Genomic DNA, 72,089 nt, shown 5'->3' with positions numbered 1-72,089 from the left:
GAATATAATACTACCACAAAGGCGTGTTAGTGACTCATTGTCCAGAATATAGGCTGGCAAGGTTGGGTTATTACACAGAATAACTTTATTTATTCATTCCAGAGTAAATGCTTTAACAGGATCAAAGAACTATTTTGTTCATCAAGTGCGTCGGAGCATCACTCTTGGCAGGGTTTCTACATCCTGTTGAGTAACAAAGTCCAGTTTGTCATTTTGTGTAGTTTTTTTTTTTTGATCTGATCCACATTCCACGGACAGACAACTGAATGATGCTGCTGGTGTGTCAGCATGCCATATGTTATTGATAATGTTGCAGAGTAGCCTTATTGTGTTTAAAAGAAGCAGGTGACTTCCTTTGAAAAACAGGCGACATATGTTGAAACGATAATTTGTGTTTGATTTTTATGTTTTTCTTCAAACAAATAACGGCATTTCCATCATCACCTAATGCAGAAAGGGTTAAAAAAAATACTAAGAAACGAAGGGAACTTAGTTCGGCAACATTCAGAGCTTATCAACAACAGATGTGGGAGATAAAAAAAAAAAGTTTAAGGGTTGGAAAGAAGAGTTCAGCTTAATTTTTTGAAGTTTTGAAATTGTTTTCTTTAGTTAAACATTTACTGAAGGGGAGAGCTCACCTTTTTGCGCAGGTCTTCGATGATTTTCTCATACTTGCTGTAGTCCCTGACAGTGGGGGTCTGCTTCTCGTACCACTCGCGGATTTGACGCTCCAGCTGCGCGTTGGAAGTCTCCAGAGAGCGCACCTTTTCCAGGTAGGAAGCCAGCCGGTCGTTGAGGTTCTGCATAGTCACCTTCTCGTTGCCTGATACGGAGAAGCTGCCGCTGTCACCTGAGAGCGTCTGTGACAAGTCAAAGCCGGAGCCGAGGCCGTTGGAGGCGTAAGACACCCGGACGTTTCTACCACCTGCCCCGCCATAGACGCTCATTGTACCCCGAGAGCTTCGCAGGCTGGGCGCGGAGGAGAGGGAAAGAGCGGATAATCCGTGGCGGATGGAGGTCATGATGAGTCGGTCTCTGTTCTCAGGTGCGGCGATCGCTAAGTCTCCACGAGTGGTACGCAAGAGGTGGTGCTGACGGAGCCCGGAGGAAGGTTTTATAGGGCAATGAGAGGAGGGAGCTGCCAAACAGGTATACTGCTCGTCACTGCAGGTGTGACCAGGCGTGGTGGGTCTTTTTGGTATTCGCTGTAACGGCCGCCACTGAATATTTTGTTCAAGAGGGTGTTGGCCATTGTTCGTGCCGTTCGTCATTTTCAATTAAGCCTCTTAATCTGAGGAGGAAATGAAAGATGAATTTCTCTTTTGGTAGAAGTATGTGGGAATGATCTTTATAGAATAATTCGCTCATAACAAAGACCAAAAATAATATCCTTACAGAGATGAACGTGTCACCCTAATGTGTCTCACAGTTGGCATTTTGACCTGTTGACACAGGCTGTAGACAGGATGCCCAAAGTCAGGCGCAGGTCCACCTTCTATGGGTCGGGTGAAATGCAGACTCTTTCCCTTTAAAGGTGGTCTGTGGCTAACAGAGACCAGACGTTAGCGTCTGCTCACATCTGTCTATGCCACATCTGCGGTTTTTTCTATGGGCCGCATTGTGAATTTACTCAGGGTGACTCATGGTGATTCTGCTCGGACACATCTGAAACATTTGCCAGTACTGTATGGTAGTTAAGCCATAAATGCAAATGCAGCTAAGATTAGGCTCGAATGTATCGCCTGTACGGCTGTTAGTTAGTAACTGCTTCTTACAGTAGGTGTTACAGAGTGACAGACCTACAAACTTACCACAAGAATAAAAGGAGTCTCTCAAAATGATATATTTTATATATATTAATCTAAAAAGTAACTTCCATATGAGGCAAAAGAAGTGGTAAAACCCAGGGATAAGAGGTTTCATTCTCTGAACAGAGGCGGAGCCAAGGGGTGGCCATAGACTCGCAACCAGGGTGAAACCAGAAAACTTCTGATACAGTTCTCTTGGGAATGCATATGAATGGGGGCCTGTGGTAGGAGTGGGCGGACTGATCCAAACATAGATAGTATTAATGCAACGTTGCTACTGGCATCATATAGATGTGGATGGCATACTTCAGTTTCAGTTTTTCACTCCTTAGGTTCAGTATGTTGCTCCCCTTTCATCACAAAGTAGATGTGTCTGTGCAAACACAGCTCCTCTCATGCACATACGATTCTCCCCCTCGTTCTGTCATGTGACACCTTGTGCAAAGACACATGCGGGCTGCAGAGAGGAGCATCCTGCAGGAACATTTTACAGCTGTCAGTGAACACACAGCAAACTGCAATATGTGTGTAAGAAGGGAATTCTCTGCTGTTGCAAAACAGTTTGTACAAATGGATCAAAAACTGAAAAAGGCAACAACAAGCTGCAAAATAAAAAAAACGCTCAAAGAGACCCAGATCCCCGGCACAGACACCGAGGCTCCTGGTAGAGAAAACCCAGGTAGTTTATGGTGGTGAAAGTCATGTTTCAGTTATGACTCATGTGGGCTCAACAGCATTAGTAATTTTCAAAGTGTTTTTGGTCACGATAGCTGTTACTTCAGCTGACTGGTTACCAATAGAGTACATTCAAAGATTGAAATAATGTAATCATCCTTTTGAAACATGTTAAATTATTTTATTGGAAGTGAAAAAATGTAAATGCCTGGATATAATAACCGTTCTGTGTTAACTGTTAAGATGAATGTATTTATATAGCACAACAATGATGCATTCACCTCATTAAGTTTGTTGTATCACTACTGGTACTTGGTATCTGTGATACTGGGCCAGTATTTACACCTCTAGCCTACAGAGCTGAAGCTCAAGTTTCTACTACTTTTTATCACACTTTTAAAACACCTGGTTGGTGCAGTATAGATGTTTTAGTAGTAGTAAAGTGTCTTTATGTGAGTCTCAGGCATGTCACCACGCCACGAGCCATTTTGATGTCAGGAAACAAGCAGCAGTTACTGGATTGCATCATTTTCCCTCCCTACAACCAGCTGTTTCTTATGTACACGTGGAAGTCTCCAGTGTGCTGTATGTCTAACATGTAATTATCTCTTACAATAAAATGTGTCCTGTCATAAATCCTGGACCAACCAATCAACATACAAAGGTTGTGTTTTATGGAGAAAAGAATCAGAATCAGAATTCAACTTTATTGTCATTGCACATATCAAAAGTACAAGGCAACAAAATGCAGTTCGCATCCATCCAGAAAGTGCTTTAGCAATAACATAGATATATAGATACAATACAAAATATGGGTCTATTATGGGTATGTTACAATGTACATGGAGGTATGTTATGAATATGCTATAACTATAAGTATGTACAGGCTGTAGTGAGTGTACAAGCTATGATCAGGATATAAATATGAAACTATACAAGTTATAAACAGTTGTAAAACTATAATTATTGTATAGTACAGAACGACTGTCTATATAGCATTTACAGTAGTGCAGTTTATTCGGGCTGAGGCAGAGCAGCTCCCGTACCAGACTGTTATACAGTTGTTCAGGATGCTCTCGATGGTGCAGCGGTAGAAGTTCACCAGGATGTCTGAGGACTGGTGGTTCTTCCTCAGAGTCCTCAGGAAGAAGAGGCACCTTCTTGACCAACTTGGAGCAGTTGGTTGTCCAGATGAGATCCTCGTGTTATTTTATTTAAATTCTGACATTTTTTGTGCTGTACTTGCAAAAAAAGGGTGCTTTTTTCTGTCTGGAAGCAGATATAGATAAAGATTTTACAATTTAATTAATTAATTCATTAATTACACACTCCCCCTCCTGCACACACAGCTGAACTGCAGTTGTCTTCTGCACAGTGAGGTTACCATGAAGTGGAACGGCTCTCCTAGATCGGCTCTGGTGGCACTCTTTCTTTGGGGGCACCTTAAACGCACTCATAGAACTGGAGTTAGGTCTGGTACCTCCCCTTTTCTATCAAAAAACACTGACACATCCAACAAACGCAGTGTGACATCAGTGTTACCAAGAAATTAATTAATTAAATATGATACATCTTTGGTAGATGTAGCCAGTTCTGAAAAAGTCATTTTCTCTGGAGTGTTGTTCTCTCAGGCTGCTGCTGTTGCACAAGCTTTTGTAGGTGAGCACTTGGGTTGCGTTTGCTAAAAGTTGGATGAGCAGCTTTTTAGGTTCATATGAGCGCTCATACAAACCAGAAGAGAAGAAACTTTTCCTACAATTTAGAAGATGAATCATGTGTTTGCAAAACTTCCTTCCTGAGTCCTTCATACTGGGTGACCGTTATTATAAGTGATCCATTTCAATGCCATGAAGGGAGTGCCTGCTTTGACTGACAGGTTGTTTTCATCTATAGTTGTTAGCTGTCTTCTTGGACTCACCTCAGCTAATTGGAGTCACTGAAGTGGAACAGTTGACTCTGTTTGTGCTGTTGGTGCATTTATGAACATTTAATTCAGTTAACTGACAAATGGTTGATGTGCTGTGTCATAATGGACTTCAAGAGGCACAGACAGGTCCACTCCACTCATCATCACAAATGTAGAACAGGGTGAATCTGTCTCCACCTTCAGGTTTTTGGGCACCCACATCGCCGCTGATCTCACCTGGACCCACAACACCATCTCCCTGGTAAAGAAAGCCCAGCAGTGGCTGCACTTCCTCCGTGTGCAGAAGCTGCTGCTGGCCTTCTACCGCTCCTCAGTGGAGAGCATGCTCTCTTACTGTCTGGATGTTTGGTACGTAGAGGCCACGACTGAGAACAGGAATCTGCACTTAGTAATTAACACCACCCAAAACATAACTGGCTGCCCTCTGCCACCCCTGGAGGCCATCACCAGAACCTCCTGTCTCAGAAAAACCTGGGCCATCACAGGTGACCCCTCGCACGCACCCTGTCCACAAGCACTTTGACCCGCTGCCTTCTGACTGGCGCCTCAGGTCAATCACATCCCACACCTCTAGACTCAGAAACAGCTTCTTCCCCTGGGCCATTCAGACTGTTAACAAACACCGACACACCCCACCGGTGTCCACCCACCCACCAATCTAAGTCTTTTCTGTGCACTACTTCCAAGCACTTTGTTCTTTAATGTGTGTCTTTCTCATGTTTTGTATATATTTCTTCCGTTTCTTATTTATTTCTGCTGTCACCCATAATGTTATTATCACCCATAATTCTGTTGTACATGCACAATGACAATAAAAGGCTATTCCATCTATCTATTGTATTCTATTGTAGAAACTATCAAAGATGCACGATTTCTATTTCATTGAGTGATTTCTAGTATTTGTAGAAGTTAGTTATTTGTTCTTTAGTTCGGATTAGCAGACATGTGTGTGTCTGCAGTTACGGTGGCCCCTAGAGACAAAGCACGTACAAACTCCAAAACACTTACAAAATCCAAAACACGTGCAAAATCCAAAACACATGCAAGCTCCAAAACACTTACAAAATAAAAAACACATGCAAAAGACAAAACACGTACAAAATACAAAAAACATGCAAAATCCAAAACACGTACAAAATACAAAACACGTGCAAACTCCAAAGCACTTACAAAATCCAAAACACGTGCAAACTCCAAAGCACTTACAAAATCCAAAACACGTGCAAACTCCAAAACACTTACAAAATAAAAAACACATGCAAAAGACAAAACACGTACAAAATACAAAACACATGCAAACTCCAAAGCACTTACAAAATCCAAAACACGTGCAAACTCCAAAACACGTACAAAATCCAAAACACATGCAAAATACAAAACACGTACAAAATACAAAACACGTACAATATACAAAACACGTGCAAAATACAAAACACGTGCAAACTCCAAAACACGTACAAAATACAAAACACATGCAAAATACAAAACACGTACAAAATACAAAACACGTGCAAAATACAAAACACGTACAAAATACAAAACGCGTGCAAAATCCAAAACACGTACAAAATACAAAACACGTGCAAAATACAAAACACGTGCAAAATACAAAACACATGCAAAATACAAAACACGTACAAAATACAAAACACGTACAAAATACAAAACACGTGCAAAATACAAAACACGTGCAAAATACAAAACACGTGCAAAATACAAAACACGTACAAAATACAAAACACGTGCAAAATACAAAACACGCGCAAACTCCAAAACACATGCAAAATACAAAACACGTACAAAATACAAAACACGTACAATATACAAAACACGTGCAAAATACAAAACACGTGCAAACTCCAAAACACTTACAAAATACAAAACACATGCAAAATACAAAACACGTACAAAATACAAAACGCGTGCAAAATACAAAACACGTACAAAATACAAAACACGTGCAAAATACAAAACACATGCAAAATACAAAACACGTACAAAATACAAAACACGTGCAAAATACAAAACACATGCAAAATACAAAACACGTGCAAAATCCAAAACACGTGCAAAATCCAAAACACGTGCAAACCCCAAAACACGCGCAAACTCCAAAACACATGCAAAATCCAAAACACAACGGAAGTGCTCCAGGACGCTAGGGGCAGTGTTGAGCTTTTGTTACCTAGTAACTACACAAGCCAGGAAGTACCAATGACCGGATTTGGGGTCTGCAGCCTTAAAGGCCGCATTTTAAGGCCGATTATGTCACAGCGACACGACAAAGACTGTCCCAATTCAAAGGCTGCTCGAAATGCGGCCCTCAAATGCGTCCTTAATTTCCCTGAATTTTAAGGATGGGTCTGTGTAGCCTTCATGGCCCAACATATCCCAGACTTCATAGCGCGGCGGTGGTTTGGATAATTTTGCCGAAAAAAAACGGCGGAAGCGGAGCGGACGAAGAGTAAACTTCCAGAAGTAAGTACTGAATATTATGTCACTTATTTATGCGCAAATGTTTTTATAATGAAGAACATTAAAACATTACTGTTGGCAACATGTCGGGAAAGTTATGTGACATTAGCGACGTTTGTACTAACTTGGTTTTAAAGCCTTCACTTCAAAATATTCGCCGTTCAATAGCTGACTTTAATCTTACAGAGAATGTGATGATTTTATGCGTAATTAAAGTCAGTCATGTCAGTCAGCTGACGGTTCACTCCTTAAGCTGAAAGAAAGATGCTTTAATCACAGGAGTCACACATGTGTCCACTGCACCATCTGGGAACTCTTCTTGTTTAGCACTCGTAATGACACAAACACTAAATCCTCCTTCTCTGTGCTGTTGTGTAGCAGTGTGTACACCTGAGACTGTCACCTGTCTGTCTGTCCTGCACTCTCTCTCTGTTTCTTTCTCTCTGATTGTGGAATAAAAGTATGAACATGTATTTATAAGTCACACTTGTGTTTGAATCCTGCAGCTTATCACACATTTGATTTCTATGTGTGACACCTGCAAGTGTCCAGAGTGAGGACAGACTGAGGGACCCACTGCATTACATCATCTGTGAGGCTTTGCACCCCTGATGATCCACCAGGACAATCTCAGCAGTATGTGAGGAAGAGGAGGAGGAAGAGCCAGCAGCAGCTGACAGATGGAGAGAATAGACAGACTGTTCCCTGTTTGTGAAGGACTGCTAGAAACGTTTAAAATAACTAATTGTCTGTCCTGAATCAGTCTTATTAGGTAATGTTCAAATAATTTTATCATTCCAGTGTTTCCAGTGTGGGAGAAAGTACTCAGGGCCTTCAAGTTACACACTATGAAAGGCAGCAACAAGTTTAATGTTCAGAAACCTAAAGTATGTATCAGCAGCAGAATGGAACTAAAAATAAATGTTTGTTTCAGTTCTATGAAGCTTTGAGTATTTTGGATCAGTAGCTGCTGTGTTTGTTGCATCATATTGCTGTAATTGTTTATATGCTTTATATATTCTGAGCTAAGTTGATCTATAGTGTTACATCATATTCTATAAGGATGTTATGTGTTTGTATACTTTCTGCCCAGTTTGCCCCATTTAGCAGACGTCAGCCTGTTTAAAGCTCTGATATCTATTCTGTGTGACTTAAAGCAGTTATGACATGGTCTGATTTTCTCACCCAATAAAGGAATATTTAATACATCAGTCTACTCTTCATTTTATCAGAAACATATATATACTATTATATATTGTACATATATTTATTAGTTTCAGATGTAGCCATTCTTGTTTTTTGCTTGTTTACATTATTGTATTTTGCACAACTCTGTTGCTTGTGAAGCTCGCACACAAGAATTTCACTCACATGTGCTGTACCAATGTACCTGCACATGTGATGTGACAATAAAAGTGATTTGATTTGAAACAGCTCACAGCTTGTACATTTTCTTTTTACACATGTATGTAAGCATTTGAGCCAAATTTAGTAATGCCAACATACTGAAGGAACAACATTTGTCTCTTATATATGATACACCTATATATGCACTGTCAATATACATTTTGAACCAGCTGCAGATGTCAGAGTAACAACTGACTGACCCCCACATAAAGTGCGTTACAGTAGTCCACAGGGGAAGAAATAAAAGCATGGATCACGGTTTCAAAGTGCTGCCTAGAAAGAAACGATTTCACTCTTGCCAGTCGCCTTAAATGATAAAAATGGACTGGTCCAACTTAAAACCAAGGGCAGTAACAACAGGTTTAAAATAAACCTCCAGGGGTTCCAAATGAAAAGAAGAGGACTCACAGGGGCCACTGGGTCCAAACACCAACAAATCTGTTTTCTTTTCATTCAAATTTAAAAAGTTTAGAGCCAACCAAGCCTTAATGTCATCTAGGCATGTCAAGAGAGGTTTTATTCAGATGCCATCCTTCGGCTTCAGTGGCAAATAAATTTGGCAGTCATTCCTATATACTTGTCTTTGAGTGAAGATTTAAGGTGGTAAGACATGTAAATAACTGCAACTTGAATCTGTACTGAAGCTCAGTATTTGACAAAGAGTTCATGTTCACTGCTGTAATACCTAATAATGACTAATATAATAACCATAATATTGGCCATATTATATTTACATTACCAAAGTGATATGACTTTAGTCTCATGAACAACATTAGCTAATTGTTATTTACTAGCTAATCTTAAATGACTGTTCAGTACAGAAATGAAGCCCAAAAATCATGTTTTACTGTCCTGTGGTCTCAGCCTCAGATACTTATCAAATCACACAAAGCTCTTGTAGAAACAAACAAACAAATGAAAAAAAATATGTTCTCCTTCATTTCTGTCAAAAAAAGTTGTATGACACGTTTCCAGCTGTTAGTATCATAGTTGCTAGGCAACCTGGGAAGCGCAACGGAGACTAGAGCCCATGTGTTTGCAACAAACTTGCCGTTTATTTTACAAATCGAGCTCAACACTGCCCCTAGCGTCCTGGAGCACTTCCGTTGTGATTTGGAGTTTGCATGTGTTTTGAATTTTGTACGTGTTTTGGATTTTGCACGTGTTTTGGATTTTGCACGTGTTTTGGATTTTGCATGTGTTTTGGATTTTGTATGTGTTTTGGAGTTTGCATGTGTTTTGAATTTTGTACGTGTTTTGGATTTTGCACGTGTTTTGGATTTTGTATGTGTTTTGGAGTTTGCACGTGTTTTGAATTTTGTACGTGTTTTGGATTTTGCACGTGTTTTGGATTTTGTATGTGTTTTGGAGTTTGTACGTGTTTTGAATTTTGTACGTGTTTTGGATTTTGCATGTGTTTTGGAGTTTGCACGTGTTTTGAATTTTGTACGTGTTTTGGATTTTGCACGTGTTTTGGATTTTGTACGTGTTTTGAATTTTGTACGTGTTTTGGAGTTTGCACGTGTTTTGGATTTTGTATGTGTTTTGAATTTTGTACGTGTTTTGAATTTTGTACGTGTTTTGGAGTTTGCACGTGTTTTGGATTTTGCACGTGTTTTGTATTTTGTACGTGTTTTGTATTTTGCACGTGTCTTGGATTTTGTACATGTTTTGGATTTTGCATGTGTTTTGGAGTTTGCATGTGTTTTGGATTTTGTAAGTGTTGAGGAGTTTGTGCGTGCTATTTGGAATTTGTAAGTGTTTTGGAGTTTATACATGCTTTGTCTCTAGGGGCCACCGTATATTAGGGCCATGATGAATGTAAAAACAAAGAATTACCTGTTTTTGTTTTTTTACCTTTATTTTGTTTCTGAGAAAAATTAGATCGAGGACATTCATGTTAAATTTCGATAGAACAGTGGCAGTATAATGTCCTTGTTAGTGGATATCAGACCCTTGTAGAGCAAATTTAGCATTTTGGTCTAAACAACCCAAAATCTGATGCCCACATATGTGGACGCCAAGTCCTAGGAGGTTAATTTGACATGCAATTATTTGCTGTTTTAATGTCAGTCTTGGTGCTCTAGGCAGGTTAGATTCAGGCGGGTAAAATAGACAGAAATGATAACATCTGGCACCTTCTTCACAAAAAGTCCAAAACAAACAACCAACAGAATTCTGGCAGAAACACTCACGCAAGGAAGGATAACAGACGATGTGATAAAGGACAAAGGGAAGACACACATGAATGCAAAACACGGGTTATCATAAGACTACCAAAATAAACAGAAATCAGCACACGGGGAAACACTGAAGCAACAAGTCTGTGAAGGTTCTCAGTCATCCAGGTCATCGTAGTCTAAAGAGCTTGGAAAGAAAAGCGTCTGGACTTCCTTAAGTTGCTTGAAGACGTTTCACCTCTCATCCTAGAAGCTTCTTCAGTTCAGAGCTGAAGGTCAGGAAGCTCAGAGCGAATGATGCATTCGCCCCACTCTGTCCTGCTTGGTGCTGTTTCATACCAGGTGCAGATGTTTCCCGTCAGGGTGCTCTTGGTGGTGCAGGAGATAGCCTCAAGATTAGAACAATATTAGACCATCAGAGCAACTGCACATCTGTTGACTTTTACTCAAATCAATAACTTTTTTTTGCATGAACCTAACAAAGGTGTGGACATAATTAAATAAAAAAACAAATCAAGTAACTATAAAACTAAGTCCGCATGAACTCAGAGCATCACGGTGGACTTGAACCCCAGTCTCATAAATTCAAGTTTGACCAGTTCACGGACCCCTGATCCCCTGCGATGTGAGCTTAAATCAAATGAGCCACACTTCAGTATTTTCTCTTTTTTTTTTTACCTCCACAGAATCTGTGACATCACAAATACCCCCGATTGATCGGTTGCAATGAGGGGCCTGGAGCAGCGTCACCATCACTGTGATATACGCCACATCAGTATTCTTTATGGTTTGGTTCGGCCTTTCAGCTCTACACGAGTAATCTATAGATATTGAAGCATTGATAGTGGTGCCAACTTCCTGCTTACAGTTTGGATAAGGAGCCTTCCTGTCTCAGCAAGTCATTTGCACATTGTGAAATTAATCAGTTCTTAACTGAAGAAGCTTCTTGGATGAGAGGTGAAGCATCTTCAAACAACTTAAAGAAATCCAGCTTTTATTTCCAAGCACTTTAGACCACTGAAGGAACAAATACACACTAAATATTAACAGAGGGTATAACCAGAATGTAGGAGGAACAGAGTACTGATGAAAAAGCATGAACGTTTTATAAAATGAGCACAACTCCTCGTTTTCAAAGACAAATAAAACTGCAGGTTCTAAGACCAGAAACCTTACACAGCTAATTGCTGTCCACACAGGAGACAGCTGCTTTTATAATAAGCTAATATGTGCAGTGTTTACAGCTTGTTGGCTGTCCTAATGGTCACTAAATAACCATTTATTGAAGGATTTAGCTATATTTAGGTCTTAAACTGAAGGTAGATGTAAGAGTTTTTTCATGAGGGTTAGAAATTAAACAGATGAGATTAAATTAATGGTTGATGGTAAATTACAGCTAATCTTACTGTAGTCTAAGTCTTATCACTGGTCTCTCAAGTGGGTGATAAAGTCAAGTGGAACTACATAAAATATATTTTTCAGGCCTCAGTCATTCAGTTTCCCCCCTCATGATATTAAAATCATTATCATTGTTGTCAGTGTTTTTGTGCTTTTTCCAGTTTGTCAAATCCTTCCCTCTAGTGGTCAAATCACAAGGAGAAAAGAAGTGGCTAAATATGAGTAAAATATATATTTAAACGCGCCCCTGTGTCCCGGGCTAAACAGCTGAAATATACTCAGTATACTAGACCCCGTTCACTCAACTAAACACATACATAAACATGCCAAAGCCGAACTTGAGTGAAGTGAGAAAGCCTCTGCAGTTTGACAGGTACCTGCCATCCAGCATACTCTCTGACCCCACAGCCTGCCGGGAACTCCTTTGAGCTCCCAGCTCTGACTTGTTCGAGACGTTTGAGATATTTGCCCAACCTTTTTTTCTACGCAACCATAAATGACAGCCAACAGTGGCACGCCTAGTCTAATTGTTTTGTGAGAAGCAAACACACTGTAACCCTGGGGTGCTTTATGAATGTCAAACAAAGTGCGATGAAGATAATTGTTTTTCAGGCCCGTTTAAAAATCTATGTTATACAAATATTTAAAGAATTTAATACTTTGTCCCTTCAGGTTGTTTCCACTCAATTTATTCCTTGTGCTCGGAGACGCTTGTTTCATGTCTTGATTCCTCACGTCTCATTAATGTGATGTGTAAGAATGAGACTGCTGTGACATTGACAATATCTGTTAACGACAAACGACTGATTAAAGATGTTCTGCTCACTTTCCTGCTCTGTTGGGAGGAGCCACTTTGCCCAGTGCGTGACAAAACGATCAAGCTGTTCCCTTCAATCATCCTCACTGTTATGAACTTGTGCATGTCACATTTGTTGGCTTAGCAGCCGTGAAATGTATGGCATGATGCATTTCTGGTCGTTACCACATTGTTTCCAGTGCTTCCAGTGGTTTGATCTGCGTTTATGTCTAAGGTGTGAAGGGCTTAACTTGTGCTCGTTCTGCTTCTGACACTGTGTGAGTGCTGGAACGCGTGAAGAAACCACACCACTCAATTACAGATGATTAAAAGCTCTTTTTGCATAACGTGTTAGTTGTAAATTACTGGGATCAAACATAACAAAAACCTGCTCTTAGTCTGCATTCCCATGAATTCATGAGGTATCTGAGTCAGATTGTTCCACGTCAAACTGGCAAAAACCATTAGTTTCACAATGTGCAAATGACAAGCTGAGACAGGAAGGCTCCTTATCCAAACTGTAAGCAGGAAGCTGGCACCACTATCAATGCTTTAATATCTACAGATTACTCGTGTAGAACTGAAAGGCCGAACCAAACCATAAAGATTACTGATGTGGCACAGTGATGGTGCTGCTCCAGGCCGATCATAGCAAACGATCAATCAGGGGTATTTGTGATGTCACAGATTCCATGAGGGGGTGGAAAAATACTGAAGTGTGGCTCATTTGATTTAAGTGACAGCGCTCAGGGGAATGTGAGCGCTGGTTAAAGGACAAACTTGAATGTAAGAGATTACAGGATGACCAACCTCAGCAACAGGACCACTCTCACCATCGAAGTGTGTTTGCTTTTGGAACTGTCTTCATTCCACCTACTTCAAGGGTCAGTTCTACAGGCAGAAACATGGGTGTGCCGTGGGCTCCCCAGTTTCACCCATCGTGGCCATTTTGTACATGGAAGAAGTGGAAAAGAGGGCTTTGCTATCCTACCCTGGAACACCACCAAGTCACTGGTTCAGGTATGTGGATGACACCTGGGTGAAAATCAAATCTCAGGACGTATCACATTTCACAGATCACATTAATTCGGTGGACTGACACATCAAATTCACCAGAGAGGATATGAAAAGTGGCAGGTTAGCCTTCTTACACTGTGTCTAGATGTCCCCCATCAGTAATGGGGGGACATCTGCCAAGGAGGCAGAAGAACAGCACATCAAGAAGGCCCTGAGTAAATGTGGTTATCCCAGCTGGACTTTGTCAAAGCCTAAAGAAAGCTCCAGCTGATGCAGGAGAGAAGGACAACCGCTGCCCAAGCGAAAACCTGTAGTGATGTGTCAGGAGTATCGGAGCAGTTGAGACCCATTTTTTCTAAACACCGGGTCTCTGTGGCTTTTAAACCCCAAAACACACTGCGCCAAAAATTGGTCCAGCCCAAGGTGGACTCTCTTATGTCCCCCGACACAAACAGAGTATCATAGTGTACGCTGTTAAGTGCAGGAGGATTGGCAGGATTTATACATCGGGGAAACCAAACAACCTCTGGCGAAGCAGATGGCACAACACAGAAGAGCCACCTCGTCAGGCCAGGACTCTGCAGTCTATTTACACCTACAGGCCAGTGGACACTCTTTCAGTGATGAGGATGTAACATCCTGGACAGGGAGGAACGCTGGTTTGAGGGCGGAGTCAAGGAGGGCATTTACGTGAAATGGGAAAGACCATCTCTGAATTGAGGAGGGGGCCTAAGGGTACATCTGTCACCATCTTACAATGCTGTGATTACAGCCATTCCCCAACTCTCTGTGAATGGTACTCATGGCTGTTGATCAGTGGTAGTTGATCAATCGTCATGAGAATTTGCATAATTATGATTAAGGAACTGACCTCCCAGGCCATTGTTCCTTCGGTGGGCTGGTTTCAGTCATTATGCAAATGTACTGTTTATAAGATCGGAAACCTGCAGTCAGCTGAGACTGAAGAAGTCACCTGGATGAGTGACGAAACGTTTCTCCCACAAAACGCTGCGTCCAGATGAACAGAATCAACTTTTGGAGGTTTTTAGTGGAATTATCTGAAGAATAGCACAGTTTGTCTGTTCAACATGTTTGTGCTTCAGTTTTAGTGAGTGAAATTCCAGTTTTTATTAGTCTGTTAATTAGCACTCACTAGCAGCTAAGTGCGTGCTAATGATGCCCATGGACAGTAACTGAATGCAGCAATATATCCCTAGCGCTCCACCATCGAGGTTAAAAGGATTCGAATAGTGTCCTAAAAGTGCTGGCTGCTGCTTAGAGGGAAAATACAAACACAATTACCTGAAAGATGTCAAAACTTTCTGCAGAGGTGAGGACGACCTGGTCTCCTGTTGTGTTGTCCTTTACATTAGTCATTTGGCATTGTGGAAATAAAAACATTTCTTAGTAAAGCTTTAAACAGCACAATGATTGATAATAGTGATTTGAGTAGAAACATACTTTATGGTGCCTGAGCGAGCGGGTTAGAGGTATAAATAAAAGCCAACACAGGTTAAAGTATAACTGTTGTGTACTTTATACCACAAGTAAAAGCACATGACACACGCTTTAGCTGAACATAACCCCTACAGCAGAGTCTGCTGGAGTTTATGCGAAGTTAATCCTTTCTGTAGTTTTGGACTTAGCCCACAATAGTCTCTAAATCAGATCTGAAGTGACTGTTGTGGTGATACCGTGTATGAACAAAAACTGTTGGCACTGAGTTGGTTTTAAGCAGTAATTACGAAACAAAGGATGAAAGGTACTGTGTGTTTATAACAGGTTTTTTCTGTTTTTTCTGTCAGACACGTTTAGCAAAAGGCTCATGAAAATGAGGGATCACATGAAGAAGGATCAAAGAGCTGTTGCCGCCCCTCCTCCCTCGAAGGAAACAGAGGTCGAGGAATGCGAAGAGGCAAAGTTCATGTTCGTGAGACTGTTTGGTGGTAAACTCATAATCCAGGGTGGATTTGTTTTGTTTTTCACTCTCTTTTTGGGCAGTGTCCACCTCTAACGCCTCCACCTTTTCTCCTTAAATTTGTGTAACAAGTTAACACCTGCTTAAACCCATCAGTTAAATGCAGTGCAATAAAAAAACACATCTTGGATGTCTGAGGGAGCAACACGGCATCCAGAAACAGGCTCGATGGCATTCCCCCGTCACGCTTGCAGCAAAAATCATCTGTCACAGACACCCAAAGCAGAGCCACCTGCTACGCCCTAAGAGCATTTTTTTGTAATCATGGAAATTTTTTGCTTTTTTGTTTCCCGGATTTCAACTGACTATCATCGTTGCTGCTCTCCTGCCAATCCATCTTACTGACAGGGTGTGGGAGTGCAATGACAGTAAGTGTCCTGGCCTACAAGTCTGGCATTGTTTAGTTAGACAGTGTGCTTTGTGTGTGTGCGTTTAATTATTAAAATCTACACAGCTCATGTCCTGTTACAGACTTATTCTCCTTCTCTTGCTCTTTCACTCTTTATATCTGATTTTTTGTTCTCTGTACATGAACCCATTTCCTGTCTTTTCTGGCCACGCTGATAGATAACCACAACACCCACAACCATCAGTGAAGCCAAAGTCAGAGATAAAGAATGAAAGTCTAGACAGAGACAATATTAGGTTGCAGCAACACAAAGAAGCTCAGATGTGTGTAATAGTACCCCCACATCCTTTCTCTTAGCAAAACATGCTTGTTTTGCCTGGCAAGCAAATCCAGACAGCTCAAGTATTTGCAAATCCGCAAACAAGGCTCTTTGAAAACAAAAAAAGGCGTCCAGGTATAGTGAAACGTTCATCTTCTTAAAAATTGATTCATCTTTGTGAGCCATTTTTAATGTAGCAGACCTTAAAGTGATACGAGTAAGTGACAGAAAAGGGAAAAAACCCTGCTCTTCTCTAAAAGTCCCAAAAATAGAGCCCAAGAAATAAAACACAAGGTCGTTTAATTTCATGCACTTTTCTTACATCTCCTGCTCTGTCTCTGCAAACTTGCGATCCTTGAGACCTCAGAATTAGGGAGACATTCAAGGGGGGTGGGGGTGGGGGGTAGGAATGCATGTACATATACAAATTTTACAGTGTTTATTTATTTAAAATTATTTATTTAAAGTAAGTTAAATGTCACCCTTATTGCTGTCCCCCGGGGCACGTTCAAAGTTGTTTTTTCAGAGCTGAAAGCAACGTTCATCTTTAATACTATGCTTAGAATTTTGATGCCAAAGGCAGTGCTGAAAGCTGCAGTAACCTGGGTGGCTGCTGTGGCTTTAAAGAGAGTTGACCCAAAGATTCGCAGGTAAACAAGCCAAGTTTCAGTTATGAATTCATGTGCAACAGGGTGGAAAAACACACCTCAGTTTGATCTTTAGGGATCTGTTCATGGCAGTGAAGCTCTGTCATTCTGCTTGTGAGTTCATGTGAGTTCAGCTGATTTTGATTTTGTCTTACAGACATTAGACCCGCCCACCATCCACTTCTAACATGCACTTTTGAATCCTCCGTCGAGCCTTGTTTTTAGTTTTTTTTTCTTTTCTAGCTGTTACAGTGGCCCACCCAGTTGTTTTTACTGGGTTTATCCTCTTAAACATTGAGAGGAGAGAGTGTTTGAACCACACCCCACCTTAAAAAAACATACCTCTCTTATCATGACACATTAGCCATTTCCATGATATTATTGAAGTCTAAGATGATGCCGCAGAGTCTGTCCGCTGAAAGCAACAGAAAGCTACAAACTCCAGATGACATCAAGTAACTGCTTAAACAGTAGTTAAGAAAGCATATCTGCAGTCCTTGTAACCAAGGGAATATAAAAAAACCACATAATAATATTTGGAAGAGAAAACCTTTGGCCCAGACAGCACAAACACATCCAACCAAGGCTGTCATTGAGCAAGTCTGCACAAAGAGTGAGAGAGTGTTCAGGGACACGGGCTTCACATTCATTACAGTGAATGTAACTTCTCATTACAGGACCATTCACACAAACACACACACACACTCAGGTCCTGTCACTGTGTCTCCCTGAACATTCCCTCCGCAGCTTGTGTTGCTGCCTGTTTGAAAGCAGATCAGTAATCCTGGATCAGAGAGTACAAAGGGACCCCAGAGCGTTGGTGATGCAAGCACTGTGTCCAGTGTCCAGCGGGTGACCACATGCTGCCTGGGAGGGGCCGAGGTGGGACAGGGAGGAACGTCCCTGCCGTGACTGACCCTGAAGACAAGCGAACGCTGATACCGGCAGGCCAGCCTGTCTGCTCTGTCTCGGGGGCCTGCTGCCGATGACCTGGGACACAGTGGGAAGTGCTCTCCAGCTCGCTGTGGAGGAATGCAGCTAAGCTGTGAGGAGTGGTGGACTGTGTGACCGGGCAAACAGAGTGACTTACATATACTGTGCTTCATTCAGGGAAGGCCACGTTGCTGCAGGTGAGTATCACTAGGTAAACATTTACCTTGTAAACGCCTTTGGCAGCGTGTGGGTTTCACACTGCAGAGAAAGTTGTAAGCTCTTGTGAACACGCGCCTGTCAGTCACGTACTGCCTGAAAAGTTTGGCCATCACAGGCACCACCAGCTGCGTCATTTGACTGTATGAAAATTTCACAGGCTCAGCAACTGCGTGTGACTGTAAACATTCGCTCTCTCTCAGATGTCCATGGACTCGCTGCAGGACTCCAGTCACACAATGTGGGGCCTGAATGCTCGCTTGAAGAGCTTCTTGGAGCAGGTGAACCGGCTGCAGGAAGAAAACCAGCGGCTGGAGGCTCAGATAGCCAGCTGGGGGGTCAGGAACACCGCGCGTTCCCAGGACTGGTCCAAACAGGAACAGACCGTCAAGGAGCTCCGTGCCCAGGTCAGATGGTATAAAGAGTTATGTAAATTTCACAGCTGTTTGACATAATTGTGGTGCTGCAGTATTATTTCTACTCAGGCTTTATAATAATCAGCTCAAGGCCATCTTGCAGCCACAGGAGAGGAGTGGGTGTGTATAATCAAACAATGAGTGCAGTAAAAACACAGCCTATTGTCCAGTGTAGTGTAGTGTCGATGACAGCTGGATGCAGCATCCTGTGAACAGCCTCGAACACATGTTTAGTTAAAGGATAGGATAGGTGGTTAATGGCACCGTTTTTAAGACCATCACACAGTTTGTAAAATGAACTGCCTTTTATTTCTGAAGTTCCTGTTAGGACTGCATACAAGGACCGCAAATTTAATCTGTTGTTGATCATTTTTAATTAAATATGTGAAAGCTAGATGTAACTTTGCTACGCTGCATGAATGTGGCAACAGTTCATTCACGGCTGATAAAATAATTTGACAACTACAAGTTAATTTATCACAAATATCAGGCCACAGGAATCAGATGAGTTACTAAAGGCTAAAGTGAAAAGCTAGTCGACTAGACAATGCTGCTCGTCGATTAATCGTGTCATGGCATATGACATGAAGTCACTGGAGAACAGGCATGTCCAAAGAAGGAAGGCTGCTGCTGTTGCACTGCTATATTCAAAGTTAGCTGTCACTGTGTGTGTGCACTCATTTCACTGACACATAAAACATGATTTGGTTATTATAGAATGTAGTTAACAGTTTCAAATAGCTCATAAACACACAGCAAGATTTTTACTTTTTATTTCATCTGCCAAACTCAGTCCAATGTTATAATATACCGGTAGTTATAATATAATATAGTCAATTCGCTTCCAGGAGCAACTCGAGACAGCATTTTGGGGTTAGTAGCTCACAAGTCAAGGTTAGCTAGTGTTGCTTAATGCTATTGACGTTTGCATGGAACAAAAACTTGAACAAGCGTAACGCTAACTTCAAAATAGAGAAAGTTGTGCATCAGGGCTGCAGCCGACATGTTTTTGGGGGGCGGGGGTTCGATCTCCTCTCAGTTTCAGTGCTCCTCAGCAAGCAGCTGAGCTGATGATATGATTACAAAACCAATCATCAACCTGAGGCCTAGGGTGTCCTGGTACCCTGTGCACTTATGGGCACCCTTATGTGCGAGCATGTGTTCCTCCCAGTCACATAACTCCAGGTCACAATGTCATTGCCCTCGTGAGCACAGGGGTCCCTGAGTAGGGCAGATGGGGCATCTTCCAGGACTCCACTCAGGGACCCTACTGGGTACATTGAGATGCTGTTCAGCTTATAATCACTGCAAATTACAGGCACTGAACCGAGGGGATAAAAATATACCCACCCCTGCCTGCCACCTCTCAGTGTCAGTCCAACCGCTCCAACTAACTGGTTCCAAGTTGTGCACTGAGATGAGTCTAACTATACTTAGCCATACCCAGTATCCCTCTGCCTCTAGAACTACCTCACACTCCTTCCCCACCAGACAGGTGACGTTCCACCTACCCAAAGCCAGTTTCAGTCCTCAACAAGAGCCCAATCCACATTGACTGGACTCCTATGGCCCCTCCTAAATGTGATTTTGCTTTATTATGTAATAAAACAAATCATTGCAATTGTCCAATACTAAAAGCCAAATACTAAAGACTTGTATGTCATGTAGATATAAAGCTTCTGGTTTATTAGTTTTGAAACTGTTACGAAATCAGTTCTTTTTTATTCCTCGAGGCATCCAGAGACGGCACCGGACTCAGTAGTCATTTTCACAAAACCTTTATTCATCTTCATTCATCTTCAGTTAAGCAAGAGAAGGGGAGGCGCGCAAGGCCGGTGTCCCTCTGCAAATCTTCCACTCCTTTGTTTGTTACAGTCAGCTTTATAGAAGTGACCCCATCATAAAACCCCCACGGTGTGCTGCAAACTCTGTGTTTGTGTGTGTATGCACGTGCACGTGAGTGAGTGTGTGTGCGCGTACCCGTGTGTAAGTGTGAGTGCACGTGAGTGAGTGTGCATATAGGTGTGGGTGCGTCATAACAGTCAAAGCACTGTGTGTGTGTCTCTGTGTACGTGACTTCCTGCCGGTCATAAAAGTAATCTCCTCACCCAAGCTACACTAAATTCCTCTACACAACATACAAAACAGAGTTAACATATTACAAACACTGAGACCCCGACTCTGCATCCACTGGGCCATTGGCCTCTTGTTGTCTTACATTTACAGATAAGCATGTGGAGAGTCTCCTGCAAACCTGCTTCTAAGTTATAACAATTATGAGTTTTTATTAAAGGTACAAGCATCAGCATCAGCAACCCCCAACTGTAGCTTCCTGTCTCCTTTTATGACAGGCTGACCCCCAGTCTCCATAAATTCCTTTCCCTCTACACAATTACACACACTCTCAAGCCTACAGCTAAACCAAACTAAAACACACAAACAAATGCTTCCCTCTTCCTCTGATCTATTGCTGGACCCTCTCATCTAAGCCAATTTAACACATTATATTCTAATAATTATTTTCTTGTACTCACATAATACATAACATTTTTTTTAGCTAATAATCATTTCAGGTAGGTAAAATGCTTTTAGACTTAGTTTATTATTATTATTATTATTATTATTATTTAAAAACTAAAAGGCATGGAATTTTGACATGTAGGACAGGGTGAACAAGTGGGTCTTCAAGGTCAGAGAGGTATGAAGGTGCATTTGAAGCCTTGTAGATGAGCAGCAGGACCTTAAAATCTGCTTGAACCTGTCAAGGTAGCCAATGAAGAGATCTCAGTACAGGGGTAATGTGCTCAGATTTCCCAGTTTTAGTTAAAATGCGAGCAGCTGCATTTTGAACCATCTGTAAACCTCTAAAACTTTTCTTTGGTAGCCCAGAAAGGAGAGCATTACAATAATAAATACGCGAAGACACAAATGCATGGACAAGAACCTCTGCAGTGTCGCTTGACAAAACTTGTCTGATTATGTTTCTTAAATGATAAAAGGTGGACTTTGTTGTCTCTGTTACATGAGACCTGAAAGAGAGCACCATGTCGAACCACACGCCCAAGTTTTTTACCTTTAACATTAGTTATCATTGTAACAGCCTTGGTATCAACGAGACTAATCGAAGATGTTTTGCGTACTGTGAGAGGGCTCGCCACAGATATAGAAAGATATGTCTTGTGCCCGTATCATTACGCTGCCACAGAGACCCACGATTGATGGCTGCCACAGAAAGAATGCGGAAGCGCTGAGTCGACGACTAACAGCAGTGATCTCCCATGACTCAACTGATGGTTTTGAGCTGCTCCCTGGATTTACTGTCACTTTCTTTACACCGTGCATAAGTAGGTGTCACTGACAGACACTAATTAGTTGTTCACATCTTCCCATGACTGCCACAGACAAACTCAGCCAACTTCATTGTCTGAGGATCCAGGGAGTGCTTCCATATAAATGTTAGGGATTAGTTCTTTTTATTTATCTTCTTAAGAAGTGCTCAATTTAGTTACATCACAGGAGACGGGGCAGACATTACTCCATGATGTTGTCAGTCTCCTGACTCACATCCTCACCGGGAGTCTGAAGCTGGGATTGTAATGTTCTATCCATATAATGAGTGAAGCTTGTAATGGTGCTTATGGTAAAAAAAAAAAATGGTGGAATAGTCGATGTTATCTTTGGCTTTCTTTCAGCAAGGGTGTGTCTTCTTTCAAAAGTTTTGTACTCATAAGAAAACAAAGGAGAATGAGGGCGTGTTAAGACTTTTATTTGTGTTTGATATAATACAAGGATCCAATGTTTTATACTTTACTTTGCTGTATTAAAATAATATTAGAAATTATAAAAAATTGTGGGATTTGATATAAATCCCTGCAGAAGGTGTATGCTAAATGAACTCTCCCATGAACAGTATGTAAACAGGATGTGCAAACTGGACCACTGATTGGCTTTCTGAGTGCAGAAGTGACATGAGGAGCAATAACACTCAAAGGATCGATTTTAGCTTTACCTGTAAATTAAATATATCAAGTTTATATTCTACAAGCTATATTTTGAGGTATTAGTGTAATTTATATTTAAAAAGTACAAAGAGGAAGGGCGTGAGCTGAATCGAGTCAATCGCATCACCTTTGATGTACAAATGCTTTGTTTTCTTCTGAATAGGCCTAATTCATAACAGTATCTCTTCAGAGTCTGTGTGCGTCTGATAATATGGGGATTTTGGCATGCAAAGTAGGATGGATTACAAGCATGAGGCGTCTATAGCATGGGTTGGGCATTTTTATAGCTCCTTTTTAATCTCACTGACCACTCAAAGTGCTTTAGATTACAAGCCACATTTACATTTTCACACAAAGTCATATTGCACTTTATTTTATGCATTTAGATTCTTTATGTACGACCAATTTAGAATCACCTCTTAACCTAACATGCATGTTTTTGGACTGTTTAGCAAGCCTGAGTACTTGTAAGCCCACACAGGGTTTAGGAGAATACCGGACCATCAGGCAGGCCGGATTATAAGGCGCATTAAGCGAAACAAAACAGTCAGATGAGTCAAATTTTACTCAACTCATTCTTCTTGCTTCCTCCACTTCCATACGAAGCCCCACAAGGGACATGGGAGAAAAAAAAATTAAGATGAACTTTTGCGAGATCTCGCAAAGGTAACTCGGTAACTCGGGATCTCGCAAAAGTTGAATTCCAGACATCACATATTTGCAAAAGTGCTCTGACATTTTCGGAGATATCTGTCTTTTGCGAGATCCAGAGTTAGTTTTGCGAGATCTCGCAAAAGTTCATCGTAATTTTTTTCTCTCCCATGTCCCTTGCAGGGCTCCGTACTTCCATACCATTGATTCATTAATGTTGAATTCTCTCGCAGCTGCTCTATTCCCATGTTGCTGCAGTATATTAATGACTAACCTCTTATTGTGGATGGATTATCTCAGTTGTTCTCCTGCCTGAAGTTTGGTCCGTTTACAGCATCCTGCCATGCAACTGCATTTGTTCGTAACCAACGGGAACCCTCACGTTAACTTTTACAGAGTGGAAAAAAGGTTAGCGTTTGTCCTCCAGTTTGTTATGCTAACATAGCTGTGTAGCTAGCGATCACGTAGCGCATCATTACATACCAGCTAGCCCAACTTCAGCAACCCTAAAAAAGTCACTGCTGTTTAGTTTTTTGTCTTCATTTATGTTGAAAATGATAGAAGAGCTGTAGGTGGAAACTAGCGAGCTAACTTCCTGCTAACTTCTGACTCCGTTAAATTTAATAAATTCTGTTTTCATGGATGCCTGGATGTTAAACTTAATTGTTACATCCAGTAAAGCAGTAACGCTGATCATTTTATTAAAGATGAAAGAATTTAGACAGTTTTTAACTCCCAGTGATGCCGCAGTGTTCGTTTGACCTTGGGACAGAAGTAGAAGGAGTTTAGGACCCAGATTACTCCGCGAGGCTCCTGACTACAGTAGCCGTGAGGCTCAGAAAATCTATCAAGCAGTGCGGCTTCATAGCTCACAAAAGTCCTACTAAAACATTGTTGACAGATTTTGAGCGCCGTGTACCACATAAAAGGTCAGTAAGCACAACCAGAATTCATACATCAGGCGCACCGGATTATAATACGCACTGTCGATTTTTGAGAAAATTAGGATTTTAAGTGCGCCTTATAATGTGGAAAATAACCAGACTCCACACAAAAGAGTCCAGAGATCACGAGATTCAAACCCAGAACCTTCTTCCTAAAAGTCAGCGGCTTTGCTCTCCCACTTTTTCCAAGTTTTGTGACTTTCATCTCATGATTTGTTTCTTAGAGAGCTGTAGCTTTGATCATGCCACCAGAACATGGAAACTGTATGTATAGAATCACCGGTTAGATTTTGCCTTGACCTCCAAATCTAATCACATCTTATTTGTTTTTTTGTTTTTTGCTTTGTCAGGTCGGTAAACTACTGATGGAGAATGCTCAGCTGGCTTTAGAGTCTGACAGCATGAAGTCCAGAGCGGCTGCCATCCAGGCCAGGTCAGCTGTATTTGGCTTTAATTTTCCTGGAAGCTCCAGTGCTCCTCTTCCTCAATCAATACAATTTTCTGATTATTAATTAGCATTAGGTATGATTTCATATTGCATAAACCTATTGCATGTATTGTATGTCCAAAGTAATCGGCCACAGTGGGCAAAAGACATGGTTTTGTTTGTGTACCATTGGTAGTTTTTACCAGATGACAGGCGCTAATATGGGATAATCATCACCAGCCAATAAAGATGTTTCAGTGTTTGAGGCAAAGCTGTTGAGTTCAGAATAAAAGACTTCCTGTTTTCATCCTGCTGCAATGCTTTTCCAGCTCCCCTTTTATCGCACTCAGGCCAGTTCCCGCTCCTGTGAGCCAACCTGCCTGACTTTGTGCCGCGTCGGCGCTTTCACTTATGTATTGATGCAGAGTGACACAGACACCCCCCCCCACACACACACACACACACACCACCACCACCATCAGCACCACCTCTACCTCCCTCACACACCTCCCGCCTGCTGTCGAATGTTAACCCCTAAAGGACAGTGGATGAAATACCTGTCTCTTCCTTTTATACCTCCACCTGACGAGTTTCCTGACCATCTGTCTGTTTATGATGCACTAGGATGACTCCAAGGTCTTTTTATGTCCTTTTCTCTTTTAGTTATCATTTCTGCAGCGCAATGACTCACAGTCATGGGGTGAAATAAAAACTTCCAGCTGATACCAGAGACTCCAGCCCCTGGTTAGACACTCACTAGCTATTCTTAGAATTGCTGTTTGCATTAGTCAATACTTGACCTTCGAGTGACTGGGTGGGGTTAGCCATATGTTTGTATGTGCTCTGATATTTTTAATAATGAAAATGTTTCCTACAGAGAATTTTTCTCCTGCTCTTTGTAGTTTATTCCAGGAACTGGATCTTTGATGTGGCTAGGGTAATGGAAAGTTTTGTGGTCTGATTTTATTTGTAATTATCCACTTTTAACCACTACATTGTGATGTTGTGCAGTGAACCATTGCTGTAAGACTTAGAGCAAGATTCAGAGATATCCTCAAGTATGTGGTTTGATAACAGAGCAGACAGGCAAACTTAATGCTTTGAAGGATGTTTAAAGCTCACATACTGTCTCTGTGATAGTGAACTCTGAAGAACTCTGAATTATGGCATAAAGATCTCATATTCATAAAGATTAACATGAAATCATAAAGATTTCATATTAAAACCCCTTTTTGAATAATTTTTAGAATATCTGTCCAAGGCAAAGAAAACAGTATAAGACTTTGGATTCAGGAGAGAGACACTATCTCTACTTTTAAGATGAGGCTTAAAACTGGTTGCAGCAGATGACCCACCCCTCCCCTCCCTTAGCGTAGTTCTGCTGGAGGTTTCTTAAAAGGGAGTTTTTCCTCCCCACTGCTGCCAAAACGCTTGCTCATAGGGGGTCACATGAATTTTGGGGTTTTCTCTGTTTTCTTTGTATTATTGCAGGGTCTTTACCTTGAAATATAAAACACCTTGAGGCAACTGTTGTTGTGATTTAGCGCTATATAAATAAAAGTAAATTGATTTGAGTTGAAAGCTGTAGATAGGATGTGACTCAGTCTTTAAAGCTTGAAGGAAGCAACTACAGTTTGTCATGGCATTGAGTCTGTGACCCAGTGTTTTGTGTTTGATTAAGTTATATTCCTTGATTATTTGTTATTCATGGCTGGGTTTGTGTTTATACTATATTTGTTGTTCTATCTCCTAGTTTCGCTCACTGTGTCTTCCCTGTGTTCCACAGTGCATCATGTCAGTCATGTCTCAGTGTCTAGTCCGTGTCTCTGAGTCTGCGTCTCTGCGAATGTCTCATGCTTCCTGTTTTACTTTGATAGTCCTTGTCTTATGTTAGTGTATTCTGCTTTGCTTCCTTTGTCTTATTATGTCTGATTTGTCCCAGCTGTGTTCCCACCTGTTCACCATCCTCTCATTGTCCTGCCTGTGTATTTAAGCCCTGTGTCTTCCTCTCTGTGCATTACCTGTTGCATTTCTCTGTGCTCCAGGCTCCATGTCTCAGGTTGTTATGTTTTATGTCCCGAGTTTCTAGTCCCAGGCTTTTGTTCCTTTGTATCACTTTAGTTTCACCCAGTTTAGGTTTTGTTTCAGTTTAGTTGCTGCCATGTTCAGCTTTTGTTTGTTTCGTTTTCCCCACTGTAATTAAAGCTCACTCGCAATACGTCATTTGTCAGTGCCTGCACTTGGGTCCTTTCTCAGTTCAGTTCAATTCAATTTTATTTACACAGCACCAAATCACAACAACAGTCGCCTCAAGGCGCTTGATATTGTAAGGTAGCCCCTACAATAATACATACAGAGAAAAATCCAACAATCATATGACCCCCTATGAGCAAGCACTTTGACGACAGTGGGAAGGAAAAACTCACTTTTAACAGGAAGAAACCTCCAACAGAACCAGGCTCAGGGAGGGGCCACAGGGCCCTTCTGTGGAACTAGCTCCCTGTTGATTTTCATCTTTTGTCCAGTTTTCTTTCCGTCGAACCAAATGAATTGTGGCAGAGGATTTAACAGGTTTCTTTCTTTTAAAGGGGAGTTTTTCCTTCCCACTGTCGCCAAGTATGTCACCACGGGAGGTCGTCTGATTGTTTGGGTTTTCTCTTTATTATCATCGGGTCCTTACCTTACAAACGCACCTTGTGGCGATAGATTTGATTTCACGCTATAAAATTAAAGTTGAATTAAATTGAATTGAATTTACTTTTGTCTTTAAGTGTGAGGTGGGAGCAGTTAACTGGTTCCTGCCTGAGGATCTCGGGCCATGCACTGGTTGGCACAAGGTTCCAGTGTATTCTGGAACAAGGCCACAAAGAGCTTTAAGAGTAAGAAGCAAAATCTTGGAAACAATTGTAAAACTAATGAACAGCCAGTGTAGAGTCAGTAAAATCTGTGCAATATTTTTAGACACTTTCATTAGTTCCTGAAAAAAGTCTTACTGCTGCATTTTGAGTGATTTGAAGTCTATTGATCGATTTTTGATTAATAGCTTGTAAAAGAGCTTTACAATAATCTGTCCAAGAGGAAAAGCTGAGTGCTAAAACTCAGTGTGGATTATACCGACCCTCAGGTGGTAGTACCAGGGATCGGGTGACCTTATTTACATGTTTCTCAAAAATGCTTGTCGTGTTGTCATCGTCGCCCTCTTCTTCCTCTTCCTGCCTGGTCTCTTTAGGGATCATCTGTCTCTGTCTCAGCCTGTCACATCAACCTTCTCTGCGATCTTCCTCCATGTTGTCTGGACCAATGATGAGAATTTCTGGGGTGTTTTCTTAGTTTACTTTCAAATTGCCCTACTCAGTCATTTCAGTTGCTAAATTAGCTCGGTCTCGAGCCGGAGCGATAAATAAAACATGACTTTGAACATACCTCCGCTGCAAAATTGCCAGACTACTGGCAGATTCAAACCCAGATCCTTCCTCTTGTGAGGGAGCATTGTTTATCACTGCGCCACTTTGGACCCTGGCATGTCACAAACAGTGCATATGAGCATTTCACTCACAAATTCAGGATTAATCAAGATGTTTTTCACCAGATTTACAAGTTGAAATAAAAATGACACATTTTTAACCCGTTTACACTTCTCTGAAGCAGTTAACTGGAAAAGCAAAGGTTGAATCTTACAACACAGATTTCAATACAAAGGTCAAACATTTGATGCACAGTAGCGATCAAACCTCAATTTAAATGCTTGCCACAGTGTGAGCTGTGATCCTGTGGTGAGTCCTGAAGGTACTCCAGGTAGGCTGCAAGCAGTGATTTATAATAAAACACAAAAAGCTTTTGACTTTTTGTCATCTATAAAGTACCTTTCAAATGTTTTAAATTAGAAGATTATCTAAAAATCACAACTAATCAAACAAAAACCTGGAATTTAACTTGAATCATTATTCATTAATTTTAATTCATGTGGTGTCTTTCATCTTATTCTGGTGTGTTTATCAGCTTATTCCATTTTATTAAACATTGGCTGCACATGATCTGCTAAACTTCCAGTTTGAACTGAACCAGATTAAAGCAGATGCTACCCTGGACTGGTTTTGCACCAGTTAGATGTTAGCTGGTCCTCTAATCAATCATAAATTGCTCAGCAGGCATATTTAGTTAAGGTTGAAATTAGGATGAATTCATATTTTTGTAATGGCCTCAAAAATGCAAGTTTTCCCCCAGAAAACAATGTGAATGGATGCCGGGTGGTTGGTGTGTTCATGCATTTTACTGTTTAAATAATAAAACTAGGTCGATATGTGTCAATATCCCCTCGCAGGTGCGAGACCGAAGAGAGGAACACCAGGCGTCTGGAGGAAGAGGTGGCTCTGCTCAGGGAGACCAAGAGGACGGCAGATCACAGCAGCATGATACTGCATGCAGAGGTTCACCGCTCCATGACAGAGCTGCAGGAGATGCACCGGGAATTTGAGGTCATTAAATGTTCTTCTGTCTTGCCTTCTCATTCATTTGTCTTTTTAACTTTGCTCTCTTTTCTGTCCTCCCGTGCTTTTCCATCTGCATGCACAGTAGTAACTGTGTTCCAAAGTAGAAACTAGCTCACCCCTATAACTTCAGCGAGAACATTCAGGGTCCCTGGAGGCTGCAAAACTCAGTAATTCTGAGACAGAGTAGAGGAAGAAGAAGCGAAGAGGCAGGAAATTACAGTACCTGCATGTTTGGAGGAATGAGTTGACATTTTCTCGTTGGTGCTGGATTCAAACTGTCATCTTGTAGTGGCTGGAAAAGAGAGCAGAAACCAGCCCCTACAAGTCTATAACCAGTTTTCACACGTTTCCACTGCAAAAACATTGTGGTGCCAAAAAGCTGCCTTCGGCATGTAACAAACTTAAGGCCTTTGAAGCCTTTATTGTCAGTGGCTGTGGAAAAGAGGTACATGATGAGGCACATTTTCAAGGGACTGTCTATTAACTGCATCTGCTGTCTCGATCTCTCACATTAAAAACAGGATGAAAAACAATTTCCACACAGTCTTTGTTTGTCCCTTCACTCTGACCTCCACAGATGTGCTCCTCTCGTGAACGCTACATGACCCTTAAGTGGTTATGATATATAAAATGTGTGTAATAGTCCTATTTAGATCTCTAATTATAGGAATACTTGTTATAATAACACGTAAATTATAAGTGATCTGTTCCAACCTCGACATAATAGTCCTGTAATGACTGGGTGTGCATGAGCACTTTTTTTCCTTGTGTGAGAAACAGCTCACAGTGACCTCGTCCGTCCCTCCTCCATCTTTTCTTTCCTCCCTCCTTATCTTCATTTTCTCATTCCTGCTGACTAATACTCCCCTCCCTCACTTTCAGGATCCTTTCGTGCACACACATATGCATAAATGTGGTATTGATCCCTGCTTACTCTTCCTCTCCTTGTCTCTCCACATGTGTTCCCACTTTTTTCTCCTTTGCATTTTACTCACCTTTTTCATTCAGAATTTATTTTAATCCAACTCTCATCTCTCTTTTTGTCTCGCCTGTATTTTTTACCATCCTTCACCCTCCCCTCTCTCTCTGCTCCCTTTCTCTCTCCCTCCCCCTGGTTGGCTGTTTTGCAGGCAGCCCGGGCTCTGCAGCTGCAGCGGGCCAGCTCCTGTGATGCTCTGTTAGCGACGGCCACGGCAGCAGCAGCAGCAGCAGGAGGAAGGGAGGAGGAGGATGGCACAGGGATGGAGCTCACCCAGCTCCTCGACCGAATCAGAGCGCAGTGCGAACAGAGCAGACTCCCCAGCCCGGGGGAGAGACACCTCGGCCTGGGCGCCATCTCAAATCCAGCCCCCGGCTTGGTCGGGCCTCCTCATGCTGGAGCTGGAGCAGCAGCAGCATCCAGAACACACAGAGGAGCCCTCAGCGAGGTACGCATCCACTCTTACACAATCTTCACTTGTCTTTTCTGAGGACAATGGTCCTGATCTGTGCCGGTCCGACACACCCTCAGGACCAACTCCAGGCTGTCCCACAGGCAGGGTGATGCATGTGCCCCGCTGGTATTTGTTGACTGGGATAAAAAGCTTGAAACCTCTCCTTCCTTGCTATATGGCCTGTTTGTGTGCAGATTGTGTGTTTGTCTCCTTTCTCTCTTCATCTAAACACAGTAGTGGTGGTCTGTGTGAATGATCCCTCACCTTCATTAAATATTTACAACCCAAAATACAACCTAAGCATCCTCATCCTGTGTCTAGTAATAGCAGCTTTGTTTTGTTTTGACGTTTCCACTCTTATTTTAGCTCAGCTGGCCTCTTTTCTGGGAAAAACACAGTCCAGAAGCTGTTTATTATTCCACAGCACCATGACTTTGGTCTGACAGCAACAATAAAGTGCCTTCACCAAGGGCTGAGAGCGACCACGGCACTAAATCAGGGCAGGTTTTATTAAATTCTGCTGTTTACATCAGACCCACTAACAGCAGCACAATGCAGCAGTCAAGAGCTGACAACACGGCAATAAAAAATCATTCAAAGATTCAAAAACTGCGTTTGGCTTGTTTCAGAGGAGTTCTTCTTTTCCTCTAATCTGTAGGAATTAAGGCAAGGGACGTTTGCGTAGCTAAAATGAATTGTTTTGTGGGGGTCGTGAGCAGTTAATATACTTTAACTGATTTATCAATACATGGACAACTGCTTCTTGTTGTCCTGTTATGTGTGGATGTGGACTCCAGAAGTCAGACTAACACACGGGCAGGTGGAAAACTCAAAGAATACCTTTAATGAGTACGTGTAGACAGTTCAAGGAAAACAAAGTCCAAAAGGTAACTAAATCCAGAAGGAGGAAAAAACAAACCAACCAGGAAACAGGACAGGAAGGAATAACAAATGCACCGACAAAGGACTGACTGGGCTTGTACACACACTGAGGGATATTGGGAATTGGACACAGCTGTAGGAAGCACAACAAATGGGGAAGATGAGATGAGGGGAAGTAAAGTGAATGCAAGGCACAAGGACAGATGACTTATCAAAATAAAAAAGGAGGTGAAATAAAACTGAATGGGGAAACAGACACAAATGAACACAATACGGGGGAATTACACAAAAGTGTGAAACTAAACTCTAAACTACCAAAAACTGAGAATGGAACTAAACTGAAAAATATATAAAGAACAGTAACCAAAGATTATAACCAGGAACTAAGGAACAAAGGAAGACTAAGAATTGCCAGAAGACATTCAGATAAAACATCTGGACTTCTTTAAGTTGCTTGAAGATGTTTCACCTCTCATCCGAGAAGCTTCTTCAGTTCTAAGGTCAAATGGTGGGGAGTCCCAGATTTGACCTGGTGGGGAGTCCCACCATTTGACCTTAGAACTGAAGAAGCTTCTCAGATGAGAGGTGAAACGTCTTCAAGCAACTTAAAGAAGTCCAGACGCTTTTCTTTGCAAGCTCCTTTGACTACGATGACCTGGATGACTGAGAACCTTCACAGACATTCAGATAAAACAAAAATACAAAATCTATAAACTTAAGACACTCGGTCCGTTACCCAGGACCACAACTCCCTGTACAGCATTAGGAGCCTCTGTTTGTATTTTACCTGCTAATTAAACTAAGCAAGCAAAAATATTAGAAATTAGGATAGATTATTTGCCAAATATGTATTTGGCAAATAATCTATCCTAATTTCTGCAGCTCTGCCGAATAATTATCTGTTTTAGATCTTAAGTGCACACACCAGAGTTTACGCTCTGTGTCTACATTGTGAACTGCCTGGTTCTGGAGATTTTAGCTGAGTAGACATCAGCATTTGCTTCTGCACACTGGACAATCACTTTATGGTGTTCAAAGTGCCAAAAATGACATAAAAAGCGCAGCAGTAATAGGTTATTTCAGAGACAGTAATCTGGTTGCTGAAACAAAGTATAAAGAGCTCCACAAGACAGAAAGATAATATAATAATATGTAGGTTTAATTTTAGGAGGAGCTGTCTGGATACCGTGTAAGATTATACAGAGCAGCCTCGTTGTCCCCGGGAACATTTACAATGTTTACCTTATGAAACGTCAAAGTCTGAGTGCAAAATAGACTAAAGAATCCAAACCTCCATCCATGCATGACTTCTGTCATCACGTTCAATGACAGTAAAGCTCTTTAAGCTTAAAGGCGCCAATTGGAGTTGTCTCTGAACAAACAAAAGTTTATATTTAGATTTTCTTAAAAGCCTGGATTGGAATCGCAGCAGATGCAATTCAAGCTTTGTATAACTGTAATAATGTCAAGATGATGTCATATTCTGCAGTTTTCTTGCTACTGGAAATGAAGATGAAAAGACTTTCCATAGTGCTGTATAAGTGAGGAGAATGTGGTGCACTGATGTTTCACGGTATGCAAGCGTGAGTCTGACCAGGCAACGAACAGCATTATGCACAAATTAAAAACATAACAGGATGAAAAGAAAAGCAAAAACAGGAATAAGAACAAAAAACTGTAGAATTTTAAAAAATGTACCGCATACGAAAGCAGATCAAATGCAAATATTTACCCAAACACATGTCAACAGTATATAAAGCACACACATGAATGAGCTGTTCCAGAACAATAATGTTAACCCAGTGATATAATACACATAATAATTTAACTCCAAGAACAGATTTCAGCGTCAACATGCTCCACATATAACGGCCCTATTAATAACTCACTGATATGTTCTTATGTAATATAACACAACACCAACACAACCTCTTCTGTAAGAGTTTTTGTTTGGATTTTACTTCTAGTGCTTATCTTCTGTTGGATATAGATGATATATGTGTATGATGTAGGTGTCATATATAGCTCGTTTCAAGTGTATGCTCAACTTTCAAATAAAAATCTATGTATATGCAAGCATATGTAAGGAGTCCCTTTTAAATCCACTGTCAGGTCAATGAGCTGCTGATTTCAGCTAATATTGCCCTAAATGAATGTCTCCTTGATTAAAGATCTTTTTTTAAATTTGTTGCAACTGATAAATGGAGTCAGTGAAGTAACAAATTATACAGGAAGTATCTTGCGTAACTTTGTTTTATCTGTCAAAATATTGTCATGAGTGCTGAGACAGCTTCACCGCTCTGCTGCGTTTTAACGGGGCGAGGACGAAGGGTGTGAAACGCCTCACAGCTGTACAGTGTGTGGACAGCTGTGTGTACACGCTGTCTGTTTACCTTGCACTGAAACACACATCACCAAAGGCACCACCTGTGACTGCTTCGCCTCTGTGTTGTCTGACGGTGCCAGTGGGAAAAAGTACTTACTCATGAGGTGTGTGTGTGTGTGTGTGTGTCATTGTGTGAACAGGCCTCTGTTTCGTTTACATAGTACAGATATTAAACCCAACAATTGCATCTCATCAGCTACTTTACATTAACACAAATATGAAACCACTTGAGTGTGTTCTATAAGGGAAAACTAGGTAGTTGTGTGAGTGTTTGGCGAAGAGGGTGGTGGTGCTGGGATTCACACCTCTTTAAACATCTGGCTCCCCTCTCGTTGTGCAGGAGGAGGCAGCGTGGGCGCAGGTGAGCCTCGGCGGCGCCGCCCTGAGGGAGGCACGGGCCGAGCTAGCCGAGGCCAGGAAGCAGTGGCACTCGCTGCAAGTGGAGATTGAGACCCTACATGCTTTGGTAAGAAAAAACAAATATCTAAAGTTATCATTCACACTGTTAACACTGCTTCAACACCACACGGCAGACTGCCTGTGAAAAGACGACAATAACAAGAAAAAATACTGTTTTTGCGTAATGTTTCAATTTAGCAACTAAAGGGAGTTTTAATACATCTGTGCCAAGATATACATAAGGTTTCTATCTTTCAATCATAGATACTTTATTATTATTTCTTCATTTTCAGAGCTGCTTTCATAAACATTGTGTAACTGATTCCATAACTGCAATTCATGGAAAATCTAAGGAATGAAAACTGGAATAAAAAGAAGAAAGTTATGAATATAAAAAAAAACCTCATTCAGTTTAATTTCAGTTCAGTTTATTTAATTCCCAACTGCTGCTTTAATACAATTTTACATTATGGATGTGAATGAACCCACGGAATTAGAAAAAACCCTCTAAAGATCAGACAAACCCCTGTGAACTGTGGGTTGGCAATGGTGGGAAGGAAGAACTCATTTTTAACAGGAAGAAACCTTCAATAGAACGAGGCTGTCATGGTTGGCTGTGTGGCAGGCAGGCAAGCAGGAGTGGTGGACCCAAAATGCAGAACTCAGACACGGAAGTGAGACTTAAAGCGCAGCTTTATTGCTTGGAGAAACCTCGTACAAACTAAACTCACTAAAAGAAAATAAAGGTCGTAATAGTGGAACTGAGGACTGAAACACTAGAAAAGAAACACTAAACACGGAAGCAGAACACACAGCTAGTTGAAGGTACGATACTAACACAGAGAAACACAGGGCTTAAATACACAGACGGCAGTAATCAAGGGATGAGAGACAGGAGGGGAACACACCTGGGAGAAATCACAGCTGACGAGACAGGGAAACGTAAACTCAGCACACTCACATAAGACACAGACCTTCACAATAAAACAGGAAACTCAGACACAGGGAACCAGACAAGACGCTGAACTGAACAGACAGATTCACAAACAGACACCATAGACAGACAGAGATACAGACTCAGACTCAGAGGCAGACCGAATATAACACGTAGAACTCAAACAATAATAATCATCATAATAATAAACTAGAAAATGACAATAATAAACTTAAAGCGCTGGGTCACTGACCCAGGACCATGACAGAGGCTTAGGGAGGAAGAGCAGTCTGCTATGAACAGTTTGAAGGTGAGGAGACAAAGAGAGGAGCATAGAAAGACAAGAACAGCATAAAACAAGCATTAAACTGCTAGTCACCTGATCCAGTCCTAACTAAGTTTTTAGCCTTGTCAATTTGATACACTAGTTAACAAAGTGACCTTTCGTATGCCCACAGAGCAGCGTAACATTTCCTCTTCTATGTACAATGCTTTCTAGAAGCACCTAATTATTAAGACTGGGAAAAGAGTCATGACTTTAATTTTGCTGGTTGATGATAAATTAAAAAGCTGCACAGAATCCCCCTTAAATTTAAAAACGCTGAGTTTACCGTCGTCTAACCGCTCCATCTGGAGAGCTCTGAGCGCTAAAGCGTTTCGATTCATTGTTGACACGAAAGTTTTAAAAGTCTTGATATATTTAGGTGAATTTGTAAAATTGTTTTATTTAATATCGTTTTGTATTCACTGCATTCCTTTTTAAGAAAACAAAGACCATCAAGTCATGATCCAAACAGGTCTTTATTCTCTGGCGTCTAGGAGAAAGGCCTGGAAACGTCCCTCCAGCACACCCAGAGGCTCTACTCCAGCCAGCTGCAGGATCTTTCCCAGGTGATCGCTGGGCTGGAGAGCGAGCTCGAGCAGGTGAGGAGCGGGTTGGCCACCCAGCGTCAGCGCCACAATCAGCTTCTCAACACTAAGATGAGGCTGGAGAGAGAGATTGCTACTTACCGCCGTCTGCTGGAGCGCGAGGAGGGAAGGTGAGCGCGAGACAAAGGGCGAGGAATCTTAAAAGAAGACAGGAGGGTTGTTTGAGCTGGAATTTTGTGGTTTTAGAGTTCTTCCTTGTCTTTACAGTTTAATGAAATGTCTTCCTTGAGAAAAAGAAAAAGATCGCGCATCAAGCAGCAGAGTCTGACAAACTTGGCACGCGCTTTAGTGCCGTGAGCAAGTTAGAAGCGTCATTGTCAGAAGTAATGCACAAAGTAAACAAAATTACTTCTTGTTTGTTTTCTTTAACTTGAGCTGTCAAGCTTTTATGAGTTGACACTTTCAAAGCTTAACCTTTATCTTTTGGATTATGTTGAATTTACCTGAATACAAATTCAAAATCCACAATAATTGCAAGTTGAGACGTACTCAGGCCCTGCTGTCCGCCCATACAACATAGTGGCACATAAACATTTCTGTTAAACTGAAATGAAGATGACAAACTCTCCGATTCATAGCCTGAAAATCCAGCTGTCTTTAATTACATGAGCTGACAGAATCCAGACAGTAGAGGTGTCTTTGTCTGGCTTTTTCTGCAAGCGCCAAGTTGTTTTATAGGGGAATATTCAGCTCACCTGACGGGGCCTTTAATTATCTCCTTCCATTTGGACGCTAGACTCTTCTGAGATGCTTCAACACATTCGCTGCATCAACCGCACTGCTGACGTTTTATAGCTAGGAGACATCACTTTGACTTTATGCCACATAGGTTACGGGCAGAGTGGAGTGCTGCCTTTGATTTGTCTCATCTCTTTAGATTAATGACGATGATGCAAGGACGGGCAGGACGCATATGAAATTTCTATTGTTTAGTCATATTTGAGAAGGGCGGCATTGAGTGGGATAAAACACAATAAAACAAGAAAAAATGAGAGAGCAGAGCATCTGCACGCATTAAAAACAAGTCTCACTGAAGCTTCAGCACATAAAACCGCTGAGGTTTGTGAAATGGGTATTTACCGAATAAAAAGCACAAAAGATGATTCTGAAAGGTCGCGCCACAATGCTTTTAGATCATCTGCTCAGTCCAGAGAATACATCACCATTGTCTTTTGCACCACACTGTGTTAATATCGCAGATGAATTGTTAAATAACAACAACAGAAGTCATGCTCGTGTGTCAGTGAGGTTGTAGGACACATTGCACTGTGCTGCATCATTTGGCTCCAACTGCTCTCACAACCTGCCAACATTCACAAGTATGCAAAACACAAAGCAAACTTTTAAAATGATAGCGCAACGTTACCAACAGTAATGTCAGAAAAAGGTAGTTCTGCTGATAATAGTTCCCAAATTTCTAGAAACTGTGGCTCAGTTTCTCCAAACTCTGAATACAGACTGCTTTGTCAAAACTCCACACATCAAAGGCCTCAAAACAACGCTCTCTCTATTCAAACTGAATCCTCCCCCCAAAATAATACACACTGCTGTTCTATGCTTATGTCTTATAGAACATCAAAGAAACGCTCGTGTGGTAAAAACATCAAACCGTGTTTTAATGGCTATATATTTTTTAAACGACTTATTATAATTTCCAGTTCTTTTGATTCTCATATTCATCATCCGCCTTCCAAGTGTGACGTTACGTTCTTCATTTGTGCTCGTTTCACCCACTGAATTGTTCTTCCAGCGGAGTTTAAACAGGCGCAACATGAGCGAGGCTAATTGGCAACCAGGATGTTACATTTTGATGTCCGGTGTTCCTGCAGGTGAGCGAAGTGTGCAGAACGATGACATCTGAGTGAGACCGGGAAATGGGGTTTGAGTGATGTTACTGTTACACTTCATGAGCTTCGTGTTTTCCAAATTGTGTGCATAGTTGAAAATGAACCTCCAATTTGTAAGATTGGGGAAACCTGCAGTCGGCTGAGACTGAAGAAGTCACTTGGATGAGTGACGAAACGTTTCTCCCACTAAAAACTCTACGTCCAGATGAACAGAATCAAATTTTTTGGAACATCTAAAAGCAATTTTTAGTACGGATTAACATCTGAGGATTTCCTTTTTGACAGCCCTAAGAGAGGTGCTGGTTTGAGGCCTGGTTTTATGTTTGCCACGTGCTTGCTCTTAGAGGATTGTTTGGTGGGGTTTCTTTACAGTATAAAGCACCTTGTTGTGAATAAAATTCCATTCAGTTGTTTTTTATTAAACCTGTTCATGTGTTTCCAGTTGGCCAAACTTGTTTAAATTGATACCTTTTTTTTGTTGCCTTTTCTGTGTTTATCCCTCCCACAGTCTTCAGCTAATCTGCTTTTCGTTTCACATTAGCATAAAGGATGGGAATTTCCTGGGAATTAAAATGACATGATGAAAGCAGATGACTAAGAAGCAGTTGGGGTGGTATGGAAGTATCAAACGACTTGAAAATTAGTAGTAACTTCAGGAAGTTATAATGGCTTTAATTGGAGACAGACCTCCTGCCTGCATAAACATGTATTAGCAGTCGTGGCTTCTACATTACTGTGGATATGAACGCAGAGCGGAGAGCTAACGACCAGCAGTCTGGTTACAACCATAGGTGCTGTATCCTTCATTCTACAGAGAAGCGAAAGTAAAGAACTGTGAACTCATGATATGACAACTTGGTGTCAAACATGGAAACAATCAGACTTCAAGGGATATAGTGCCGCCACAGATCCCTCCCGCCGTCCGAGTCGTACATATATTACACATCTTTACGTCTTCATGTGCCTGCAGATACATGGGTCGTACTGCACAGCCGATGGTTCTGCGGCCATGGAGGTCTTCAGTCGTGGAGCCAAAGGAGAATGGACTTGAAAATGGTTTCAGTGACCTCGCCGTTACTCCAGACGAACCCAAGTCAGAGCCCCTCCCTGACATACCTTCACTCCTCCCAACAGAAAATGGGCTGAAGAAAAGCATACTGTACAGACAGCGAAGCCTGGTGATACTCACAGGTAAGACACACATTTACCTCGCTGTGCGGAGCAAACCAGTCCCTCTTTGATTTAAGGTGTCTCTCATACAGTGTGTCATAATTAAATGAGCCAATGTGACACATTAGGCCTTGTGCTGACCCATGTGTGAGCCACCTCTGGCAAACCAGATCTGGGCCACCAAAGGGCCATCATTCTTTGCGGTATGTGCAAAGAATGTGTAAGCATATTGTGTGGGCCAGATCCGGGCCATACCAACTTTGCTATGTGGGAATAAGTGTTTTGTCTGCAAAATTGATGAAGCTAACAGAACTCGATAGCGTTACAATTTAGCTCTCCAACCCATTTCTTTTTAATTATGGTGACTTCTGGCTCCAGAAACCAACACAGTAGCTTAAATGCTAACACCAAAACCGGCAGGTAACGTCACAGTGGCTATGTCCATCTTTTATATACAGTGTATGGGCCTCATCAGAAAAATCAGCTGTGCAGCACTGAGTGGGACATCTCACATCATACTGACAGAAAGATAGCCACCATGTAGCCGCCATTCCTCCATTTTTCTTTTTATTGAGCCAAAACCCTTAAAGGGACTTAAACACAGGACACCAGGCAGGCAGACGGGGAATACTACAAGAGATGTCAATGGACTCTAATGTACAGGGAAAAAATAACAAAAAGCTCTGCAAATATACTGCGGGACATTTTGATTACTGTATAAATATAGAACAGGCAAATATAGAGTGTAACATGAGCCCGGTGTTATGTTCAGCTTCAAAGGAGAGGTTCAGGTAATTTCCATGGGAACAAATGATATGTAAATGTCTTTGGGTCGCATCGGTAATCTTATTTTTTTGGCCAAAAAGCTGACGTCTCATCATTTCGGTGCATTCCTCTTTATTGATGGAAAAGTAGTGACACGCCTACTTGTTGCAGTCATTTCTTATTATGGTTTATCTTTAACGACTTCTCGCAGAGCCAGAACTAGATAAGGACTTGCCAATCTCCACTGTGAAGACTCAGGAGATCCTTCAAGGCAATGTGGTGCAAGAAAGCGCGGAGGGTCACGGCACCATTGAGTAAGTATTGATCGCTGTGCTCCCACTTGGCCTGCAGTCAGTGCTTCTGCTTGAGTGTGAAACCTAGGCATTTTCTAATAGTAACCGCTAATTACATCACACAGATAAATCCCTATTGCAAAAACATCTTACTCATGTAATCTCCTGAAGCTTTAACACATTTCAATTAGAGTCTTTATATTAGTTCACAAGCATGCAGTCATCATACTCCACTCCCCGGCGACGTCTAGGCGAACAGAAGAATTACCTTCACACATCGAACGAGTTGTGAGCTAAATGTTTTTGTTTCTCCTAAGTTCCCATGAGTAATTCCTCACTGGGTTGCATGGGAATTCTCCTCCTTTAATGGCCTGTGTTTGATGTGGAGGTACTCGCCCGGTATGCATGCTTCAGGGCGTGACACCTGTTATTGTTGGACGAGACATGGGTGGAAATCTTTGTTCGTGCTTCAGGTATTACCAGACCGAGACACAGCCACGCATACACACTTGCATAATGTCCTCAGAGAGCCGCAGATGCAAAGAGACGCAGTTGCTCTGCCAGCCCAGCAACTATCGGTCATGTCCTCACACTTTCTCCTGAGTGCGCTGTTGTTTGCTTCAAAGATCCTGTTATTTTCTACATTTTGCAGGTGACCGCGCTTGCCCACATCAAAGATGGACGACCCGTGTTTATTATTTTGTTGTGCTATTGCTGGGAGGGCCTCTTGCATAGTTTGACCTTGTTATTTTTTAATTAGACTAAACCTCGCCCTTCTTCCCTCTCTAAAGATAACAAGTAAGAATGCACCCTGCTGACTTATGTGTGCATATTTGATTGGCAAATAAGATTAGGCTGATGTCAGCAGCTGACTGTTGTGTCACATTCCAGTTTCATGCTGGTTAAATGTTCGAAACATTGTGTGATGAAGAGCTGAAAGACATTCCCACAAAAAATGGAAAAATGAACAAGAACTAAATAAAACTGTCTGTTTAAACTAATCAACTTTGTCAGGAGCAAAGGAAGTGATCGCAGTGATGTGGCAACAGCAGAGAAAGTCAATGACATTCAGTGACTGAAAGTGATGAAGGGTAAGATAACTACTGGCGACAGCTACCAACATCAGGAAAAGTGACTGATTGATATATGACGGGCTGTTGATACATTAGCGTAACCTAGGTGACCAGAGCCTGAAATATCCACTAGTGTGCGGCTCTTAACTTCAAAGCAGTGCTCAGAGCTACTCCCTGAGTGAGGCGTCTGTCTGCAGTTACTGAGCAAACTGGTGTTTCGTCTGTAACTGCAGACTTCAAATTACTAGTATACTAGGAGATAATTGCCAAGACATTTTTAGATTAACAATCCATCAATCAATCACAGTGAACGATCTACAGACAACTATCACCTGATGTCTTTCACCCTGCTTATACACTGCCTTTTAGTGCATGGCTAATTTGTTTGACCTTACATAGAAGCTCATTTCTAGTCCAGGCAGACACTTGTTCCCAGCAGAAAAGCTCTGACAAACCTGCTCCATACTGCCTGATAAGACCAGACAGCCAAGGACACAATTAGGGAGTAGCTGGTCAAACAGTGAAGCAAGGGGCTGCTAGGAAAAAAGAAAAGGTGTAGATCAAACACAAAGCTGCAAGCAGAGTAAATATTACATTTCAATCAGGAGTGATTATTTCCATCTGATGTGGGAAAAGCAGCAGCGAGATCCCAGCGAATAAAAGAGTCTGCATCAGTCACAACAGACGAGAGATGGATGCAGATGCAAAAGCAACCGTGGGCAGGCTGAAGCAATTAAAAACATATGATCGGCATGGGATATCTGGGATCTAGGTGTAGTGAATTATTATTATTTTTTTATATGTGCTGGTTTCTTTTGTTTGGTTTTTGTTTTGTTTATCAAGACGAGCCCTCATCACTAAATTTGTTTTTCACTTTATCCAGAACATCTACAGATTTTAAAAGAGATCAGGCTTTCTCCTGGCAACCCATCCAAACAAGTCATACTTGTTTTGTCTATTTCTAATTGAACTCTCATGAACCTTAACATTCAAGTTGCTAACTGAGGCCTGTGGGGTCTAAACTGGAGCTTTTGTGTTTTTTGCAGTTTCTCTGAGCACTGCACGTCCGACCTCGGTGTGGATTCGCTGCGGCGTCCACTCCTGGGAAAACGGACAACGTTAATGTTTTCCACTTGTGAAAGTAGAGCAAAGGATTTCACATTGTTTGGAAATGGTGTGATAACTTTTCCCAGAATGATGGGCACCAACGATTGCTTGTCTGAGATCATTGTGGGCTTTCTTTGTCATTATGTTAACACACACATCATTGCTCCAGACCATCAAACTGTCAAAGCCTCTGCTTTTACGGCATCACTCACAACTGTGTTTGTAGAGGTGCTGATGATTAAATCAAGTGGATTTGATTAGCAGTAATGGGCTGTTACTTGGAAGCAGTCCTGTGAAAACTTGTCTTGATGCATGCTCAATCATCCAGGTGAGGAGGTCCCAAAAAAAAATCTGTTTATCTGGATGTAGCGTTTTCAGTGGGAGGAACGCTGGTTTGTCTGGGGAGTCAAGGAACACATTTACATGGAAATCGAGGAGGAGGCCTAAGGGTACATCTTTCACCATCTTACAATGCTGTGAATGGTGAATGGTGCATATGACCATTGATCAGTGGTCATGGCAATTTACATATTAATGATCATGAAACTGACCTCACAGTGTTGCTGGTTTCAGTCATTATGCAGATGTTCTGTTTATAAGGAAACCTGCAGTCAGCAGAGACTGAAAAGTCACTTGGATGTGTGATGAAACAACATGTCCAGAACAGAATCAACTGTTATTATTTTAAACCAATGTCAAATAATTTCCCTTTACTTTTGCATTAATATGCATTCTGAATTGTTTGAGTCTACCCCCGAACGTAAAACCCATATTTTAATAAGCCAAAACGACAGAAACGCTTAAACCATCAAAACTAAATAAAACTGACATGTTAAAATATTAAAGATGAAACTGAAACTATCGAACCCACTTTGGAAACCATCTGACACAAAAACAAACCAAAACAAACACACATAAATGTGCAACCTCTGTGTTTCAGTTTTCTACCACTCTGTTAGTTGACCCCGTTTCAGCTGTGACACACTTTAAAGTGCAGTAGTGGGCTGAGGCAAGGTCTCTCTCTCTCTCCCTCCCTCCCAGACAGTTGTATCATTATGAATGTGCAGACAAATTAAAGGAAGCCCCAAATAACCCTTAGCATGAGAGGATCCAGAGGCTCTGTTGTGCAGTTTCAGAGCAGTTTGCTGACACGGCTTGGTCTACTTGTCTCTTTAAAAATGAAGGGTCACTGTAAATCAATGGAAAGCTGATTGACTGTCTCCCAGAATATCAAAAGCCTTCAGAAATAGTTTGATGAGGATACAAAATGATGTGTTATATCATGATTAAAATACAGAGTGAGGGCGTATCTTCTTTATGTTTCACATCATGTCTTATCAAAGGCTACATCTAGGGCAATTCAAGCTCAGCACATTTTAGCATCAGCGCTCTCCGTCGCTGCCCCCTGCAGGCTCTATCTGTCTCAGCAAGGATGAGAATGAATGAATGACACTTAGATGAAAAGACAGATTTTCAAATTCAAAGAGAAGATGAGTCATTGTACAAACAAAAGAAACGCAAAGAGCCCGATAACGTTTTTCACAGAATCTGTTTACAGTTTGCATATTCACCGTTTATTACCAACATCTCCAACGTCTCTCACCAGGACAGAGAAGATTGATAAGGTGATAAAGCAGTGGGAGGGCTCCTTCTTCAGGGGGAATCCCAAGCTGAGGAAGAAGTCCGTGTCACTGCGCTTCGACCTGCACATGGCCGCGGCGGACGAGGGGTGCGCCCAAACTAAACAGGACAGCCTCCCCGACGTGGAGGTGCGTCTCATCATGAAGAGATCCCGCAGCATCCCGACCATCACGCAGTAACTCGGTCACCGTTGGGCCCGAGCTGACACTGGTTTGTGGTAACAGAAATAACATTTGTGCCACGACGGTGGGCACGTTACCACCCGTCACCATCGTGCTTAATCTGAATTTTAGCTGATGAGCTCCCATCAGATCTCATCTTTGACAGGACGATCATTAACCATCAGGCTTTTGTGGTGACCATTTTTATAGTGTCAGAAAGACTTACAGTCATTACTTCACAGAGGATAAGTATTTAATATGTAAAACATATTTCTGCGTCATCATTTTAGATGAAGAAAAGCTGTCTTTGAACACTTTGTTTCAGTTAGGTTTCACTGGATTAAAGACATCATAACAATGACTCTGCTTAACTACAGCATTTAACCCTGATTAGCACCTGGTACAGGAAGCTGAGAGCACAGGTAGACTTGGATGGATGGAGACACAGCACTAAGAGCTGCTGTGAACTACCTAAGAGTGGATTTTCATGTTTTGGTAGATTTTCTGTGAGGGGCTGTATGAAAATTACAAAGTTTTGTTTTTTATTTGTTTTTTTGTAGGAATGACATATAAAATTTGTCAATGTCGCAGAATCGTTCAACTCCAGTCTGCATCTCAGAGCAGAGCAAAACATGTGTAAAAACATCAATAAATAGATCAGAATTGGAAAATTGATGGAAGAATTTGGGAAATTTTCCATTTTCCCTTTTGATATGTGCATCGGTGACCACGTGAAAGTTATTTTCCCATCAGATCATTAGCATTTAATTTAGAAGACAGTGTTAGTCTTTAATCCTTCCACCGTGAGGTTTCTGCACTGGGAGAAAATTTTATCTGTTAAAAAGTGCAATTCGCACCATTTTTCAAAAAAACATACACACTGACCAAAGAAGCCGCCTGATATTATTCTGACTGAAATAAAAATGCAATCAAAGTGTAATTTAAATAGCACTTTTAAAATAGAGTTTACAAAGTGCAAAAGAAAAAATCTGAGAAGGAAAACTTCTACTGAAAGTCACATGATGGACGAAAGAATCACTGTGATGGCTTTCAAATGTTTCTCCTGCATTAGGTACCAATTCGTTTAACCTGTGGCCTAATCAGATTTTTAGGAGGGCCATCTGAGAGCTAAACCTACGTCTATTAACCAGCTGATATTCGTTAACACTGGATGGTTAGTAGATGGACATCCAGTCCCATCAGGTAACCTTTGACCGTGCAGCACACTTGAGAAAAACAGAAGTTGACCCAAAGGAAGACCAAATGAACAGCCCAGTTCTTTATGGGCAGCCCCAAAGTGCTTTTCAGTTATTCTGTGTAAAAAAATGGATGCGTTAGAGGCAGTACTGAGCAGGAAGTGCAGGTGATCAGGTGAGAAATCAAAAGGTAGCGAATAAAACAGCGACAGGAAAAATATAAAAAGAATAAAAAACCCACAAAACAAAATTAATAACAAATACTAATGATGAATTTAAAAAATGAGTTTAAAAAATAATAAGAGATCATCAAATAGAACCGATTTAACAATTGTTGGACATATCAGACGGGTCCAGACTGTGGGGGGGCAAAAACAGAAAGACCAGGTCACCTTTGGGTTTCAGGTGAGAGGAGTCTGTAGTGAGGATGACTCTGAGGTGAAAGAGAAACAGAACAGATGGAAACAGAATGTTTGGGATTCCAGCACTGAGACGGGGGGTTAAAAAAGCTTGTTTGCAAATAGACAAATGTGCCACGATTCAAGAGGTCATCCTGAAAGGCGGAGTCCTGCTCAGATCACAGATTAATTTTTAAAAATTAATTAAAAAATGTAAAAAGAAAAAAAAAGTTGATGGAAAAATCATTCTAACTAATCTAATAGATCTATATACATTTTTAAATGACATCCTTTATTTATCCCAATAAAAGACTGTAACATCTCTTTTTCAAAACAGCAGCAGATAGTTCAAACAAGTTCACCCAACTACAGATCATGCACAATAACAGGTCACATTTCAGTGCAACTTACTTCAATTTCCACATTATAACCATCTCTGACGATTTCAGGTACATATAACATCAAATATGTAGATGAGTGTCTTAAACTTTGCTTTTAAAGTAAAGCCTTGCTCCGTGTCCGCTAATTTTCATACAGTCCCTTCCTGCTTTGCACTGCAGACACTCACAGCACTGAAAGAAGAGTTTCTTTTACTCTGAGGGTCTTTTGTCATTGCGGTTAATCCTCTGTGTGGGGATTTAAAAAGAATACAATAATATATATTGCTATGGCGTTATTGTGTGATACTCACTGTGAACCAAACAGCAGTGAGAATTTAGATTCCCCGTCTTAACCAGAGGAGGGCAGTGTTTGTAAATAGTTACCACTGCAGAGTGTTCTCAGTGCTCCACTCGGTCCTGTAACACGTCCTGTTGCACCTTAGACTCAAGTTTTTATGCTATCTTTTGAGTTGGCACCAAAGATAAATATATATATATATATATATATATATATAAAAGAAGCGGACCGCTGAGCTTTGCATTTGGGTCCCTTAAGATATGTTGAGAATATTTAAAAAAATTACCTATGCAGTTCTGTACTTGGTTTTGCTTTGCTTCAGGAAGCACACTCTTCATTTGAATGAAGCATTATGCTTTTATCTAAAGATTTATCATTTCAAATAAAACACAGAAATATGTGCAGACTGTTGTGTTTTCTGTCACGTCCAAAATAAAGCTTCTTCTTCTTTATTATTTTCACACACACTATTAACATATGAATAGTTAAAAATGTTTATTTTCCATCATGAAAAACAAAAATAAAAATCCACGAATATACAGAGAATAAAGTTTTTACAGTGCATTGCAGTGTAATAAATACATTCAGGGGTAGCTGCAGAATTTGAAATGAACTGACCTACCAGGGTTCATTTGTTTCTCTTCAAGTCTTTTCACCTTCAAACTTTTAATTACCACATCACTATATTTCAATGCATCAGATAATGCACGTTCACCTCTCAGGGAAAAGGGCTCCTGTTCTTATGAAGACATAGCGTGCCGCTTTCTCACATCTACAACTGTTCTCTCAGCAGTCTTAAAAGAAATAGTTGGCTTTGTTTTACTGCTTTTACAAGCTGATTGGATGATATTCAAACTATGGCGCCTCATTCATTTACAATCATGTTATAGGTGCAGTCCACTATATCCTAATTTTTGCCATAATCACTCATATATCTTTTAATATGATTTTTATTATCTGATCAAACACCGGAACCTAAATCAGGTTTTCCTTGCAATTCAGCAGAAACACAAACTTGTCCAGTTTTCTCCAAAGCAGTAGCGACACTTCCTGTAACCACCATACTGGACAGGTTATTTGTAGAAGAGCACAGTGTTAAACAGAAAGTGTAAGCAGGAGTCTTGAAGATGTATCACGCCGTCTCTGGGTTTGCATGTTTATGGCTTGGATACAGCTGCCTGAATCACCTTGATGACTTCGCTGCAGGGCTGCAGGGTGTCATATTCTGCAAATACGTGACAAACATTCTCCATACCGGCTTCAATGCCCTTTGCCACAAAGCCAAACAACCTGTCGGCACAAAGAAACATGAGTCAGATTAATCTGCACCCCAAGAAGAAGATATTTTTCAAAGGGACCTCTTCTGCTTTTCATTATTTACTGTCAAATATATTGTTCTCAGTAGTATTCATAGAAGCCCCACCCACATCCTATTCAAACAATTGATTTATGAGGGGCAGCCAATAAGAAAAAAGCTGGCTTAAAAGGGAGGAGCTGACTGAAACACCTTATTTCAGAAAGAGGATGAGCTGAGTTCCTGCACCAAGACACAGTGTAAGATAAAGAAGGATTATTTTGAGCTGCTGCTGATGCAAAGCTACACTAATACAGCTAAAATGTGTAAATGAACAGAACAGGTCCCCTGTTTAGACTTGAAGTTCAGATTACCTTGCACCAAAACTTGAACCTCTCGTCCACCTGTGAGTATAAGACAGACAAATGTTCAGATTAGAAATGAAACACGTTGATGACCACCAGTGGAGATGATCTCTGACGTCTGCGCTCGCAGCTCATGTCGTGCATACTCACACTCGATTGTCTGGATCTTCACCACCGTAGCTCAGCATGTGTGCAGGGTAATGGCGCCTGAAGAAGAGCCTGCAAGAAACGATGAGTCTTGACCCAGTGTCACACACAGACCACACCTAAACAGCACGGCAGCACATAAAATCTCAGCAACACGTTGATTTCATGTGTTTTCTTACTTCCTGTTGATGTCTGTGAGAGTGACACCCTTCAGAGACACTTTCATGTTGACTATGGTTGGTGTGAAGGAACCCGGAGCCTTCTCGAGTGTTGAGGACACCGCCCTTTGCACTGCACAGGGGCCTGTCAGCATCTCAGTGGGGATGGCGTTAAGGTAGACAAAGTTGGAGGCTGTTGACAAGACAAACAAACACACTTGTTAAACACAGAGATGAGGGGTTGTTTCGATTCTGCCACTGGGAGACTTTAAGTACAGAAGGGAGTGTTGTCAGAAAGTAAGAAGCGCTGAGGAATGTCCTCAGACTCCCCATGTTTGTGTGTTAATAAAGGAGACGAGAAAACAATGTGTACTATCATTTATTTCTTCTTCTTTTATTAGTTGATTCTTTGTGATATCTTTGCAGTTGTTGTTTTAGGTTTTTTGTTTCTTTGTATTTCATTTGCACTATAATGACAAGCTTTGATTTATCAAATAACTTTTATGCAGAAGAGGAGTAAGCTCCACAAAGAAGGAAACTGACCAGGACGTTTGACCCAGGAACCTTCCTGCTGCAGGACTGTGCACCACTTTTACAAAATATTTTGTGTTTCAGTCCCTACTTCCTTTTTGCTTTGAAGTAATAAAAATATTCTTGTGATCCAGTTTCTGTAAAATGAAAGTTTGTCTTGTTGCTTTGGATGATTATATATTTTCGCTTCGTTTATTTATTTTTCTGTTGAGAAATCTCTCAGTATTTCACCGAAGTAAATAAAATTTTGGGATACTTTGTCCTCCATTTATCTGTGTCGAAACAAAGATGGCTGCCTGCCTGGTTGAGTGGACTTGAGCCAAAACAGCTGGAATGTTTCAAAGCCTGAACATTTTTCTCCCACTTAGTGAAAGGAGACTTTGAGGAATGTGGAAAAGTCTTCAGGACGACGCTAAGTGTTTTTAATAATATCCTGAGTTTTTCAGACTTTAAAAGAAAAGTTCGGTCTTTGAACTCTCACTGATGAAGCAACACGTGGCTGTGGCGTGAAATCAGCAGCATCTCTAACGCCGTAGCTCTTTACCGAGAAGAGGTATTATTACCACCTGTGAGAGGCTTCACGGCTGTGGCAAGTCAAACTGCCTGACAGTCAGTCACGCTGTTTGCTCAGGAAGTCAATGCACATGAAAACAGGGGTGCAGGTAAAAGCAACACTTTATATTCTGCAGATAAAAGCGATGTGCAAACCCTCAAACCAGGCTTTCGATGTTCGTGAGCAAACCTCAGATAACAAGTCGGTGGGACACGGTAATATCAGCATTTCCTGCTTGGCTGCAGAGCAGAACAGTAGTGTTTATAACCGCAGGACAGGAAAAGGTTGAATGCAAGGGGGTTAATTGTTGTTGGTTTCTTAACTCTATCATAACTCTGTTGGTCAGACTCCTGTTACTGCTTATTTTAGAGTTTAATTTGTTGGAGTTTAACTCTGACCCTGGCTGTGCTGAAGCACAGGTACAGCTTTGTGGCGAACAGAAGGAAACCTGCAGCTGCGCTATATTAGGTCACACTAACCTGTGTTTCCATTAGCTTAATTTTAAATTAAGCCCGTCCTAGTTTTTGGAGTGTTGGTGCAAAATTATGTATTTAATCATATCTTAAATCATAACTTATCATCAGTGTTTGCTGCTTAGAAAAGGTCCACTTTTTAATACCTTTAATATTGTGATCTGACAGAAAATGTCCAGTTTGTCTTTATTTTGGCAAAGGCAAAGAAGTCTTCCCCAAATCCTGGACACTGGACCAGGCCAGGTCCTGTACAGGCCATACTACTTATCTAAAAATGCCCAAACAGAGTTGTTGGGGCGTTACATGGACTCACCTATTTTGTTGTCGTCCTCTGAAGGTGCTCTCTCTTTTGCTCTCTCCTCTGCTGATCTCAGGTCTGTGTAGACAGATAAGATTTGAGTTTTTTATTTGAATTTGAGGGGCTTTACTGGGACAACAGTAACACCAAATGACTTAGAAATGACACTTTCAGTTGATTCAACATTAATGTTTTTTCCAGTGTTCGTGGTGTCTGTCCCTGATGTTGGGGGCGTGTTTGTCAATACTGAGCAGCAAGTTGTCCCTGTTCTTCTTCTGCTGGGAATATTTCTGCTTTTTTTTTTTTTTTTTTTAATGTGGCATTAAAGCACAATAGAACTTGTTCAAGTAAAGATCTGTTTTAGTGTCATGTTTCAGTTTTCTGCTCATTGCCAGTACATTAGCAGACTCTTGGAAACACCCCTGGTTTCCCTGCATTACTGTTTCTTCCTTTTTTCAGTTGCCAGCTTGTGGTCGCTGGAGCCGCACTCAGTTAGGATCTGTTCCTGCTTTTTGTCTCTGACGTGAGAAAGATAACCCGACAATCCATAATTTGAAGAAACATTCTCATTTAGTTTGGCTTTTATCTTCTTTCCAAAATAGTTTTAGTTGTTAGAATTTGGTTTGGAAAGTAGCCCTACTGTGAGAAAGGCCAAGCGTCTGAGTGAGGACACCTTCCTACCTCGTTATATCTTTGACACAGACAGAAAAACACAATCGACTATATCTAAGGGATGGTCATGACCTCAGTGATGCCACTCATTGGTTTGTGTCCATCATTTTGATTGGTCGAAAGGGTAATTTTGGTTGTCAGCACCACATAAGAAGTGTGGCTTGGAGCTGACTGAGGACATTGCTCACTCATTGACTTGCATCTTGTGATTGACAGGTTATTAGCCAATAAGTATATCCTGGAGAACCCTCCTTTGTGACTGATGATGATCATGATTTACAAAATGAACTAAATATTTTATTCAGTATTACCTGAAACTACAGGTTGAGCCCGACTGCAGCTGGTCTAAAACGCTGCAGCACAGTTACTAAGTCAGTTTCTGAATTGTCTTTAAGATTTTATTGTTTGTTTTTAAGGCATTGCAGGAATTAGCGGCTTCATACCTTTTCTGATCTTTTGAACCAGTACACTTCTTCAAAGTCACTGAGGTCTGCAGAACAAACTCCTGGCTTTCCTGAGGTCCAGATTAAAGCACAGAGGCGATCAGGCCTTGGCTTAAAAAGCTTAATTCCCAGCAGTTCTTTTTAACCCTTTCCTAAAAGCTCAGACTCGATCACTGTTAAGTTCAGCTCGAGCTAATATGACTGAAATTAAGCCTTCATTCAAAAATATCTTTATATAGTATGAATGGTTGTCTACAGCTGCTTTTGTCTCCAGATAGTTCAGTCTCTCTCACATAGTCTCTTTCTGCAGCACACAGCAGGTATCTGTCACTCTCAGGGCCCAGCAGTTGTCCTTTGCAGTCGATTCATTATATTGAAGGAAATATGTTAAAGGCCCCTTTAGAAATACACTTTAAAACAAAAAGTCAAACTCCATTATTTTAATGTTTATGAACCAATATTGTTTGCAAACTTTGGAAAGGATGCAGGTTTAAGGCAATCTGATAGTTTTCAAACATGAAGATTACTTTTATTATTTATTCTTTATTAAGTCTCAGCACTAAAAAAGTTAAGTGCTGGTCTCCTGCAGGTTTTAGATCTCACCCTGGGTCAACACACCTGAATCAAATGATTAGTTCGTTACCAGGCCTCTGGAGAACGTCAAGACATGTTGAGGAGGTCATTTGAATCAGCTGTGTTGGAACAAGGATACATCTAAAACCTGCAGGACACCGGCCCTCAAGGCCTGGAGTTGCCTACTCCTGGTGTGTGTGTGCAGTAATAACAAAGGCTCAGTTACCGTGGCAGTAGAGGCATAATCTGCAGGGTAAGGCGTACGCAGAAATGGTGTGCTGGTACACCAGGGCAGAGAGACTACCTGCAAAGACACAAAGCAAATCACAGCTCCAGCTGAGTACAGATAAGCAACTTTCTGATTGGCTATTTCAAGAACAATCAAATTTGAACTTTATCCTCAACACTTTGCCAGGTCTGAAGACAACCTACAGAGTTTTGTTATGACACAGAGACTCACTACAGTATAAATCCTTCTGCTGCTATGATGACTGTTTTTCCATATTTCAGTGACAACGTTACTGTAACGTTACATATCTGTGGCGACAGACATATCAGTACATGGCCATGGGTGTCTGATTACAAACCAGTGACCCACACTACTGATAAGAAAGGTTCTTTGGGTGTGAGAATACACACCCTTTGTACTAATGCTCAAGGGTAAGATCCATGGCACTCATGCCCACCCACATCCCAGGAGGCGAGAGATCTCTGAGTCAGAGCAGCACTCGCTTTTTAAACAGACGAGTGAATTCTCGGTGGGTATGAAACTGATAACTCGACTCACCAAAGTAGGGTTCCTGAGAAGAGCCTTTAATGCGCACGCCTTTGGCAGATGATTCAATGAGGAAGTGTCTGATAAGATCAGAGCTGCTTTCCCCTGTTTTGACAAAAGGACAAATGTCAGAGAATGAACAATATATGAAGGCAATGTGATAAAGAAGCACTGGAATAACCCTTTCCCACCAGTTTCTTCAAAAAAGAAGACACAGAACCACATAATTGCTCGTGTTGACGTCAGTGGCTGTGTGGCAGGGCACCGCAAGATGTTCATCAGCGATTGGCAAATGTAACCTACGAATTCTTTCACCCGGCTTCAGTAGCGCTGCTGCACAGGATTCCCAAACCTTTCGAAATGTGAGCTTGTTCTTAAAAGGCGCTGAAGCAGAGCTGCCTCTGCACAGCACTGAGACCACAATGATGGAAGAGAGGCATTAGTTACTAATGGCGCTGGATGGCAGTGATTTCTGAATGTGAGAGACGCAGGGTACATAAAGCTTTCAAAAAACATTATGTTGCTGCTGTAATAAGTAAAGTGCTGCCATTCATTCAGTGCGTTTTGCCTCCATACAGCCCAGATAAATTAGATTTAATAAATGTAGAGTTTTTCAGGTAGTTGTCTCCTGTCATTTGCTGTGATCAGGGAGTTAATTTACTTTAATTTAAAATTCATTCTGACTTACAAGGCCACCATAAACACATAAATGAGGCCATCAACGATCTGATGTTGTCGTCCTGTCCTATGTTTTTCCCCCTAAGGACTGACTAGTGCCGGTCTGTCGGTAAAATAGAGTCGCAGAGCTTTACAGCCTAATTTATTGGCCGTTCTCACGAGCAGTGCTGCGAGGTTTCAGGGCATGCACTCTCTTCTTTTGTTCCTCACTTTTTTGGGAGGCTAGGTGATTATCAGCATGCACATGATGCTGTCAGTCATGTGCATGGAAATTATAACAGAAAAGAATGACAAATATACTATTACAGTGTTGGATGCTCATCTTAAACTAGCAGAAGTTTTGTTCGGTAATCTCTGGGAGCGGAAAGCTCACATTGAGAGCAGATATTCATCCACCTGCTGTTTGAACCTGCTGTTTGAACCTTCTGTTTGTACGGAGCAACCAATCAGGTGAAAGTTCATTTAAAGGGAGAGGAGCTAAAATGATTCATTTATGACAAAGGGTAAACTGAGGGACTGCACTGAGACCAGAGTTAAGGATAGATTGGTGCTGTAAGCGAGCAGAACAGACAGCCTTTACATGTCTGTATGTGAAGGATTTATAACTTTAGCTTAGCTAAGGCAAACTGTTTGGTCTCACTGAGTTAATTAGTGCTTTTAGTTCCATTTTATAGCCTTACATTTTTGTGGCTGGTTTAAATAAAAGAGGCATTATTATATAATGTTCTGCTAAAGAAAACCATGCTAAATAGGAAAAACATGTTGCTAGATTGCCCGGGATGTAGGGATTAATTCGATGGATGGAGCCTGTCAGTGAAGTGGTCTCAGAGCTTGAGCAACGCTCACATATCCCGCATTCCTGAAAGGGATGAAAACGTACAACTCTACAAACGAGGCAAGCCTCAAAATTGTTTCGTGAGTGAGGTCCTTTTTTCCCCTCACCGACTGCTTACAGTGCCGTAAACAGCTGGTTTTCTCTTGTGTTTATACAAGGTATACTGTGGTAGGAAAAAATGACAGCACTGCGTGCTAGCACGCCACAGATCGCTTGATGTCGTCAGCAGAGTTGGGTAAGGCATGCGCTGCAGGGCTCTGGTATAGACCAGAGCATTTATGTAAAATTAGAGATCTTTATACACCGTCTGTGTTATATATGAGTAACAACAACAGCAATACGCTACACTGTATTCATGCTTTGTGTGTGCAGTTGTGTTTTTTGTGGCTTTAAGATCTTCTGTTTCCTGGATCTGACTGATTTCTGCTTTTGAAACTGAGGTCAGGCCACTGCTCTTACTAGTGAGCTTACCTGGATAGGCAGCAGCAGTAAAGCTGGTGGGCGTTTGATCTACCTTCATGGCCAAACCAAAACTGCCTCTGTAGGAGGTGCTGTCTCTCACCACAAAGGTTCCTGCTTCCTTGTCTTTTACCAGAGCTTCAGCTAGAATAAATAAGACATCAAAAATGCTCAGAAAAATGCAACAACGTGTGTTTTATTACTCAAGAAAAACACTTATGGATCACTTTAGCTTGATGGCACAGTTTCAGAGTTTGAACAAAGCTTTCGAGAAGATTCCCATTGATGGAAAAGCACTGAATGTGTTTAACTTTGTGGTGAATGCTTTCATGCTGAATTGCATCAACATTTTGTACTTTAAGCAGGACTGTGAAATGAAATTGTTACTTTTGAGACCTCCTCAAACAAATCCACTGTGAATTTAGTGCTTTTACTGTAAGGTCTTCGTGTGATGCTTGCTTGGGTCTCACCTTCTGCTCTGCTGATGTGTGGACGGAACCAAAACTTTGACGTATCCATGACAAATTTCATCGATGGCTGGCTGCCGTTAAAACGGGCTTGAGAACTGGAATATGTTGGTTTTGACACAGGGTTCCTCTGGAGTAACTCGATCTGTGGTTCAGGGCTGTGCAGGTCCTGTTGAGGTGCACCGTTGACTAACAGTACGGGAATATCGGTCAGTGACCCTGAGACTGGGCCGTTCTGTGCTCTTCTGCTGTTCGCTTCCTGTAAATGTCCTCGCTTTGTCTTCAAGGGCTTCTCCAGGCTTTGCCTGTTATTACATGGCTTCATTCTGGAATCGTCACTAAAGGAGCCGGGTAGCATGGACTCTGGAAAATCAGCATCTTCACCGGTTAAGGAGAGGTTACTATGAGGAAAGAAAAAGGAGGAAAAATAACGTTGGAAACACAAGGTTCTTTTGCAGTGAGACATTTTTTTTAAAATTTTAATTCCCTGTAGAAGGATAACTATAATTAAAGGAACAAAGACTTTAATAAAAAACATGTTTTTTGTTTTTTGAATTTAAAAGTGTTTTTGTAATTATCCTGTGCAGAAGCAAACCTCTTCGAGAGGCTTACCTTACTTTGTGAATGAAAAGGTCTTCTTAATGATTAGCATGGTTAAATTGAGGTTCTAGTCACTTAAGCCTCTTTTCCATTATTACCTACTGGGCTTGACTAGGCACAGTTTTCACCTGTTACCAGGTACTTTTTTAGTACCTGCTTGGCCGGGGTTCCAAGCAATCCGAGCAGGTACTAAAATGTGACGTCATCGACTGCATGCCACCAATTGGCTGGTCAGTAGCATCACTCTACGAATCGAGAGTGTTTTGTTCACGGAAATCAAAACTGGCATTTTTGAAACCCGACAACTGGGAAATGGCAACAAAAAACAACTCAGTGATCCCCAAGTCTGACAAAAATCCACAGACCGAGCAGCAGGTTTATTCTTGTCCACCTTTGTTGTAGCGTTCGTGCTGCGTATTAATTAAGTTGTGGGACGCTTGGACACGTTGGCATGACAAAGATCACGCGCATTTGGAGGTACTAAATTATAATGGAAAACCAGTCGATCCGAGTAGGTTTTACGGCACTACATTAAGGCACAAAGTGGTTTTAAACCAAAGTACAGCGCCGCTTAGTTCAAATGCAGTCAACAGCTCTTTAACACAATACATGTTTTTGGAAATGCAAGTCAGTTTTCTTCTTTTCTGTTGATAGATTAAGTTATTTTCTTAATATTTCAAACTATTTCAGAACAAAAGAAATTACAGTGGGTAACTGGTTATCAAATGGTAAAAGCTAAAATAAAAGCAAAGAATTGTGTGTTAAATGTCTTTTGCCTTAGATATATGCAGACTGTGCTTGTGTATAGTGCCCTGCTAAATAAAAGCAGGAGACTGAGCCAAGAAAAACCATGAAAAGTCTTTTCTAGGTCTTCCTATTAAAAGTGTCACTAAGTTCTTCCTCATTGAAGACTGTCGTGGAGTCTTTACCTCTAATTATAATGCACCTTTAGACGACTGTTGCGATGTAAACTGGTGCTGCGGGTATAGAACAAATTGAACATAAGGTTGTGCAGTATTTTAGGCCTAGTGCAACCTGACCTATTTTTTTCTAGCTACAGTTTTGAGTTGCTCTATAAATACATGACAAACAGACACTCGTGAATTACACATTAAACACTCATTGATTATAAAAGCGCACAGCGGTAAGGATAAACTTGAGGACTATGTGATTGTGCTTGTTCAAAATGTAGACTGCGGGTTGCAGGTTTCGTGATAAGAACTCAAGTGGGTGATTGAAATCATTTCTCACAGGAAATCAAAAGACAGAAATAACCAAAAATAAATAAAGATGAGTCACAATAAGTTGTAAGACCTGTTTTAGATCAGGGGAGAGATGCATGTCAGAAATTGTTTCATGTCAGAAATTTGGAGTACATGGACATAAATTGTCCTGATTTCATAGTAAATTCAGTAAAAATGTGAAACTAGTGTATTTCACTGGGAAGTACAGTTAGTTTCTGCATGTCCCCCCCCCCCCTTCCCTTTCTTTAAATAAGGAGAATCTCGACTTTGTGTTTAGAAATGAACCCTAACACTTGTGAAAGGATTGAGCATAATGCTGTGAAACTGTGTTAAAACTCGTTCAGGCCTGCTTGAAGTTTGAGACTTGGAGTTGGAGTTTGGCTCTTACCTGTGATGGTTAAAGTTTGGAGTAAGACGCTTGGGAAAGCAATAATATCTGTGTGTGTGTGTGTTTGTGTGTGTGTGACCCTCGCCTACACACAGAATGGAACAGCTTTTAGTCACAATGTGAGCACTGCTCATCCAAGTCGATCAGGCCTTCTCTGCTCGTGTCGCCTCAAAATACTCACCATGTTTAAAGTGGATCAGTTTTCAAGACCAGAGAAGTGGACAGAATGGAAGACATTTGTATCATGATGGGATGTCTTACTGAGTTTTACCTGCCAAGGATGTAGCTGGTGTCCGAGCAGGTCGAGGTGGAGAGCAATGAGGCGGTGCTGTTTCTGTTGGAGTGTGACAGCCGCAGTGATCCTTGGCAAAAGTCATTCTTCGGTGAGGGGTTTCGCCTGGGTGCGCTGCCAAATGGCAGCGGGGGCAGAGAGGACGTTGGGGAGCTGGAGAAAACCAGCGTCCCTTGGGGACTGCATCTGAGGCCGTTGTGTGTGGGGATGGGTATACTCGGGGACACCGAGGGGACCACTGTGGGTGATGAAATGGTTGAACAGCCTCTAGGAATGAGCACAACTTCAGAGAAATCTTCATCTGAGCAAGAGGCATCTGTGGGTGGAAGGGTGAGATGTTAGTATTGGGAGGGAGGGAGTTTATTCTGGTGAGGAAAAAACAGTGTTGGTTTGGTTTATATCAGCAGAACTGGCTTGGTGTGTATGTAAGGACACCGTTGCCAGGTATTTTTGTCATGCAGGTACCTGCTTGCACAGAGTGTTCTTTGAGTTGCACATTTGTACTGTTGCTAGAACATTAGATCGCCTAGAGGAGCCTCAGCCACTTCTTGATTCGTCAGGATCAAGGTGGTGATCGGCACAATTTACGCCCTTAAGAAAATGCCATAGCATGTGGTGTCTGTATATGCCAGACGAGCGGCTTCTGCAACCAGAGTTGCATAATTATGACTAATGTTCATGCAGAAAGAGCGAAATCTGCCTGAATATGGAGATATTTCTCCACACTGCTGCTTGATTTCCTTTAAACTTATTCACCTTTTCAGAACACGTGACAGTTTCATAAACACACGACCAAACTTCTCTGAAGAAAAGATCAGAAACAGGAAACCCATTTATTTTTACACATATGTATGTATGCTTTGACTCTTGCGCACACTTTCTGATGAAAGCAGGACTGAATGAGGCACCGTTGTTCCACCCCGGTGCGTGACTGCTCGCTGAGCCTTTTCAGTCTGTAGCTGTAACACATGCAGGGTGTGGTACAAGTCTGGGCAATAATCCCAGGACAGACAAAGTGGTGCAATTACAACATGATTAAAAATATTAAAACTATCTCAGAAAGGGTGGGTAAATTTCCAGAGCCCAAGGCTATCTGTACTATTTGTTTACAAGGGTGGCTATGGTTTTACTGTGCTCTGTGTCACACCTCTGAAAGCTGGGAGCTTTCAAGAGTTAGACTGAAGCATAACAAAGGGCTAAACAGGCCCTTTGTACATGTTATATCTGGTCCACATATCACTCTAAATTGTAAGTAAATTTAACTTTTCTACAATAGTATATTTAGGTAAATGATCAGAAAGCAGATTTAACATGTAGGTACCAAATGTGTAGGCAACATTAAGTTGCTTTGGTTTATTGCTGAAAGTGTGATAACATAATGGGTGAAACATGATGACAAGTTTTCCCAGCACACTGCCTGTAACCAGGTTCCAACAGGGTCAAGGGGAGTAATTTTAAGAGAGATGAGAAACTGATGACTTCTTTACCAACAAGCAATGTTTTTACACGCTTGAATCCACAGCAGCAGAGAAAATAGCTTTGAAAAAGTTGCTGAACTGATTTTAAGAGACATGCAACCAAAGCAATATTTAATCTTGCTTATGACCACTCTGCATGAAGTGTCTGAGTTTGAAGTGTCTTTGAAATTGTCTTATTACTGTTTGGACTAATGAAATAGCTTTAAACCCTCTTTAAACCCTGGGGCGATCGTGGCTCAAGAGTTGGGAGTTCGCCTTGTAATCGGAAGGTTGCCGGTTCGAGCCCCGGCTTGGACAGTCTCGGTCGTTGTGTCCTTGGGCAAGACACTTCACCCGTTTCCTACTGGTGGTGGTCAGAGGGCCCGGTGGCACCAGTGTCCGGCAGCCTCGCCTCTGTCAGTGCGCCCCAGGGTGGCTGTGGCTACAATGTAGCTGCCATCACCAGTGTGTGAATGTGTGTGTGAATGGGTGGATGACTGGATATGTAAAGCGCTTTGGGGTCCTTAGGGACTAGTAAAGCGCTTTATAAATACAGGCCATTTTTATCTCTTCCCTGTCAACTTAAGGAGGACCTAGCATACTGGTCCTTATATTCTGCCATATATATATATATATATAACTGTCAGAATCGTGAAGGCCTGAATCAAATATGGCGTTTTAATCTAGTCAGGTTAGTGTTTGTGACCTCAGTAAGCTCCACCCTTCGCAGGGTGCTGCTATATTTCTGCTGGTGCATGGTTTCAAAATGAATATTATATCGCTTGAAAAAACCGGAGAAGTGGCTTTGAGGTCAATTAGATGTAGATTTTCTGTGAAACTGCACTTGGCAATTTTAGGCTTTTATACGTAACTGATTTCAGAGCAATAAAGTTGCTATATGGTACCCGTTAACCACACAATTTTTCAAGTTCAGTTTCCCACACAGCAAGCAAGTTTTGACTGTCTCTCGTTTGAGTTTGATGCATCTGCAATAAAGTGATGTGAGGTTGAATTGGGTAGAGCAAGAGAAGTGTTTACAGTCTTACTGTACCTGCAGGGGGGCTGAGACATGTGGGACTTTTGCTGCATTCGATGGGTTCAAATGTGGGATCCAGTTCCAAGATTAACTGGTTGAGATTTTCCAGAGAAATGTCGAGATCAGGATCATCATGGTGGGTGACAGTCTCTTGTGACGGTTCCAAGCAAATAGTTTGGCCCACTCTGAGAACATGACTGGGTATCGTGTGTGCCAAGCCTTTAACTGTAGGCATCATGTTAGGGGAGCTCAGTCTTCTGTGCGTGCCTGCCAAAGGCCAGAGAGAGACAATGGAGAGAGATCGGTTATTCTGTCATGAATGAAATGAAAGCCTTGCCATTGTTGTTTTTGTATAACAGACGCATCAAAAGGTCTTTTCCCCCCCGATACTGTGCACCACACATGGGTACCCATCCTGAGTTTTTCAGTGTTGCTTTTGGAGAAAGTAGCAAAGTAGCAATTGCATTTTTAACAGAAGGTTCCAAAAGCTGTGCAACTTGTTGCCCTATGCTGACATTAGCAATACAGAAAGACTGGAAACGGTGGAGAAAAAGGACCCTGTGAATGTGTATAAGGACATCTGGAGTTGAAAAGGCCTTTGAAAAGGGAGTGTTGGTGCAGACTCAGAAGCTTTTGAAGGCTAAAGGCAGAATAGGTGGGAACAGACACAACAGACACTGCTCAGTTTGAGAACAGAGGGAGGAGTACGATTTCCATCCTGCTATTGATACCGGTGGCATTTATGAAACAAAGACCTGGGTTCTCGTGGACCCTAAAGTCTTAAAGTATTGAATTCAGTATTCTAAAAACAAGTATTATGTGTAGCCTTTGAGAAATAATTGATCGCACGTCAGCTGAGATGAGCTTCGGGCACTCTTGGACCCCGAATTGGACGAGTGGAAAATGAAAATGGAGCCAACAGTAGTCATATTTTGAGATTTCTAGGAATGACTTGGAGAAGTGCAAAACCAGCAACATGGATTTAACCAAGGCATGGCTGAAACTGGTTCCAGGCATAGTTCATGTTGTGCAGAAAGTGATGTAAACTTGGCACGAATTCAAGCTGGATCTGGATTCAACTCAAGGTGGACTCGTAAATTTCTACATGTTATCCAGAACCAACAAGTTAGCCTGCATACATTAGTACAGTTTGTTGGGGATGTTTTGTTTTATGGTTTTGTCATTTGGGGTCTAGCCAAATGACCTCCCAGCCTAGCAGAAGTTAAGAAAAAAACAATAAAGAGCCTGCTATATGCCACACTTCTCTGTGTTTCCAGTAATGACACTTTGATTTCCATAGAGGTGCAGCACTTTAGGAGGATAAACCTACAATAAGGGCAAAAATGCTCAGAAACTGTTGGGCTTTCAGAGAGCTAGAGGTCCAGTGAACCAGAAAAATTAAATAACCTGGAGTGACTGCTTTATCTTCAGCTGTGGTCCTAAATTCCTTTAAAATGACTTCGAAGCCTAAGTTGCTTTCAGCTTCAGGAACTCTGCAGAAAGCTAAACCTGAACATTTGTTGGGCAGCTGTGGCGGGTTGTCCACATCAGCGTGGACTACAGTGACGGCTAATCTGAAAAAGTTGTTGTTGCTGTAAAAAATAAACAGTGTGCGTCCTAGAGTGCAGCACCCAGTATGAGTCAGTACTTCTTACAGACCGCGCCGTGCAACATGTTTCTCAATCGTTATTATAACAGCACGTGGTGAATAATGACTCGAGCTGAGTAAATGCCATGTTTCACTGCTGACATCAGCATGAATAGCTGCTCACGCAGGGCTGCGTAATATGGTAAATGGCCTGTATTTGTATTAGTCCCTAAGGACCCCAAAGCGCTTTACACATCCAGTCATCCACCCATTCACACACACATTCACACACTGGTGATGGCAGCTACATTGTAGCCACATCCGCCCTGGGGCGCACTGACTAATATGTGGGAGGATTGGCTCATCTGTCTCCCTCTTTTAAACTTTAGACAAGGTGTGGTGCTCAGTGAGTCACTCAGGTGAGTGGCTGTTACCATGGCAACTCTAATGTTTTCCTAAAACAGGAAAAGCTTGTAAGGAGTGAGATGTGCATTGTGGAAAGAATTTCCATTTCTTTTCAAGGGAAATTCATATTATTAACAACATTTTCAGCTCATGAAGAACACACACTGAGCATCACAAAGGTCCAACTTAGTCTGTGAAACAGTGCATGAAATACACTACAGCTCATATAGCAGCTGGATACGTTTTTTTAAATCTCAGAAAATAAGAGCATAATATTGCGATTATTTGGTTTCATGTAGTGTCCCTGCCATGTCGCGCTATAATAAACACTTAAGTCTGCATTCGTAATTAACAGGAAGGAACTTAAAATAAGGACCTGCTGCTGTTAGTTGCAAACCTTTGCTGCAGATGATATCCTGTTTATTGTTACAAGTAACAAAAAAAGTCCTCTTACCTTGCTATCTTCTGATCAGTATCCTTGCCGTGATGCTGCTTACCGTCTGACTCTGCAGTGTGTTGCACTCAAAGTGTTGGATGCTTTTATTAATCAAATCCCAACCCTCTTCCCAGTGAGCCTATCAGCAGCAAGGATCACGACTCCCTGCCGCTCCAGGTGATGATGTCATACCAGCACTAATTTTTATGGATGGATTTTTTTTTTCACTCGTGTTTCTTTGAAACAGACACCCTATTAAACTCAGTGTCTTTTTTTTTTTTTTTTTTTTTTGTAATTTTGTAATTTTGTCAATAAAATGCAGAGTTACTCTTGGTGAGGAGATGCCAGCATTAATATAGAGCTTAACAAATTGTTCAGATCAAAGGACGTTATGGACATTTCAAAAGTTTTACATGTGAGGGCTTGATGTAGCCCTGCAACAGACTGGTGACCTGTCCCAGGTGTGCCCTGCTCTTCCCCTATAACAGCTGGTGTATAGTTAATAATATATTGCTCCACTATTACCCAAGACTGCTTTAACTATTAAATGAATACAGTCAGAATGTGTGTTGCATTAAACACACCCCTTTATCTGTGAGTACACACTGATAAAGATAAAAATTAGTGTGTAAATGAAAACAGAATGCAATGGTTTGCTAATCTCATAAACCTGAACAAAGACGCTCTGGGTGTAGGTCAAATGTTGACTGGATGAAAAGTTGCCTTAGAAACAAGAGCAGAGTTCACTGAAGGCAAATAAGTGTGTGTGTGTGGTGGTGGTGAGGGGGGCATGAAATATCAAGAGAAGCACAATGAGTGGACATGTTTTATTGTTTTTAACACAGTTTCAGTTCACTACAAAGCCGTTCTTTGTGTGTTCTTTGGATGTTGCTCAATCATAGTTCCTTTTATTCTTTCTTTACTAAAACAAACCTTGAGATATCCCTGTGTTTAAACCTCTGTTTGTAGAATTAAAGCTGTGAACATGTTGCGGTCTCTCCTGTGTAAAAACAAAATATATATTTTTTATTAGTCCTTTATTTATCCAGGTAAAAAATCTCATTGAGATTAAAAATCTCATTTCCAAGAGAGACCTGGCATCATGGTAACAAAAGTCACAATACACGTACCACATAAGTACATAACATTTAAAACAAATACAATATCCCATACCAACATGTGAAAAATATACAATAACAGATCAAATTAAGAGTACATTAAAAACAATCACACTCAGTAAAAGAGTTGTTCTCTCGTTCCTTTAAGACAGACTTAAACTCTCCCAATTCTGATCATTTCAGTTCCTTCTGCAGATTATTCCAGGAAGCAGGGGCAGCGTATGTAAAAGCCTTTTTCCCCAATTCTGTTCTGATTTCTGGGACAATCAATTGTAGGATATTGTGAGAACGACGGCTGCATTGGTTGTGGTTTTTACACATATAAACACATAAATAAGATGAACCAGCCCAAGGAGAGGTTTATAGATAAAGATCAACCAATGGGAGAGTCTACGAATATGCAAAGATGGACATTTAGCAGCAGCATACAAAGAACAATGATGTACACGATTTCCATAGCCGGTAATAAGACGTAAAGCACAATGGTACACAGTATCCAACGTCTTTAGGTAGTGGGCAGGTGCATTCATAAAAAGCAGGTCATCATAATCCAATAAAGGTAAAAAAGTTGCATGAATCAAGTGTTTTCTCACTTGGAGGGAGAAACAGGATTGATTTCTAAAAAAGAAACTTAGTTTAATGACAAATTCTGATCTATAATGATCCCTAGATACTTGTAAGATGTGACCATTTCAATTTCAGTTCCTTGAATTGTTTTAATCTTAGGAGACGTAGCTAACAACTCTTTGCCATTTGAGAATAACATGAACTTGGATTTCTCTGGATTTAACACCAACTTGAGTTAAATGGGACTGAACGACATCAAAGGCAGACTGCAGAAATTGCAGGATTTGTGCTACTGAAGGGGATGAACAATAAATAATTGTATTTAATCTGCATAAAGATGGAATGCTGCATTCGAGAAATTATCACAAAGGTTGTTTATGTAAAGAGAAAATAGCAATGGCCCTAATATGGAGCCCTGCGGAACTCCTTTGGATACTGGGAGAAAAGAGGAAGAAGACCCGGACACACTGTTTTCTTGGTGACAAGTAATTTGAAAACCAACTTACAGCATTTACAGATAGACTAAACAATATTGGTCTATGTAATAAAATAGCACGGTCAACTGTATCAAAAGCCTTTAACAAGTCAAGAAAAAGAGCAGCACAGGATTTTTTGCAGTCCATTAAATCAGCGATGTCATTAACCACTTAAACAGCAGCAGTTATTGTGCTGTGTTGTTTTCTGAATCCTGACTGATGTTGGGAAAGAACTGAATTGATTTAGTAAGCCAGGTTTCTGATGATATAAGAATATCAGTATCTAACTCTTTCATCCAAATTTTCACAAAATCAATTTTGGGAAGAAGACTTCTGACATTTAAATGAGTGATACCAAGACCTGTTCGAGTTTTGAAATCACAAGGAGTACTTAAGCATTTGCAATCTGGACCGGGATTAGGTTGCACATTTCCAGATAAAAGAAGCAGAAGAACAAAACATTTTCTTTGCACAGTTTTTTTTTTTGTAGGATTACAGACTGATTTCTCTTAGTGCCCAATCTCTTTGGGGGGTGAGAAGATTGGGAAATAAACCAGTGATATTGAATAAATAAATCAGTTGGAATGAGATCTCTGCTCAGGATCACGTTTGAGAAGCTTCTAAAAGATGTAAAAACCCACCTTGTTCCCTTTGAGAGGAGTAAGAAGTGTGGTTTCTCTTGCTCTGCAGGCTGTTCCTGCACCTGATGTAGACAAAAAGCTGTCAATAAAAGCAATAAAGGAAAAAAGGCTACTGAGGATAACATGCTGACTGACAGAGGAAAAAGACCTGAGGTAGAGCATGGCTGTGTGGCCTGCTGGCTGATAACATATACAGATAGATATAGAAGTATAGAGAAATAACTTTCATTCAGAGAAACAAGTATTTGATACCCTAAAACCCAGCCAGAAGTGTGGGTTCTACAGATGTGTTTATGTGGCTCACAGAAATCAATCAATCCATCAATCAATTACAGATACTCCTGATCTCAACTCCATTTCAACCTTTCTGCCACCATGGGCAAAACCAAAGAGCTGTCAAGAGAAGGTGACAGCAGTGCGTGATTATTTAGAAATGGATGAAATGTAAATTGACCCTCCTCACCCACTCGTGGGGTGGCTGTAGCTCAGCAGGTGGAGATCCGTTGCTTCAGTCTTTGGACAAGATACTGAACCCCATGTTCCTCTGATGCACTGATTGGAGTCTGAATGTGTAGATGGATAGAAAGCACTTATGTGTAGAAAAGAGTGCTCAAGTAGAGCAGAAAAGTGCTGCATAAGAACAGTCAATTTATCATTTACCGTCAGTCACCCTCCGTCTGGAGCCCCACGCAATATCTCGCCTCTTTGCGTGACGATGATTCTGAGGAAGGTGGTGGATCAGCCCCAAACTAAATTTATTAATCATCTGAAGGCAGGTGGGAAGATAGTTTCCCAGAACAGCGCTGATAACACGCCAGACAACACCAAAATCTTGAATTCCCCTGCTCAAGAAGGCGCAGGTACAGACCTGTCTTAAGTTTGTCTGTGAACATCTAAATGACACAGAGAAGCCTTGGGAGAAAGTGCTGGGGCCAGAAACTCAAATCATGCAGACAGTGAAGAAACCTAAAAGATTTAGAGAATGTCTTTAAGGAGGAGTGGGCCAAAATCTCTCACCGTTGCTGCCACTGTGTTTGACAGCAAGGATTTCAGGTTTTGTTTGGGGTGGATCAAATACTTACTTCACTCAACGACATGCAAATCAAGTTATAACTTGTATGTACTGTGTTTCCTGAATTTTTGGACAATATTCTATGTCTCTCTATTAAAATGAAAGCGACATAAAAGAATTAGAGATGGTCCATTTCTTTGTGAGCAAATTTACTCATTTAGCAGATGTTCAACTAATTATTTCTGCCACTGTACATCACCAACAGTGTGTACAACAGTGTGCAGTGTGTCGGTGAAAAATGCTGATTGGTTGAAAGAAAGGGAGCTATAAAGAGTTCATAAACAAAAGACGTCTATATCTATCTGTGGTCGGAGAAGCTGCGCAACCAAAATCATTACAACCATACAATCAACTTCATCACCTTACTTTGAAATGGTTACTTTAAAAGCTGGGACCACCAAGTCTGACACCTCTGACAATCAGGTGCATCAAGATGGAAATAAAACACAGACACAGCTGCTCTAAGACTGAATCAGTCTGTTTCAACTTTGCAAACCTGAGAATAAACACACACGCACACAAAACAAGGAGACACACAGAAATGGACACTGTAAACACACTCACACTCCCCATATACACTCTATATTTAGGCCCCAGACCCAGGAGATGGTCCGCTTCACTCTGGGGTGGAGGCCGACCGGCTCAGTCCCCGCAGCAGCAGAGGAGTCCACCATCACAGACCCTAAACGGACGACCAGTTTGTCCTCTCAACCTCCAGCCCCAGATGGCAAACAAGGAACAGGGTTGTAAAAAGAGCCCATGCTTCACTCCGCCTGTTCATACGTGGTGTCCATGCATGGTGTTCTAAAGTGCATTTAAAAAGGGGGGCATGGCACAGACAACCCTCTGCCAGATAGCAGCTGGTGTCAGCACGACCCCTCCACAGAACCCTCAATGTCTACATGCGATTTAAAATTGAGAAGTGGGGTCAGGTGGGGTGAGGCTGAACGAACAGACCCCCTGTCTAGACGCCATTCAGTGTGCCCACCCAGAAGAGGTGTATGTGTTATGACAATGTAGGTAATGAGAGTGTCCAAGGCCCTGCATGTTTGGTGGTGTGATGGAGCGGGAAGCAATTAGGGATGGGGAGGAAAGGCCCAGAGGGCAAAGTGTCCTGATTCCTGGAGCCAGCCCCCCCACTGACCCTAATAGGCACTCCTGTTCCCTAAAATCCACCAAGGGCAGGGGGCCCCAGGCCCTTCTAGCCCAGGGTACATGGCTGCAGCACCATCTTGGGGCCAAGCCAAGGAAAGCCCACCTGACCCAACCACAGAGGGAAAACTACACCCGCCAGACATTCAGTCAACTCCCAGACTACATAAGGCAATAGACACCCAGGTTGAGTCCATCCTCCACCTCTGTTAGATCCTGTGGGTTTAAAAAAATAGATTTCCCGATTTTAAATAGATTTTAATTTGAATAGTCCGATATCAATTAATTAAATTCTGAAAGATGTTTAAATATAAATGTATTTTGCCAGAAACGCCAGAATCTCAGCTTATAACTCACAAAACTATTTTAACAACCACCGAGCAATTAAAGGGCAGGTAAATAGATTCTGCAAACAGACACACAAAGCGCTGTTCACATCTCACAGATTCTTAAACTGCACGTTTCATCACTCCGACCAAAACTCACTGAACCAGCAGGAAAAGAAGATGAACCTACACTTCACATTTGAAAAACATCGTCATGACTTTTCTCTTACTTTTGCCGTTTAGCTTCCACCACAATAAAATCCCACTTCCTGCACAGTGCTGTCTCTCAGTGTACTTCAAGACCAGTTTCCCATCAAAAAATCTCTGTTTTCTGCATTTTTCACTGGCTTATTACCCACCAGTCTACCGTTGTGTACGGCCGCTGTTTTTTAGGGGGGAATCTCTGACAAGAAAGGCAAATTTCGGCTGTTCAATACTGAAGAAATTTCAGCTTTTACCATTTATGAAAAATTGGAAAATGCTTAGCTCAGTCTCTAATAAAACCTCTGTAGCTTTGCTCTGCTTCACGTCAGCAGCATCTTCATATGTTGATTCATGGTTTTCTTGAGTTCTCGATCTACTGTAACACATTTTTAAGCGAGTGTAGCAAAACCACGACAGACCCGATGACCACACGTTCATGCTTTTGAGGATTTCACACATTTTATTCTTCTGGTTGCTGTTCACACGCTGGGCTGCAGCCCACCACATACACCACAACAACAACATCAACTCAGGACCCAGTTCAGTGTTTTATCCTGGCAAGGCATGATTGCGGATGCTGTTTAGTTGCGTCCGCCTCCCCTGCAGCGGCACCGCAGACCACGCCCCACAATAGGGGGTTATATGATATAAAGCTGGTCACACAAATCTTAAGGCTAGACCATGCAATTTCACAGCCTCACACTTCCGGCCTACCTGGCCCACGTAGACCGTGAAGGCCAGGTCCTCAGGAGGATGCACCCTATGAATTTGGACACCCCCTACATCTAAGTGTCTCAAATGTCACTCAGCAGTGAGCTGCTAACTAGGAAATAATCCAGACAAGAGTAGAAGTGATGGACGTGAGAAGAAAGTCCCTACGGTTGGCCTGAAGGGAACGCCATGCGTTGCCAAGTCCGTAATCGCTCATGTACTGATTAATTACATTTGTGGACTGTCAGTTGCACTGAGTTCCTCCTGTATTGAGCATGTCCATTTCTTCATTTAGTTCACGGCTGAGGTCGCCCCCAAGAACAAGTGAGCAACCTGAGCAGGGTGTTCAGAGAGTGCACCACAAAAAAAAAACGTGGAAGAATGAGGGGTCATCAACATTTGAGCTGACAATACATAACGTTTTGTTACATATAAATCATTTAATTATTAGAAATCTATCCCCTGGATCTATAACTTGAACACTTTTATGAATTAAAATTGCCACTCCTCTTTGCTTAGAGTTATAGCAGGCTGAGAACACATTAGGAAACTTGCTTATCTATAGCTGTGACAGGTCTTAAATATCTTTAACCTTTTAACCTAGCACACTTTAGTGTACCCATGGTTGTGTGTGTGTGTAGCTGATGTTGCACGCTGTGTGTGACGCTTAAACGAAGGAGAAAAATCACACATCCATCATATGCAAGAAGGTGTGGTTCCATAAGAGCGCGATACATAGACCCGAGTGGTGCTTGGTGTTGTCTGATTGTATGTGTGCACATTAAATTATATGCGCCGTGAGGCTGTAGAGGATGTGCTGAAGCTGTGTGTGTGTGTGTGTGTGTGTGTGTGTGTGTGTGTGTGTGTGTGTGTGTGTGTGTGAGATCATGCGGTGCAGACGTGTAAAGTTCAAGGGTGCAGAAGCAGACACAAGAAAGAAAAGCTAATCCAGAAGATGTTGGGGGTGAGAGGGAGTTAAAAAGTAATGTAAGTATTTTTGACAATGCACAATTACAACTTGCTATCTGCAGCACTTTTACACGACCATAATACATCTGTGTGCGTGCTTAAGGCAGTGGTTCCCAACTGGTGTGCTTTGCGACAACTGTACAATATATTTTTGCACTGTACAACTACAGAAAAAAATATTAATGACTATATTATTTTTTTTAGGCAATTTAGGCTCATGCACACTTGGTAACTAGCAAGCTAAAAAAAAAAGGCTCGTGAAATCCAATAATTTCTTCTAAATGAAAACTCAAAGCTCACTTAAAGAGATGAGGAAAGTTTAATGATGGTGGAGTGCTAACACATTTGGAAAAATGATTTCAAATATGATGAGTGGTCTGCAGATGGGCTGCCTATAGTGCTTTTCTGTGATAACACAATCTGAAGAAGCACTGATGACATATCAGACGCTATACAGATGATTTGGTGTAGAAACGAGTACAGATGTGCCCTGAAATCTTGGCTCCTGGTTTGGTGCATCTATCCATCGACCTGTTTATGTGAAAGAAGTTAAAATTGCGTTAATAAATAATATGTGCACTATAACTGTAAGAAAAACTGCTGCATGAAGGTATAATACAAAAATCTCTTTGGGATCTGATGCTTGACGAGTGTGTTCACCTCACAGAATGAAGATTTATTATACAGCTTTATAGAAAACTGTGATGGAGAGCAGTTTGTTCAGTGATGCCTGACTCCCATGGAGTCTCCAGTGATGCTTCCAGCCTCACTGATTAGTTTGTTGATCCTGCTGGTGTTTCTGGCACTATCGTTACCACAGACTAGTAGAAGATCTCCAACATCTCGCTGCACACCTTAAAGGATCTGAGCTTCCTTACAAGTGGAGTCTGCTCATACCCTTTTTGTACACAGCGTCACTGTTGCTCCTCCAGCGTGTCCGCTGCTTCGACCTGATGCTGATGGGCGTAGTCGCAGTGTTTTTCATCCAGAAGTCAACCAGCATCTTTTTTGTCTTGCTGACATTCAGAAGGAGGTGATTTCTTCTGGGCCGCTCCAAAATGTTCCTGCACTCTGACTCCTGCCCACCCTTATTACACCTAACCACTGCAGTATCATCATTCCTTATTAAAGGACGTGCTCTGTGTATTAATGGGTTAATCTGCCTTTAAGTTGTCTGTAAAGAGTGTTATAAAAATGCTGATTCATTTCTTGATCTTCGTGTTCCCAAAACTCGTTGAGCATTATTTATATATTTACCTCCACATCATTCTGGATTTGATAGCTTGTTATAAATCCTTTGCAGCACGGTGCTTTTGACTGTCTTAAAAGCACAGCTTTACTCACTGTAAAGGCTCAAATGACTAAGAGAGCTTTCAGTTTTTGCAGTAGGTAAATCTACCGAGGAATGATTATTAACGCCTGTGTGTGGTTTCTGGATCGCTCAGTGTCTCTCACCTTGTCCCCTTTCACTGATGTGTGACAGTTGGCTGTTTGGCATTCTGCCGCTTCTGTCCAGGTGTACTAAGACTCATCCCCCTTCATATAGCTTGGCGTGGATGACGTTGCAGGATGGGAGTTACGGTCAAAAACACCCACAAGTCTCCAAAGCCCCAACGAGCTGCTCAGTGCTCGTACAGTCTCATGCAGGGGGTGGGAGGTGTTGTCCATGATGGATGTTAGCTTAGACAACATCCTCTCCTCCCCAACCTGCTCGACTTTCCTTGGATTAGTGAACTTATTTCATTTCTAACAGAAAATCATGTGTTTTTGTTTTTTTAGCTAACATATAATCGGCGCAGGCAGACTCTTTGTACTTTACCTGCTGACCTGCTGCCAGGCCAAACACATCAAACCTGTGGCTCAGGCTTAGCTGCCCCACTCCCATCTCCTTATACCCCTGACACTGAACCGGCCCTGATATCTAAAGAAACAGGTGAGATATTTCACATCAAGAAGTTTTTTCACCTGCAGGAGGCCTCTTGGGAAATAATATTTGCATTCTACACACTCTTTAAATAGAACGTTTTTGGAGAAGTGTGTGTTACTCTGCGTTTATTTTCCACATTGTCTTATGACTGTTGCAGGTGCTGAGAGCTTTCAGGAAGCTGAAACCAATTAAAACCTATTTGAGTTCCACCAGTTCTCAGGACAGAGACGTATTTTAGTTCACTATATTTTGTTTGAAAATTCATAATCGAAGGATTATTTAAGTTTTATGTTAAAGCAGTAAAAATTTATTTTACCCAATTTTATAGATGAGTATTGAAATTCACTTCCATCCCAAAAAACTTACATATATTTTATATGTATTTGGTTTAAGCCACCAATCACTGAAAAAG

The 72,089-nt window shown here is 41.5% G+C and overlaps 3 protein-coding genes across 4 annotated transcripts in view; 1 reads left to right on the top strand and 2 right to left on the bottom strand.

The window, feature by feature from the left end:
• The window catches only part of LOC146573320 (keratin, type I cytoskeletal 19-like), a 4,946-nt gene extending 3,660 nt beyond the window's left edge, over window positions 1-1,286 (bottom strand). Inside the window, exon 1 of the mRNA XM_085278092.1 lies at window positions 639-1,286. Within this exon, the coding sequence (XP_085134218.1) occupies window positions 639-1,271 (633 nt within the window). The 5' untranslated portion in view covers window positions 1,272-1,286. The remainder of the gene's footprint in view (window positions 1-638) is intronic.
• Window positions 1,287-15,704: 14,418 nt separating this feature from the next.
• On the top strand, window positions 15,705-46,753 carry krt222 (keratin 222). 2 transcript variants are annotated; one of them, XM_085278066.1, is made up of 11 exons: window positions 15,705-16,029; window positions 17,724-18,106; window positions 18,329-18,532; window positions 24,488-24,570; window positions 28,886-29,039; window positions 30,185-30,481; window positions 34,096-34,221; window positions 35,908-36,128; window positions 38,836-39,056; window positions 40,012-40,114; window positions 43,880-46,753. In XM_085278066.1, exons 3-11 carry the CDS (start codon window positions 18,329-18,331, stop codon window positions 44,091-44,093), a joined length of 1,623 nt encoding a protein of 540 aa, XP_085134192.1. In that variant the 5' UTR covers window positions 15,705-16,029; window positions 17,724-18,106; the 3' UTR covers window positions 44,094-46,753. The 2 variants fall into 2 exon arrangements, with proteins under 2 accessions (XP_085134192.1, XP_085134193.1); XM_085278067.1 differs by lacking the exons at window positions 15,705-16,029; window positions 17,724-18,106; window positions 18,329-18,532 and adding an exon at window positions 23,432-23,601.
• A 74-nt stretch (window positions 46,754-46,827) lies between these two features.
• LOC146573318 (tensin-4-like) lies at window positions 46,828-62,619 on the bottom strand. Its single transcript, XM_085278065.1, has 12 exons — window positions 62,533-62,619; window positions 60,101-60,352; window positions 57,572-57,908; window positions 55,072-55,469; window positions 54,614-54,745; window positions 52,642-52,734; window positions 52,081-52,158; window positions 50,182-50,244; window positions 48,333-48,504; window positions 48,157-48,225; window positions 48,016-48,045; window positions 46,828-47,637 (listed from the first exon to the last, which is right to left on the bottom strand). Exons 2-12 carry the CDS (start codon window positions 60,321-60,323, stop codon window positions 47,505-47,507), a joined length of 1,728 nt encoding a protein of 575 aa, XP_085134191.1. The 5' UTR covers window positions 60,324-60,352; window positions 62,533-62,619; the 3' UTR covers window positions 46,828-47,504.
• Between the last annotated feature and the right edge of the window lie 9,470 nt (window positions 62,620-72,089).

Source organism: Mchenga conophoros, linkage group LG6, assembly GCF_057382185.1.
Source record: "Mchenga conophoros isolate Kocher_MC1m ecotype Shallow Benthic linkage group LG6, M_conophoros_male_GT1.1, whole genome shotgun sequence".
Lineage (NCBI taxonomy): Eukaryota > Metazoa > Chordata > Actinopteri > Cichliformes > Cichlidae > Mchenga > Mchenga conophoros.
This window is presented reverse-complemented; position numbering and strand designations above follow the sequence as displayed.

Bases quoted from the DNA above. Each gene is read 5' to 3' on its own strand.
- krt222 (XM_085278066.1), top strand. From the start codon at position 18,329: ATGTCCATGGACTCGCTGCAGGACTCCAGTCACACAATGTGGGGCCTG. The intron at 29,040-30,184 runs GTCATTAAATGT...GCTGTTTTGCAG, and splicing joins AGATGCACCGGGAATTTGAG to GCAGCCCGGGCTCTGCAGCT. The intron at 40,115-43,879 runs GTAAGTATTGAT...GTCTCTCACCAG, and splicing joins GAGGGTCACGGCACCATTGA to GACAGAGAAGATTGATAAGG.
- LOC146573318 (XM_085278065.1), bottom strand. From the start codon at position 60,323: ATGATGCCTACAGTTAAAGGCTTGGCACACACGATACCCAGTCATGTT. The intron at 55,470-57,571 runs GTAAAACTCAGT...CTTTCCTCATAG, and splicing joins ACCAGCTACATCCTTGGCAG to TAACCTCTCCTTAACCGGTG. The intron at 48,046-48,156 runs GTGAGTATGCAC...TTATACTCACAG, and splicing joins GAAGATCCAGACAATCGAGT to GTGGACGAGAGGTTCAAGTT.